The sequence below is a fragment of the Macrosteles quadrilineatus genome, unplaced genomic scaffold (genome assembly GCF_028750875.1).
Source record: "Macrosteles quadrilineatus isolate MER2022 unplaced genomic scaffold, UCM_ALF_1.0 Scaffold_418__1_contigs__length_72690, whole genome shotgun sequence".
Lineage (NCBI taxonomy): Eukaryota > Metazoa > Arthropoda > Insecta > Hemiptera > Cicadellidae > Macrosteles > Macrosteles quadrilineatus.
The window spans coordinates 178-72,266 of record NW_026543011.1 but is presented as its reverse complement, the minus strand read 5'-3'; the positions used below and the strand labels follow the sequence as shown (position 1 = coordinate 72,266).

General features: G+C 36.4%; 2 protein-coding genes across 2 annotated transcripts; one reads left to right on the top strand and one right to left on the bottom strand.

Annotated features, from left to right (window-relative positions):
* Positions 1–2,679: 2,679 nt before the first annotated feature.
* Positions 2,680–5,638, bottom strand: LOC128982506 (uncharacterized). Its single transcript, XM_054401466.1, has 3 exons — positions 4,139–5,638; positions 3,521–3,667; positions 2,680–2,688 (listed from the first exon to the last, which is right to left on the bottom strand). The coding sequence occupies exons 1-3, from the start codon at positions 5,636–5,638 to the stop codon at positions 2,680–2,682; spliced, it is 1,656 nt and encodes a 551-aa protein (XP_054257441.1).
* Positions 5,639–22,840: 17,202 nt separating this feature from the next.
* Positions 22,841–63,198, top strand: LOC128982507 (high mobility group protein 20A-like; the record flags this gene model as incomplete). The annotated part of the gene is made up of 5 exons (XM_054401467.1): positions 22,841–23,321; positions 34,501–34,625; positions 34,764–34,898; positions 52,566–52,650; positions 63,029–63,198. Coding segments are annotated over exons 2-5 (459 nt in total), but the record flags the coding sequence as incomplete, so codon positions are not given.
* Between the last annotated feature and the right edge of the window lie 8,891 nt (positions 63,199–72,089).

The following is a 72,089-nucleotide window of genomic DNA, read 5'->3' as shown; positions in this document are numbered from 1 at the left end:
TCTAACAAGTTTTCCCATATTTATACAAGAGGATCGGAAAAAAGACAATGGATACAACAATACACATATCACGATGTTTTCGACATAAGAATGGACAAGGATCATCAAATTAATTATGGACCTATTTGTACTTTAACAGATCACTCTTATCGCACAGTAACACAATGTGCACTAAAAACGCATACCGATTAGCTAATTTTCTAGTTCTTCACTATTGGGACAAAAATAAATTCAAACAGCAACAGTGGAAGTATTACGAAGGAAATAGCAGTGGAGGGGGGAACGTGTGCTATAAATACAGTGGACAGTCTCAGGATCCTCATCAGTATTACTCCAGACATCGCAGAGGCAACATCTCACAGGGTAGTCCTAATCAAGAAAATGGCTTCACAACAGTTTCTCCAGTCTTTGGTGGATCAGTTCAACACCAAGTCCAAATCCAGCATTCTAAGTACTAAGAAATGTCACGAATTGAAGGAACACAAACACTACATCGTTCACGAGCTGAAGAAGACAGAAACTTCACATGGAGACGCAATTTTAGCATCACTGAGCGAGGCACCGTTTTCACCAGGTGATGAACCGAAATTTCAAGTTTATCTTCCAAGACGATTTGTGCAGCAACTACAAAACGAAGACCTGCGAGGTATTCAACCAGGATCCCTCTATTTGGTATCACACGGAGTTTGCGGAAACAATTCCACTGAACTATCTCTACACATCACCCATCAATGTTAGTTTTAAGTTTTTTCTGTAAATAACCATCTATGTACATATGTTTGTAAAATGTTTATGTCATTAAAAATAAATAAATAAATAAATAAATTGAAAGAGGAAACAACATATCAGCATATAATTAATTCTATATGCTGATATGTTGTTTCTTTTTTTAAAATTCAAACAAATGACCTTGAACTTTTTACTATAAATAACAGGTCTTACACGCAGTTGCTCTCAGTCTTGTTTCAACAATTCATCGAGCATCATGTCACAGCGTAAATACAATTTACCTTTTGTTTACAAATCCAAATACGATTTGGATAACTATTGTTGTAATTTAAAATGTTTTAGAAAGCCTGAAAGTAAAGTTGATGGAAAAGCTTATAAAAAATGTGATTCTGTTGGCTATTGCATATGTAGGTGTAAAACATATCAAGACAAGCATCAAAATTACATACACGATCTAACACAAATGGTTAACCTACTCTGGAAGAATGTGGACTAAGATGTGGCAGATGCATGACAGCTGCTGACTCTTGCACTATAAATAGCAGCTCACAACACATTGCTTTTCATTCTTGTTTTAGAATTCAGTCGAGCAACATGTCACAGTGTAATTCTAATTCATCTTTTGATCACAAATCTGAATACGATTTCAAATACTATTGTTGTAATCTAAAGTGTTTCAAAACACCTGAATGTCAAGTAGATGGAATGGCTTGTAAAAAATGTGAATCGTTCTCCTATTGTCAATGCAATTGTAAAACGTATCAATAAAAACGGAAACATCCCTCACAAGACAAAGGACGTAGAATCAAACTACTTTTAAAACGTATGGATTGATACCCGCATAATGCTCTCCCCCACCTCTACTACTTTCCCCCACCCCTACTGCTTTAGCTCCGCCCACATCGTCAGGGACCTGCACTTCTTTACACGCAACAGTCACTTCGCATCCAGCTCTTCACCAGTCAACTCAACCTTTCTCGTTTACTTTGCACAAGATGGCCAACCTACAACAACAACAGTGGACAAGCGATATTGAAGACTCTGACCTACACCAAGCATGCATCGAGGCAGAAGACCAGGAGCGAAAACGAAAGGAAAAACTACTTCAACTGCTAGAGGAGGAGAAAGAGCTTCGACACAAATTTGATCGTGTTTGGTGCGCTCAGCCTCGAGACAACATCGAATGGGCCGAGCACAATGCAGACATGGCAAGATGGACAGAGCTCCATAATACAATAGAGGAGTTGAAGAAGTAAACATCCAAGTACACAAGCGTCGCCGAGCTCCACAAAACGGCCTTTATAAAGGCCACCAATAAACTCATTCGTTTTACACTTTAGCTGACACTCACTCTAGATACGTACGTTCGCACATGTTTTCCTTATTAATTGTAATAGTATGTAAGTTATTGTCATCCCTCATGTTTTATACAAATAAACAATAAACAAAACAAGGAAGCTATCCTACACTACAAGTGTAGAATAGCTTCCTTTTTTTAAAACACAAACCTATGACCTTGAAAACCATATGATCACCCTCATACACCCCCCCCCCCAATTACACATCACCTATGACGTCACAAAGTGACGTAGCACCGGAAGCAACCATTTTCGCCTGATGGGCTTTAAACTCAATTAATTCACCCCATCTGCCCTGACAGGTGGTGTGATAGGAGTGACCTTAGGCTACTACTCCCTATTAAAAGTGTGAATACAATACCCGGGAGCCTACCTGGCCACGAGGATAAATAAGGCAGAAACTTAAAATATGTGCTGTTTAAGACTCAGATATGAAAATTGAATATTTCAATGAATAATTTCCTAATCTATTTAATAATAAATTTACTAACCAAAATGAATTGATAATTTTTTAACAGAAATAGGCTGTTTACTACATATCTCAAAAAAGTTGTAGGCTAACTGACATTAAAATGTCCATTACCAGCTGAATTCATATAGCCTAAACAGCACATTTACAATATAATTAGTATTAACAATGTTTAGGTTTTAAAAAACCATCAGCATCACTACAGCCCGGTTGCTTGGATGCATCAAGTATGAAAACCTATAACCTAACCTATAAACTTCACGTAAGTTAGGTAGTTACCTTAACATCACCTTATTATTATTTTTAATAGGTTAGAATAGGAAAGTTTGGATTACATTTGGCTAACTTAATAGGGTTGGATGGTTCAAGAAAGGATGGAATTGCATATTATCTCATTTTAACCTGATCTAGCCCAGACAAACCTACCTGACTAAGATTACCTACCTACCTGATTAAGATAACTTGATAAATTAATTAATCTCTTAATCTAAACTAGCCTACAGTAGCCTAACCTAACCTCTCCTATTCTACCTTTACCCTTAACGTATTCACAACAAATCTGATGACATTTCCAAAGACTGTATATTACTATTAGCTTTCTGTAGTGCAGCAATTCTAATCTCATGAGTCTCTTTAACAGTAGGTTTCAGTTTCAGTCGATTGATGTTCTTTTTTTTAGTGAGAACTGTCTTTGAGGCTCAATATTTTTTCTTACATTAATGTTATCAATGGGAACAAATAAGCTGGATGTTTTCTCTTTAAGAGCGTCAATTTGAGGATCTAACGATTTCAATGTCCTTTCAACAATTTCTATTTGTTGAACTGAAGTTGCTCTTTTCAAAATGGAAAAAAAGTGGTTTGTTGCTTTATTTCTCATAGTTTCTACATCATTGTTCTGTGAAGGGTTTCTTACCGTAGAAAGAATCAGGCTTGTTTCATTTTTGTCAAATTCAGTTTCACTTACCTCTTTGTCATTGTTTTCAGGAGACAGATGTGGCCCATTCAATTCAGGGTGCAAAGGCACAGGCGGTATGTTGTGATCAAGTGTAGAGCATACTAAATGTATGTGTTTACACATGTTCCACTTAACACAAGCATCAATACAAGTGCACTGAAACTTGTGAATGCATGCATTACAATGTTCACACATCAGAGGACAGTTTTCGCATTGATTTTCATTCAATGACACTGTATAAACTTCACAGTCAGATGTTGAAGAGAAAACAAGCCAATTATTTGTATCATTCGAAATAACCTCTGTGGAACTTAGTGTCATAGCTTTTTTATGCCGGTCTCTTATATTTCGAAGTTTGTGGGTGAGCTTACCTTTATGGAGAACAATCAATCGATCAAACAGCTTGCGATTTACAAATCTTAGAAGAGCGTGTAGGGTGATGTCAAGGCGCTTTACCATCTTACCTTTCAAGTACAGGTGCTTGAAAATTCCATGAAGTCTTTCAAGGTGCATGTTTGTGTTGATACCTGCTCCTTTGCGATAGCAATAGGCCCATGATTTATAATTTTTGCCGTAGTTTTCCTTAAAATACAAGCCAAATTCTTTTGTTTCAGAAAATTGACATACCTCGCTGATAATCACAGGCATAATCTTTTCAAAGTTTTTCACGTCCACTTCATTTTGTAGAGTGTACATTTTCTTTAATGTTTCTTTCCGCAGGTCCAAATCTTTAATATCCGTGTTCAGTCTTCTCTGCCAAGCTCTCTGCACGTGCCATGAACAGAATAATCTCATGTCAACATCTCCCATAGTCGATTTCCAAGAATTATAGAATACATCTGCCATGTCTGTCATAAGTACCTTTGCTTTGATTTCTCCGACTTTGCTCTTTACTGAATTTAGAAACAAGTCCAAAGCTATGTGGTCATTTCTGTTTGAAAACAAAAATGCGCAAGGAAATCCTTGACGCATATCATCCAGCACTAAGATAGTCGTCATTTCAAATTTATATGCATTAGTTCCATGGGTAGAATCAATGCAGATACAATCTCTTCCATATTTCTTGAGCATGCCAGCTTGGGCTTCAGTCATTATGCCCAGCATGAAGTCGTCTTTGGTTAGTTCAGGGTAATCGGATGAATCAAGACCCTGAGGTTTGTACATTATGACTGAGTTCTTGTCACTAGCTATTTCCATCTCTACCCACTTTTCAACACTGATCGCATCATTTGTATGCCGTACACATTCACTATCTAAACTATATTCTCTCACTATATTTCTTAGATCTTGTTTTGTCAGAAGATGTCTCCTCGTAACCTCTTTAGTAACTGTTTTCTGAACCTCATCAATAATAGCATCAAACGGGATTTTTTGGGCAATTTTGGTTGCAATAGTTTGTCGTTCATCGTCAGGGATACTCAAATGGGCTAACAAAGCTTGATGTCCTACGTGAGTCTTACAAAATTCCACTTCAACGCTTCCATTTATCATCGAAGTAGTAGCTTTCATTTTTGCAGGGCAGTAACTATTTATTTTCTTTGTTCCCTGAATTTTCATGGATCGTTTACGCTGACACTCAGAAGACAAGTGCGTTCGGTAATTACCCGAACGATGACACTGATAGTATGTCACTTTCTTGTATTTACTTCGGTAGCTACCCCTCCTGTTGATGAACAGAGATTTTTCACTTTCTTCATGACACTTCTTCCACTTTAAAAATTCATCTTCACTAGTAAATGTAATTTTCTCTGATTCAACATTGATCTGATGTTTAGAAAGTAAGTGTTCATTTAAATTGGCTGTCTTACCAAGGTCTGAACTACATATCGCACACTGAACAGTTTGTGAACAATTGGGGTTTCCATCATTAGGGATGTATCCGTTGTGAACATTATCATAATGTCTCTTCAGAGAAAACCTTTTAGTGAATGTCTTATCACACAGTTCACACTTTAAATTGGCTGTCTTACCAAGGTCTGAACTACATATCGCACACTGAACAGTTTGTGAACAATTGGGGTTTCCATCATTAGGGCTGTATCCGTTGTGAACATTATCATAATGTCTCTTCAGAGAAAACCTTTTAGTGAATGTCTTATCACACAGTTCACACACATGAGACGTCATTCTAAGTTATTAAAACTGAATCACTCAAAAGTTCATAACAAACTACTTACACTTAAAACTTCACAACAAAAATTCTACACACACATTCGACATTCCAGTTGACATTTAGAGCCTAACTTAGGCCTACTCTTATAAATAGATAAGTTATTAATTTAACTATTTCAAAGGCAATAACTTAGACCTAAACTCAACTGAAAGGCCCAACTTACTTAAAATAAACCTAGACCTACCACTACAAAAACTGCAATCTAACAAATTCACACACAAACACAAACACAACTCAACCTAACCCTCTTTCTTGAGGAATCCGAAAAATATAGGTTAAGTGAACACTTAAAACTTAATAAATAATTCATGCACGTAATAGCTATTTACCTTACAAGTATAGTAAGGGCGTTTTTACATCACGCAGGTGAATGTTGTGCAACGAGCGGAAGCGAGTTGCATAATTTACCGAAGTGATGTAAACACGCTCTTGCGTAACGTGTAACGTACAAGATTTTACCTGACCCGACAATATACAGGAGGTTACGAACAATATTTTTCATTATCCATTTCACTCATCTTCTAACAGTAACGTTCATTTACAAACAAAAGCTAGGTTAGGAAAATTCTTCAAAACATAACAATAATATTCAAGCGCACAGCTGATTTCTAGCGTTGAACGTTGTTGGCTCCATAGAGGTATATTTTTTAAGTTAAGCACTCAATGTTATTTAAATGGGTTTCATTACATCACCGAGTGAGTTTTTTTCAACTTTACACCACTCGAGAAGTAACGAAGTTATATACATCACGCTTGGGATAGGGAAGTTTAACATGGAGGGTTAGGTAAAACATTTAATTGTCAATACCTAATAACAAATCAGCTTCAGCACACTCACAGCACTTTAATTTTCATAATCATAAAACACCTTTTCAAGCAGCTCAAGTCAAAAGTAAATAAACAGTAAAGAATAAACACCTTTTCCTTTACAAAACCAAAACCACAATGCACTATGCACAGTTTGCTTGCAACTGCTGCAACTGTTGAATGAAACAACTATCTAATCAGGACCAATACAGAGTTACAATGAAGCTATTACACAAATAGCTGTTATCCCAGGAACTGTTCCAAGGACTACTGTGCATGTGGAAGTGGAAGTGGAGGTGTTCGTGGGTACAGAACCAGATAGTGGTGGAATAAGTTGTTGTCAAAGTGCAACAGGTTGCAACTGCAACGGTTTCAACTCGACAACAGTTTAATTAAACAGTTGCAGACAACAGGTTAGCTTTAGTTTACAGATTGTCCGCTAGAAGCGATACGTATACTATGTTGGGCGCAGCAGACTGTTCTAACCTGTTTCAAGAGTTGCAGACAACAGTTTAGCTGCAGCTGCGTTGGCGCTTCGTAGCCTATCTGCAGCCTGCCGAGAACCGAGAACTGTTTCGCGTGGTACAGACGATTCTTACATGTTTCAAAGAGTTGCAGACAAAAGGTTAGCTGCGGTAGCGCTTCGTAGTTGCAGTTGCAATTATTGAGAAATGTTTTGGGCTCACCTTTGACCTGTTTCACAATTTCACTCACTTCTCGTTGCTGGAAATGAGGACGTTAGATTAAAGTGTCACAAAACAATTGTGGAATAACAAAACTTATTTTAATACTGCAATAATCTAAGAATTAAGAACAAAATAATAGTAATTATATAAAAAAAAAACACATAATATGTAGATACAATATTTTGTGTTAACTAAATAAAACAATAATGTAAAAAATAAGAAAGAAATGTAGGAATAAATGCAGTACGGTAGTAAAAATAAATTAAATGAAAATCACATGTGATCATTGTCTGCATTTCGCGCGCAGCTATTTACAACTGCAACAGCCAGTCGTACCTGCAGCACACCCCAGAACTGTTTCATTTAATTTGCAGTTAAATGTTGCCAGTAGTTGTCAACAACGAAAGCGTTTACTGTGCAGTGTTCTGCAGCTGTTTATAACAGGGTGTTTCGCGAAACAGTTTCATTTCGAAACAGTTTCAGCTCCGAAACAGTTTCAATAAAACAGTTGCAGTTCTTTTGTTCCACCACTAGAACCAGAACGTCGAGTATCGTTCGTTGCCTCATTTCCATTTGTTTAAGTCATTAAGTCAGACCCCGTAAGTTTACTGTGAGTCTGAGATTTGTTTCTGTGTAACGCTGATAAGTGGTAAGCGTATTTTATTCTCAAATATTTCTTGTAAACATTTATAAATTGAACACAGGTGAAGTACAGTAATAAGTATCGTAAAAGGCTAACCTATCTAAAATAACCTGTACCCTATCGCTAATATTGTAAGTTGTAAGTACCTAGGCCTACACAAGTTGTAGACAACCATATTATTATGTGATTACTGATTATTGATTAATAATGTTGTAGGTTAACTCTTAAAATTCTATGTTGGCTTTGGCTCGCTTTTGCCAAACCACAAAGTTCATTTAACCCATTTGCTTCGTCTTATTTATTTCGCAGAGGATACGCTCCGGTAACCGGGGCAGTTACTATCATAACCTAATAACCTAACCACCCAAACTTGCTGATATAATGAAAAAATCTAATGAAGGTTAAATTCTGTTCATAAAATCAAATTATATAGGTAGGATATAAATGCCACAAATTCTAACTAAAGATGTGCAGTTAAGAAGAAATGACATTCAAAGCAAAATCTTTGACAAAAAGTTTAAGTTACCGATGGGATTCAAACCAGGGACCTCTTGCATATCCGCCGAGCACTCTATCCACTACACCACAAACACCGATGGCTCTACATCGTATCGTTGTGGCAATGGTGTTCCGTTCCGGGCCCCCACAAACCGGTTAAGTCATTGGCGGACGCCTAATCCACGTCTGGTTACTGGACGCGTATCCTCTGTGTATTTATATACCAAAAATGCCAGTATATCACTAAAACATTTTAGTTAAAAGAAAAATATATAGTAAGTTAAGATTTATATATTTTTTATGATGTTTGTCGTACCGGTATTTTATATCTAAAAATAATAATAAAATGTATTTATATGCAATTAAAGTAATAATAATAATAATAATAATAAATCTTTATTTCTCCCACAAGTAATACAATAAAATTACAAAGATCTATAAAAACAAATTACTTTACAATGTAATCAAAACTTATTGTTAATTAACTTAATTAACACATTCACTGCTAATGATATGTAATACTTTTATAAATGGCTAAAAAACATAAACATTAACATGATCATGTTAATTGGGTGACAATATATCTTCAATTAAATAAATTTTATACTATAAATTGTGGATTAAAATATATTATGTAATTATATACATCATGTATTATATATCTGCTAATATACTTATGACGCACAAGTGCGTCATTAGCAGTGAACGTGTTAAATAAAAACAGTTTGCTTCAACTTGCGAAGAAATATACACACCCAAAGAAGATTAAAACTTCTGTGTGTGGGCGGGAGTCTCAACTAACTAATACTTAACAATAACAAAAAAATTCTCTGAAAAGGATAACAAAATGAATTAGGCCTATAAATTAAATTTACCTTTAGTCCAGTAACTTTTGTTTGGAAAAGACAACAAAGAAAACAAAATTCACCAATAGGCCTATCTAGGAAGTAAAACGAAAAGTAGGCCTATGTAACTATAATAATGAGAACATTTAAAGAAATTGAAGGAAACGATGAAAACCCAGACTCTGAAATACAGATACTTACCAAGATAAAGCAAATACTTTGAGCTAGACATGACTTACTAATATTATTAAGAATACAACTGTTCTATTTCATCATATGACTTGGTTAATAGCCACTTTTTCAAAGATTTCTTAAAAACACTAAATGACCTACTCTGCTTTACAGAAACAGGAATGACATTAAAAATTTTAATTGATAAATAAATAAAACACTTCTTAAACAGGGTACCGTACAGTTTGGTTTGGGTAAACGTAGAATGTTATGTGCAGTTTGTCTGGTTGAATAATTGTGAATGTTATCAACTTTTGGTCCTGCATTACCACTTAATTTGAAAAATATAGTCTATACTTTAAAAATATATAAATATCTGAAGGGAAGGATATTATGACTTACAAATAAAGGTAGAGAATGAGAATAAAAATTTACATTACATATTAATCTGACAAATTTCTTCTGTAAAGTTATTAAAGATTTTAAATTCGACACATAGGCACCTCCATACAAAGAAATTCCATATTCAAGCTTAGAATTGATTAAAGAGTGGTCAACCTAATTAAGATGGGAAGAGGACAGCAATATTTGAGGTGGAAAAAAGATCTAAGTGAGTAACGTAATGAATTCTTTAAATTATTTACATGCATCTTCCATGATAGATTTTCATCCAAAAGTAGGCCTACACCTAGATATTTGGTAACATTACATTGTTTTATGGAAAATTTCTCCTTATTCATCCTCTTGGCAGCCTTTCAGCTAGCCCAATGTAGAATCAGAATCAGAATGTTTCATTGCCATAATAATACATAAATGTACAGGGCAAAAGTCACTGAAACTAAACAAGTAAAATCAGACCCATTAAAATAAAGATACAAACTTCAAAAGGTACAAACTATTTACAATTTAAAAACTAAGAAACTCTGTAAAATTCCTTATCAACTAAATATTCCCTCAGACCACACTTAAATTTTTTTAAATCATGTTTGTCCTTGATTCTATTAGGAAGAGAATTAAAAATACGGAATGATTGGTTTTTATGGAAAGTGGTACGAGATAGTGGAATATGTAGGTTAAAGTTCCTCCTGAGATTGTAGCTGTGGCGAGATGACCCTTTAATATGAAACACTGTCGAATTTTTTTTAAGAAGGTCAAAGATTCAAAAATGAAAATTGATGGAAAGGTCAACATATTATTTGTACGAAAGACAGATCTACAAGACTCTCTATATTTTAGGTTGAAGATTAATCTGATGGCTCTTTTTTGCAGTTTGAATATTTTCTTAGTTTGAAGTAAGTCGTTACCCCAAACGGGCACACGTAAGAAAGGGGTAAACAAGACCGTAATAAGCTGTCAGAAGGATGCGTCTATCTTGATAACAGGAGAGCCTACGAAGAAGGAAAGCACTAGTACTAAGTCTATTGTGAATGTTGTCGATGTGACTGGAAAATTTCAGATTGCTGTCAATGACTACTCCTAAATATGTAACACTAGAAGAAGAAACAATGTTGATGTTGTCGACAGGTAAATTTAAAGATTCAGATGGATTAGACGAATTCTGTCGTATACGAAATTCTAAAAGTGATGTTTTCTGAGGATTAACATGTAGAGAGTTCTCGTATAGCCATTGGAAAACAAAACTACTGTACTCTCAATAAATGTTTGGATTTCTAGCTGTGCATGATTTTGACTGGAGACAATGAGGGAAGTATCATCAGCAAACCGATGTAACTCTGAATTTGACACTACAGGAGGCAGATCATTGATGAACATTAAGAAAAGGATACTAGACCTATTGTTACTATATTATTTATTCTGATAGCCCCTGGGGCCTGGACTATGAATAACTTCGTAGACGTGTGTGTAGGTGTGTTCTTGTATGTATTCCTTTGTTGAGTAGGCCTAGTATAATTTGTTAGCGAATTTCCCATATAGGGAATACACTATTACCGTAGTACTCATGGTAAGACCTGGACGCGGGACCAATTTTTTTTTTCGTTTTGAGGTCCCTAGAGGCTAAAAACACCATCCGTTCAAATTCATATATATATATATTTATACAGGGTGACAATTAAGTCTTAGGACGACTTTATAACTTTTAAACGACAAACGATATCACAACCACATTTGGTATACCGTTACTGGAAATTGTAAGCTACTTTTCTGTGTACATGGTGGTCGGATATCACCTTTGGGGGACGGCCCGTCGGGGGTCAGAAGAAAATCTTTAATGACAGCCTATGTTGAGTTGTACATCATTTTAAAGGTCTACTTCAACTGAAAACAATGCCGCAAACCGCACTTCAAAAGGTTGATCCTGTGCAAAATGGCAGATGTTCAAAGATTTTCAAAATTAGCCAATTTCTTTTTAAAATTAAAACACTTTTTTAAATCTTTAAACAACTGTCATTTTTTAACGGATGGTCCTTTTGAAGTACGGTTTGCGGCATTTTTCTTTGCTTAAAATTCCCTTTAAAATGATCCCCATAACTTCACATTCAGTGATCCAAATAACTCTTCAGGGCGACGGCCCACAAGGAGTCGGAAGTAAATCTTGAATGGAAGCATAGGTCGATATGCACATCAAATTAAAGGTATTTATTAGTAGAATACAATGCCGCAAACCGTACTTCAAAAGGACCATCCGTTAAAAAATGACAAGAATCAAGAATCAAGAATCAAGAAGGTTTTTTTTTTGGACAGTTGTTTAAAGATTTAAAAAAGTGTTTTAATTTAAAGAAATTGGCTAATTTTGAAAATCTTTGAACATCTGCTATTTTGCGCAGGATCAACCTTTTAAAGTGCGGTTTGCGGCATTGTTTTCAGTTGAAGTAGACCTTTAAAATGATGTACAACTCAACATAGAATGTCATTAAAGATTTTCTTCTGACCCCCGACGGGCCGTCCCCCAAAGGTGATATCCGACCACCATGTACACAGAAAAGTAGTTAACAATTTCCAGTAACGGTATACCAAATGTGGTTGTGATATCGTTTGTCGTTCAAAAGTTATAAAGTCGTCCTAAGACTTAATTGTCACCCTGTATATATATGTATATATACGTCCGTGAACACGATAACTTGAGTAATTTTTGTCCGATTTTGATGAAATTTGGTTTAAAGGTGTAAAGCTGGATAAACTTGAATGAGTTCGCGAACCAGCACGATCGGACCATGGGAACGAGGCTTTACGGGGGGTTTTATGGGGTAAAAATTGGTTTTTCTCACTTTTGACCCTCAAAACACAAAATTTCCCAATTTCTCTTTAGACCTTTTTAAAGAGCTTAAAAAAACAAATAATTTAGTATATAAAAGTATTTTTGTTCGATTATTAGTAACAGAGAAAATTTAAAAAATTGTAAATTTAAAATTCCCATGTTATTCTTATGGAGAATATTGTCAAATGTTGTAGTTTGCTTGTTTATGGATATATTTTGATCAAACTTGGCAAATTTATTTATTTTGTACCACGCTATCAATATTTAACTCAAAACACACTTTATTAGTTTTCTTGTAGCAGCAAACCTAGGTACTTGTTAAACCTAATGTTATTAAAATATATTTAACTGAAAATAAATTCAGACAAATGGAAATTCGCTTAGTCGGCAGGTTTGCTGCGGCGGGGGTATTTATAAACATAACTTGTGAGACATAACCACTCGGTGCTAAAGTGTGGAGAAATTCATTAGGGACATGTAACCGGTCTTCCTCTTCTTGAATCAAAGTGTCCACTAAGTAGTAAACTCTGCTATCATTATTTAGCTGCTTAGCTATTTTATTATTAATTTGGTCACCATGTTTATTCTTTGGTTAAATTTTTTCGTGATTTTTGTCTTTTTTTAAGCAACTTCAGAGAATCCTTCACTGAAGATTTCGTCAATGATATTTTTATTCGCAATACATTGTGGTGGAAGACTTATCAATGTCTCACAAAGACCATTAGGGTAGCTCTCTTGGCCATTCCTTATTCGTAAAAGATATTCAGCAAATATTGATTCCCTTGGATTTGCTCTCATGTTTTTAGCAAGTGAAACATTTTTAAACATTGACCATAAAGGTGATATAATTATTGAATTTTCTACCATTTCACAGCGACTCGCTCCAGAGACTATGATAGTTCATTGCCGGAAATTACCTCCTAAACCTTTCCACCAAAAGGTTTTGCTTAGCCTTCTCTTCTGGCGATATCTTGCATTAATTATTCTGCAGAAGATAAAGCATACTTATTAGACATAGAAGCTTCATCCTATAATATTACAGTAGAACCTCTTTAATCCGAACCCCCGTAATCCGAACATCCTCTACTCCGAACACCTCATTGCTGTACTTTATACGCAGTACAGTAGTTCTATATTGTATACTGTATTTAATGTACAGTACTGTTTATTCACTATGTTTACTACCGGTACTGTATTAAATAAACACTGTATTTTACTTTATAAAGCGTTTTTTAACTTTTCTTGTTACAATTACAATCCATTTTAGCCTTGTTTTAGCTATTGTTATGTAATGACAACAATATGTTCTGTAATCCGAACTATTCAATAGTCTGAACTACCCCCGGTCCCAATTAGTTTGGATTAAAGAGGTTCTACTGTATTTTACAAATATTTAACTTTGTTACTATTGGATTTTATTCCGAAGACTGAGACTGACTCATTTAATTTTATTGGCAATTTAAATCTGTTTTGTACTGTACGCTAAGATCTCCTAAGTCAAAATAGTCTGTTTTGTGACAGTATCTGTCCGTGCAATATTTAAAAAAAATCAAGCGGTCGCATAACATTTCTTTGAACTTCAAAAACCAGCATAGGTAACTTTTCACAATTTATTATCATACCATCTCTGTTGTTAATACGTCGCCGAATCTCAAACACGGGATTGTTTCTTTTAGGTAGAATTTTATGATAATCAAAATTAAAAATTAGAAAACACAACACATAAAAATATCTATGAAAACGTTAAACACTCCATTATCTGAAAATAAAATACAATCACATAATGAAATAGACTGGTTTTTACTCCCTATGAATGAAACTGCATAAATAAACTATCCCATCTCATAAGTTATCATTGTATTTGAAAGTAAACTGATGGGTAAACCGAAAAAGTAAATATTAAAGTGAAAGAAGGGAAACGGGCTATTTTTATGAAGACAGATGTTTTCTTTAAAGAAATGAATCATATGTTAGGTAATCTTAACAAATTTGGACTTGTATATTTAAAATACATGACAACTTTAAAGTCCAATGGAGCAAAGCACATTGAACTGAGCGTGACAAAAGTTATTCCATGACTTCTACAGAGAATTCCCTTTAATTTGACTCCTTAACCCTCAGAATGTTATGTGTCGAAATTTCGACACATAACACACTTTGTGTAGTGTTTTGTGTCGAAATTTCGACTCACAAACACTGTTTACGGCGAAGGCTCTATGACTGACAAAATCGGATTGAACTGGATTGAGTTAGGTATCGTTTTATTTGGCAGATACTAAGCTTTCTCCCGAGGTCTGTCTCTAAGCGCTTTTTTTTCTCGAGCCGATCATAATTGTAGCAGACAGCTGACGTGCGTATTTGTAAACAGCTTGGTTAACCTCGCACCGATGACTGATGTGTTTTATTACGTTTATCATTGTTTTAGTGTTAAAAATCAAAAGTAGTGATATACGTGGTGCATTATAAGAAGATTTAAGTGATTTTGAAGGGCTGGTTGATGATCCTGAAGAAGTAGGTAGTGATATTGATGTAAATTATCAGCCAGATTCCTAGCTATGGTTAGGCTATGCATTCTTAGCTAAACACTATGTACCGAAATGTTTTTTGCCCATAACTTATTTATTTGCAAATCTACTTCCTTATATTATTATATTTTTGGAATCCTCATAAAATTTAGAACAAAGTGGCTATTTTCAAATATTTATAGGCCTATAATTTATACAATTTCATTGAGCGCAAACTTATTTTTTTTTTGAAAATTTTCCAAAATATTTTTTTTACCTAAAAACTTTTTTTGAAACAAATGTTCCTTATGTTTTATGTATAATATTGAAGCCCATGATTTTCCAAACAAAATGGTATATAGAACAGTATAATTAACATTGTTTTTAAGCTTCTCAGATCCGTTTTAATAAAACCTTGCAAATGCGCAAAAAATAGGCAGACATTAGGGCCAAAACTAGGGACACTCGGAGGGTTAATAATCAAAATCGGTTCATAAATAAAAGAGTTTTGCTGTGCACAAGAAATTCCTTACGGAATTAGAATAATAGAAGATCATGTTATTTGTTCTCTGTAGCCTAGTGTGTGTTTGTCAGCTTAGATATATAGGCCTAAGTTCATTGTTCTCTAAGTTATTATTTTTGTTTGTAGAGATTTTCTGAGAAAAGGAAATGGATGTAAAAGACAGTATTGACAGAACAGAACAGCTAAATGACCAAATCAGTGACCCAGATGCAGGTTAGTGTTTAACTTTTGATAATCTTACAGTACCGGTAGGCCTACTTAAGTTAGTAGGTCTAACAAGAATCGATCTGTGTGATTAGCTACCATTTAACTTAAATGGTAAGAAAGATGTGCCAGGGCGTTTCTGTGGAACATCTACCAGATCTAACCGGCCCCGCTGGGAATGGATTTTAATCTGCATTTGAAATAAATTAAATTAAGTAAGTTAAATAACGATTTAATCCTCCCTGTACCAGGTAGAAAATGACATAACATTCACCTACCTATATGTTGTAAAAGAGAGGCCTAACTAACAGAGATTGGGAGATCCTTTTCTTCACGCTCAGCAATTTTCTCCAAGGCTAAGTTTTCTTCTTAGCTTTGGCTTGGTCTTGTAGTTTTATGACTATCAAGCAACCTTCCAAGTTAGGCCTACACCCTCATTGTTGTTAAGTATATATATATTTAGAGTGCTAAGGGATGGCGCTTTTGCGTCAGGAGTAGCCTATCATGATGCAGAAAAAGAAAATGCTTTTTTATTGAGGCGAACTTTGATAAAAAAAATAGTAAAATGTCTGATTTTATGAAAAAATTTCAAGAACCCTTTAATTTAGTTTAAAATTTAAAATTTCATATCAAATGACGATAATTAAAAAAAAAGATTCGAAAAGAAATAGCTTAAGTAACTTATTGTTACACTGTAAAAAGTGAGGTAGAATAAAGGCTTAACTAGTCACGTTGTACCTCATTTTAAAAGGATTTTCATGGCACAAACTTGTCAAAAATTAATACAAAATTAATTTTTTGCAGGGGTTTTGAATAATATTGAGAAAACAGAAAATGGCGCGGTCAAGAAAGCATCAACGACAAAAGGGAAGAAAAGAAAAAGAACCGTTAGAGACCAAACAGCACCTAAAATGCCTCTCACAGGTTAGTTTAAGTATGGCCTAATTAATTAATTTCAATAAAAAATTAGAGATAAATAGAGACAAATTTCAGTACAAATTATGTGTTATAATTGATTTGTAGGATTTGTGACTATTGTTGTTGTGTTGGCTTCAGGCACTAGACAGTTATGGGCTATAAAATCAAATCAAAATTTCTTTATTAATTTTTGTACATACTGAGCCGACCCCTCGCACCGCCCCCAGACGAACAACTATTGGAAGCATGCCCCCCATAGTGACAGTGCGAGTGGCCGCCCCACATCCCTAACAAAAGTGAAAGGCCGTGGGTGAATATTAAAAACAAACAAACAGTTGTCAACAAAGCCTATAATTAATCAAAAATCAACAAATAACAATAATCAACAATGTCAGCCATCCAAAGAATTCATTTAAAAATCTTTCAAAAAATTTACCCTTCTGAATTACAAAAACTGGTACCAGTAACAAATTAGGCCTAACAATGAAATAATTAAAGATGGTAACTGTAAATATACTTTAAACTTTGAAAAAATTAACAATTAAATAAATAACAATACTATAAAAATAAATAACGAAGAATCGATCATTTTGCGGGGCCCCCTTCAAATATAAAGTTTTTTAAAATGTTCGTAATTTCAAAGTATAACTTGCGTATTGCGTGGCACAACTATTATCCTTGCTGGTGGCAGGCGGTGGTGGTGGGTGACGGTGAGTAGCTTAATGGTCCCCGGAGAAGCTGGGCCGTAGGCAGCCCAAGGAGGCAGAAGATGGAGTGTCCCTCCGGGCGACCCTCTCCGAGGACAGCGGCTGGTGAAGCCTCACATCCGGGACCTCATCTGACGTTCTCGGCACACTAAACTACATTTTACTGAAGATTAGGTTAGTAAGCAACACAGTAGAAAAACTGAAAGGATCGTAAAAGATAACTTGACATAACCTTAAACAAAAATCTTGACAGTAACCTATGACAGCCGCACGTCTTCTAGTTCACAAGTCAAGCGGACATTCACTCTGGGTTGCAGGTTTGCTGCCCGACCCAAACCGATTGAGTTCCGGAGCAAGGCCAGCACTCGCACTATACAAAAACACTGAGGCGTGACATTGGTGGGACGCTTGGTGGGCATGTCACGGCTCAACCTCCCCCCCCAAAGGAGGACTTCCTCTCCAAAAAAAAAAGAAAACAACCTCTCCCAATTCTAGAAGATCTCAACACCACAGATCAACTCAAGTGTCTGAAGTGGGGAACGCCAAAAGTCTTTCAACTGGAGGGACTACTCACCCCCAGGCTTTGCACTGGCCAGTGCTGGAAAATTTACTAGGGAAAAATCTTCAGCAGCGCACAAGGGACAGAAGAGGTGATCAAGCTCTCTGGCCCAGTGCACTTCCCACTCAGACACAAGAGTAAAGAAAGATGACCTACGGAATTGTTCCCCGGAAAGGCTTCAGATGAGAAATGTGAGCCCTCCGGAAAACTTCTCCAGTCTGCGGATTTCCAAGCCGCACGGAGACAGGAGTCAAGAACTTCAAGATGCGGTAGGGACCTGACCACCGATGAGACAACTTAGCGGCTCTCTTGTCCACGGCCGAACTGACCGGATGAGCCTTACAGAAAACCAAATCCCCCACCTGGAAAGGATTGTCCAACCGACCTCGATTGTGCTTCCTCCGGACCAATTCCCTAGCTCTGATCAAGTTCCTCCTAGCCGCCTGCCAAGTGGCCTTGACATTGGCTGCACCAGGGGGTGGCAGAAGGTCGCCAATTTTCCACACATTTGCCAAGGGATTGTTGGGTGGATAGCCCAACAACAGCTCGAAAGGGACCGCCTTGTGACTCTCATGGTGTGCAGTATTGAAAGCAAATTGGATCCAAGGAAGTTCCTGATCCCAGGTGGTCTGCTTGTCAGCATGAAAAGCTATGAGAGCGGATCGAAGGTTTCTGTTGAACCTCTCAGCATGGGAAGGCTGTGGATAGTAAGGAGAAGTAGTCACATGGCGGATACCGTGCCCAAAGCACATTCTTTTGAAAAGGTGAGACACGAACTGAGTTCCGTTGTCGGAAACAATGGTGGCGGGTATTCCAAAGTGTTGGAACAAATGGGTACGAAGTGCCTGCACGGTGAGCTGTGCAGTGGCGTTCCTCAAAGGAAAAAGCCAACAAAACTTGGAGAAGGCATCCACACAAACAAGCAAGAATTTGTTTCCTGACTTGCTACGTGGGAGAGGCCCTACATAGTCTATGAAAACCTTCTCCAAAGGTCTCTCCGCCACCTCAGATGACAACAACCCATACTTGGTATTCTGAGCAGGCTTGCTTAGCGAGCATGTTTGACAAGAACGTACTCGTGCCGCAATGTCCCTGTCCATACCCTTCCAGATGAACATGTCCCTAACCTTCGCAATGGTCTTGTGAATCCCTAAGTGCCCACCCACAGGGGAAGAGTGAAAGTACGCAAAGACCATGGGTACAAGAAGACTAGGCAGCACAATCTTGGGTTTACCTCGCTGTCGGTCTCGACAACAAAGGGCACCCTGGGACAGAAAATACGGGGGGTGGGCTCCCCCATTTTGAAGCTCACCAATGATCTTAGCCAGCTCGGGATCTTTTAGCTGATGTGGGATGAACTCAGAAAAGGCAAGGGGAAACTCCAGGAGCACGGCACACCCAGTGTGCTCCTCCTGATCAGAAGGTTGGTCGTCAGGTGAGTGATACATCCTTGATAAAGTGTCAGCAATCACATTCTGCGTGCCTCGAACATGTTGCACTTGGAATTTGAGGGAAGATATTTGGACCACCCAACGACCAATTTTCCCAAGCTGGCGAGGATGTGCAAGGAGCCACGAGAGTGCTTGGTTGTCGGTTTCCAGCAAAAACTCTTTATGTTCCAAAAAACGTCTGAACTTATTCACTCCAAACACGACAGCCAAACACTCTAACTCATACACAGAAGAGCTTTTCTTTTCGCATGGGTTCAAAGTGCGTGAGGCATACGCAATTGGCTGCCTAACACCATCTACCTCTTGAGACAACACAGCCGCAATAGCGACGGAGGAAGCATCGGTTTGCAAAACAAACTTTCGACTGAAATCTGGCATCGCCAAAACCGGGGGTTGCATGATAGCTTCTTTCAGAAGATCAAAAGACATCTGTTGTGCTTCACCCCAAACAAACTTGGCGCCCTTCTTCCGAAGCTCATTGAGAGGAGCCGCCAACTCAGCCACATTGGGGATGAAACGCCGGTAGAAACCCACCATGCCAATGAAACGGGCAATGCCTTTGACATCTCTGGGAGGAGGAAACTCCCTGATAGCCTGGGTTCTAGCCGGATCGATACAGACACCTCGTGAAGATACTAGATGACCTAGGAAAGAAATCTCAGCCTGAGCAAAACTAACTTTCTCGGGATTTACGGTAAGGCCAGCCCTAAGCAACCTATTCATGACTTCCTCAAGATGAACCAGATGGTCTTCAAAGCTCTCACTGTACACCAAAAGATCGTCAAGATAGTTGAACACAAATTTGAACTTGACGTCATGGAAGATGGAGTCCAGAAGTCTGGTGAGGGTCTGGGCTCCCACAGCTAGGCCCATGGGAACACGTGTGAACTGGTACAAGTTCCACGGAACGCAGAAGGCAGTGAGAGGTCGAGATTCAGGTTTCAAAGGAATCTGATGGTAAGCCTGGTTCAAATCAAAGACGGAAAAATACTTGGCCTTACCGAACCAATCGAACGCAGAGTGCAAATCAGGGAGAGGGACAGAGTCAATTTCAATCTGAGCATTCAACTTGCGATAATCTAGAACCATTCGAGACTTGCCATTTGGCTTTGGAACTAGAAAAGCTGGACTTGCGTAACTTGAGCGAGAAGGCTCAATTACCCCATTTTCAAGAAGCTCATTGATGATTCCACGGAGTGTCTCCATTTTGGGTGGAGCAAGTTTGTAAGGATGAGAACGAACTGGACGGGTGTCAGTCAAACGGATTTCGTACTCCAAAAGATTGGTGACTCCAAGCTTTGGCGTCAGCACCTCAGGAAAACGAGAACACAATGTTCTGATAGCTTCAGCTTCACCAGGAGTCAGATGCCCTAATGGATCAACCTTTGGTTTGCTGGGTGTCTCAGGCTCGACCACAGCTGCACCATCCACAATTTCATCCGCAAAAGGAATGAGCACCCGTCTTGCGAAACGAAAGAAGCACTGGCCTCTGCCTAAATCCAAAATCAGGCCACAATGCTTGATGAAATCCGCTCCCAAAATGACAGGTATGCAAAGGTCCTTGGCTACCCAAAAACTCCACACCCAAGAAAAATGTTCAATCTTGAATTTCAAACGGGCTTCATAGATGATAGGAAGTGGGGATTTCGATGCAGTCCAGCAGATGTGGGTACTTCGCTCAACTTGCTTGATTAGCCCAGAAGATTTTAGATTTTCAAACAGGGAAAGGGAAATGAGACAACGGGCTGACCCAGAATCCACAAGGGCCTTCTGCACCGTTTTACCTAAGAAGATGTTGAGTCGTGGGCAAGTTGAGCGCGCCGCTTTCACTCCCATGCATGCAAGCTCCCTCATTCCCCGCGACAGAGGCTCCCCAAAACCAGCACTCCCAGAAGGGGCAGTACTCAGAGAAACCAAATTCCTGCTGACTTTCTCCAAAACAGCTTTCTCACAGGGCGGTTTAGGCAAACTTTCCCTTTGTGAGCTACTCAGGTTTTTGGACAAAGTCGCAAGATTGACCCTCTGACGACACACTCGTCTCATGTGACCTGTTTGACCACAGCCAAAGCAAACAATAGGATGCCTCTGTCTCTGCGGTATTTCAGGACCTTGACCCACGGAAGCTACAACGGGATGGGGAACAGTCTGGGGAAGATGCCCCGGAACATGCTCCCTCTGAAAATCAGCGTCTTGAACGCTCCGTGAAAGGATGACCAGCCTATCCAGGTCTGCAAAAGAAGAAGGCTTCGGAGCAAAAATCAGTCTGGACCGCTCCTCAGGCTTCAACCCCTGCAAGACAATGTCCACCAGTTGGTTTTCAGGGATGCCCAGCCGTAGGACACGCCACACGCCACGAATGTCACCCACATACTGACTGAGAGTTTCATCAAATTTTTGAGGTCGAAACACTCTCTCAACCTTCAATCTCTCCATGACCCTGAAGGGGACAAAGAGCTCAAGCACTTCACTGTGAAAATTGTCAAAATTTACTCCCCGTTTCAAACAGTCTAACAATTTGTCACCAAGAGGTCTCAGGCAGAGTGGAACCAGCAGTTCCAACACTACTGAGTCCTCCATGCCTGGGAACTCCTTCAGGTGCAACACCTTTCCCAAAAACTCTAACAAAGGTTCCACCTCTAAACCATCAACCGGGCGAATGTCGCTCAAAACCCCAGCAATGGGATTGGGCAGTGGAGCAAACAAACCCATTTTGTTCTCAGTCAGTCGGTCTACCTTCAAAACACACACAACAAAATTTTTTTTACAACGAACAATTCACAAACTTAAATAACTAAAGACTCTGGACTGAAATGCCTACAGTCAGATGAGGTCCCAAACAGAAGAACCTGCCCATACACACCGCCTTAGCCACCAAAACAAAACACGGACTTACACTCACCACATACACACATACATACATACACTAAACGACAACACCTAACATTTGTGTGATGAGGTAAACACACACACACAGTTTCAATTTTGGGTTTGGCCATGCTTTTGACACTCTTGCTCCCAAAGGATGCAAGTCATTAACCAGATTCCACCCGGTGACTCGGCCAAGGGCGAGCTCCTAATAGAAAACTACAACAGTGTGCTTACCCCACCACAACAACTTTTCTTCAAAAAATTCCTAAGACTGCCAGACCAGAATCACCCAAAAATCAAATCCAACCACGGCCCTTCGTGGATAGAGCACAAAAAACCACGCTCTGCTACCATCTGAGCCGACCCCTCGCACCGCCCCCAGACGAACAACTATTGGAAGCATGCCCCCCATAGTGACAGTGCGAGTGGCCGCCCCACATCCCTAACAAAAGTGAAAGGCCGTGGGTGAATATTAAAAACAAACAAACAGTTGTCAACAAAGCCTATAATTAATCAAAAATCAACAAATAACAATAATCAACAATGTCAGCCATCCAAAGAATTCATTTAAAAATCTTTCAAAAAATTTACCCTTCTGAATTACAAAAACTGGTACCAGTAACAAATTAGGCCTAACAATGAAATAATTAAAGATGGTAACTGTAAATATACTTTAAACTTTGAAAAAATTAACAATTAAATAAATAACAATACTATAAAAATAAATAACGAAGAATCGATCATTTTGCGGGGCCCCCTTCAAATATAAAGTTTTTTAAAATGTTCGTAATTTCAAAGTATAACTTGCGTATTGCGTGGCACAACTATTATCCTTGCTGGTGGCAGGCGGTGGTGGTGGGTGACGGTGAGTAGCTTAATGGTCCCCGGAGAAGCTGGGCCGTAGGCAGCCCAAGGAGGCAGAAGATGGAGTGTCCCTCCGGGCGACCCTCTCCGAGGACAGCGGCTGGTGAAGCCTCACATCCGGGACCTCATCTGACGTTCTCGGCACACTAAACTACATTTTACTGAAGATTAGGTTAGTAAGCAACACAGTAGAAAAACTGAAAGGATCGTAAAAGATAACTTGACATAACCTTAAACAAAAATCTTGACAGTAACCTATGACAGCCGCACGTCTTCTAGTTCACAAGTCAAGCGGACATTCACTCTGGGTTGCAGGTTTGCTGCCCGACCCAAACCGATTGAGTTCCGGAGCAAGGCCAGCACTCGCACTATACAAAAACACTGAGGCGTGACATTGGTGGGACGCTTGGTGGGCATGTCACGGCTCAATACACATACATGAATAGAGTCACTAACCTAACCTATTACATAAGATATTTAGGGGCGGTTCACGAGCTAGGGACTTCATAGTCCGCGACCAGACGTTGGTCCCAGACTATATAAGCGACAACCAAAAAACGGGTTCACAAGTCAGAGCCTAATGATGTGAAAGCCGGGCCCAGAGTAGGTCGAGACCAAATCTGAAGCGGAGCCTAATGACAGGGATTCGCAGGGAGTTTTTGTTGAGACGTTGGTAACAACCTGGAAACTACTGTTGCTGACATACGCACTTCCATACAACAGGGTGATAGTGAAAAAAGGCTGAACCAAAACGTCCAAAACAATTATTTTTCAGACAATAATAGGTTTTTTACATACCTCAGGAACATCTTGCATAATAAAGGGTCCAGCAACAAATTAAACAACACCGGTGTTTACCAGATCAGTTGCCCAGATTGCCCATGCAAATATATAGGCCAGACGGGTCGGGCATTTGAAACCCGCTACAGAGAACATAGGCCAACTCCAAAAATGGTCAAACAAAAATCAGCCTTTGCACAACACCTGGTTGATTCAAATCACTCGATGAGTAGCATTGACGATGGTTTAAAAATTCTACATGTCTGTGGGAAAGGTAGCAAACTTGACACCTTGGAGGAGTTCGAGATTTATAAAATTTATAATGACGAACAGTGTAAAGACCACATCCTTAACGAAAAATTACAGTTCCAGTCTCACTCGATTTTTAATACAATATTAAACTCAGGAACAGCTGATCGAAGATCTGATAACATCAGTGATAACAGTAGAGGAGACGACGTGACGTGACCTCCAGTCTGCTACCAGCCCCGCGCCGCGCCGGACCAAATCAGTATTATGATAGCGCTATCTAAATGTCAATCGTGTATTCGTACCGTATTAATGTCTTCTGTGTTCGTGTTCGTGTTTTAAATGTGTTTTTGACGAGTTGCAAGCTTTGATAATGTTGTCTTCGCAACGAAACATGTAAGCTGTTGAGCAATACCATTTTTGGACTATTTGACTGAGGTATGTAAAAAACCTATTATTGTCTTAACAATATAGTCCAGGGGCCGAAAACATGAATTTTGAATTATTTTTTGCGTATTTGGTTGTCTCAATGGTCGCCTATAAAAATCTATCAAAGTTTATTGATTTATAAACACAAGCCACGTTTGTATGGAATCAGAAAATGGAAGTCTTTAGTGAAATACATTTTTCTGTGTGCATCATTGTAATCCAATTAAGATGCATGACATAAAATAACCGGTTATTTATAACCGGATCAATGCCTATTAGGCATAAGTGCCTAATAATTTAGGATGGTGATTTCTTGATAGACTGATTTTAACTAAACTTATTTAAATGGTACAATTATTGAAACTAAAATGTATTTGGGGGTACTGACTATTTAGATACCTATAAAAATCTTTTCTGTGAGCTGATCTTTATCATGGTTGTAATCCAAGAATAATCTTTCCGTTATTCTTACACTCTTTAATTATCCAGCTGTAAAATGTTGAAATAATATTCTGTAGTTCGCTAGTAATATTATTTATGTAAACAGCCCTGGTTTTTTTAAAGTCAGTTTCATTGGTATTAAAATGCGTTCATATTTAGAAAAAAATTTTTTTTTAATTCTTTTAGCATAGTTTTGAACTGAAAATGTTATTTATTCTGCTTTCATTACCAAACAAATAGCTACCATCTAAGCTTTACTAACATCCAATAAATCACCAGTTTCTCAATGAAAAGTGTCATCAGCCAAAAATATTAGTGCAACTAACATTTCTTTTTCAATTTAGAATACTGTAATGGTTTTTGTTGTCGGGAAATCCGTGCCTTAGATTGAACACCTCAAATGGCTCATTGACGGCATCTTTGGAACATCTAAATCCATCTTTAAATTCACCAAGTCATAAAAGGGTTTTAGTCATGATAACGAGCTGGTCCTATCTATGCGAGGTAGTGGAGTGGTGGTACGTAGTTGTTAACATAATACAGTATAGATATTTCATAGTCATATTCAATACACACGGCGACCAGTGAGTACAACACAAGACGGTGATATCATCGCGAACCGTACTCAACGACTGTCGGTTTGCTTGATGTGCACAACCACGACAAAAAAACTATTTCTGATAATTATGTTAGATAACGGTGGTTAAACTGTGGCTGATTGGTTATATTTATATTCTACGCATAATTGTATCGTTAAAATTGTAATAACATGGGGTTTATCAGTAAAAATATCTTTGTTATGATACTACTTTGTTAAGTGCATAATTTATCTGTCATTTTAAGTTGTTTGATGATTTTTTTCATGTTTTATAAGCCTTTTCACCATGTTTTTAAAAAATAATAAAAATAAAGGAGCTAATTAGATAAAACCGGCATGATGTCACCTTAAACCTGCCTCCTACCATGTCTGAGTTGGGGACCAAACACCATTGTTCTTTTGGGCCCGAACCATCTCATTTGGGCTCGGACTTGACTCGTGAACCCACCGGGACTAATGATCAGAAGCCGGGACTATCTGTAACTGGACTCGTGAACCCAACTTTTTAAACCGGGTTTTATCCCTGCTTAATTGTGTGCAGCCTATCAGTTTGGTCCGCGGCTTATAAAGTCTCGAGCTCGTGAACCCGATTTTTTAAGTCGCGGACCAAATACCGGTTATTTCCGGATTCTGGGCTCGGACTACGATGGTCCCGAGCTCGTGAACCGCCCCTTAGGTACTTTCAGGTTAAGGGAAACATTAATTATTATCGATGATTTCTTTTTGATATATCGATATTTTTGTTTTCCTTTAAGACACATTTTCCTTTCTTCAAAGGCATTTAAATTACAGACAGACAGTCAAACAGCCATATCAAATATGTCTAAGTTATACTTGGTTCAATAACCGAGTTATTGAGTTTTAGCTCGTATTAGAGAATAGGATTAAGAACTAATCCACAGTGAAGTAATATAAACAGAGTGAAGAAGGATATGGGACGGCTGTTGCGCGGGTGCTCTAGTTTACATTTTTCCCGCAGTGTAGCGCGCGCATGTCAATTGCTCTTCCTGCTCGTCAAATTCCACTATTTACTCAACTCCAAGCTGGAAGAGAACGTAACGGATCGCTTTGGTGTTTATAGGCCAAGACTATGAGTGGCCGGTCGGCGTTTAAATTGTACCATTTGTACGAATACCTAAGGTCTTTTAACTTTTCGTTATTTTCATGACATGTTAAAGACCACAATGTTATTAAAATTATTAAAGTTATTAAAATAATCATGTATTAACAAAATAGGACATTATCAACGTTATAATTATTTAGTTAATAATATATTAAATTATCAAAAGATGGTTAAGCAAGACGTTCTTTTATAGTTAAAACTACCCTCTACAAAGAATTCCTTTTTGAATATTACCTACAACTGTTTTAGAAATGCAGAGTAATTGTCACAAAAAACTGCTTGCGTATTACATTAGTAGCCTATGTAATACACGCTAATAATAACCTATATAATAAAATTTAATCAATTGGTCAGAAAATGAATTTACATACCACAAACATTGAGTAATTTACTTTTAATTTAGAAAAAAAATTAGTATAACGGTTGTTATACATAGGATTGTCGTCATTTCTATTTCTTTTTGTAAACTTTGACACCATTGTACAAATGTATGAACAAAGAATATTTCAATTGAAAATTTAAAAAAAGACAATAAATTATTGTACCGTATCCCATCATTCTTTTACCGGCAAAAAATTGGAGTAGTAGCTGTAAAGACGAGGGATAAATATTTATTTCATCCTGAGAAGTTATCCGAATTACTCGCTGAATATCAATTTTTTATAATTTTCATAGTCCCTAATATGTTGTCCATTGCCAAATTTATAGTACGTATGCAACTCATAGTCAATTGTAGCAAGGTGCAACAGCTGTAGTTGCATAAAGAACATAAATAATTATTTCTTCATCACACTATGAGGTTTTTAGCTGTTTTACAAACGTTTATTGGAGGCTGAAAGCTACATTTTGCTGCCCATGCCAGCTGTGTCGTCGTCACTTTTTGGCCGAGCAGGTTTTTACATCCCTATAGGGCCAAAAGTCAGTTGTTCCTTTATTTATTAATGTGTATTAAGTACACAAGCAGTGCATTGCAGTAGACTTGTTTTATTGTGCTGTCTAGCAACTATTATTTATTCTGCTGATTTTGTTAAATATTTCTTCACATAGCCTTAAAGTTTTAGTTTTGTTGACTTTTTGTGTACGCGGTAACGTACTTAAGCAGAGTTATTTTATATCACTTAGAAAAGAAATACTCCTGTCTTAAAAATGTTCCGAGTTGTGTTCAAAACAAAATAAATTCCTGGAAAATAACGATGAGTTATTTGTACCCTTCAAAGCGTACAGCACCAAAATACCCTCAGATTTTGGAAACTTAAAAGTGCCGTCTAGTGAGTTTTGCAATGTGATGGACATCTGCATGAGTGCCTTTGAAAGAAATGTAAATAGTTTAATTACAAGCATTGGCGTCAAGAAAATTTTAGTTTCTGTTTGTATAAATGAAGTTAACGATGTCTTTCCTGGGTGGCTTGAAAAATGCTACATTCACCGAACATTTTGCATTGACAAACTCGTGTTCATCAAATTAAGGTACGAAATTAAAAGACGTTCGTGTGTGTTATATCTTCCAATTGCGCGTAAGAAACAAAGATCATCAAAGGATGTACAAAAATGTGTTAGGAGAAAATTGTTTTACTAGGTAGTTGTTAAGTTGTTACCGGTACACCTTTTAGGCATAACTTTTGTAATACCAGTGGATTATTTCGTACACTTATTTTTTAATTATGTGAATAATCAATGAATCTCAAACGATTTTAATTAGGAAGGTCTAAAACTATGTAATTTATATTTATTTAACTTCAAACTTAAGAGTGTGTGTTCCTATAGTATAACAAGTCTTAATACATTGTACAAAGTTAGTTTTGATTTTGCAAACCAGTAAAACACTGTCATATTTTTATGTCCAAGTCCCAGGTTTTAAACGTTTTGCGTATAGGGCTGTTGATTTTTTTACACTATTACGTACATCCGGCTTATAAACTTTCTTTACTGATAAATCTATTGTTACTTTAAATAGGTAGTATTTAAATAATAATGGTTGGCTATCAATAAAAGCCACTTAATGTTTATTTACTTAAGTATCTTGCAAATTTTTATTTTAATATTTTGTAAATTAAAGAGTGTCAAACGATTTGATGTAGGAATGTATAAAATGTTATTATTTATTTTACTTCAAACTTAGCGTATGATTTCTTTACGTTGTTATACGTGAGTAAGTTGTTTAATGAAGATTTAGTATATTAGTGTAAATAATTTTATTGCATAACCAACTTCAATGTAAATATGTAATATAAGCAAGATAGTTCATTATTTTGAACTCTTTAGAATATCATTCAAGTGTGTAATGTACTTTTAAACTTGTTTTTCTTTCTACGATAACATTATGTAATGCATGTACCCATAGTTGAATAGGCTATATTTTAAAAACTTACCAATTAACACATATTTAGTTAAGTAATTAAGTAATAGCGAAAACACAGCAAAGATACAAATTTCCTGGCCCTTTCAATTTACATTTTGAACTATTTAAAATATAGCCTACATCTACCGTATATTCTATAAGCTGATAGAATATCAGCGTATAGAATATCCGCTGACTTTGAAGATGAAAAGCACATGTCGGCAGGGGTAGCAGTGGTGTTCAGGAATAGTTTTGGTAGACCTCAAGCTTGCAACCTTATAAACAAGTATTTGGCATACCAAAAAATAGAAAACGGTCCTACAGTATATAGTCTCATTACAAAAGATAAATATCATGGTAAGCCTTCCAAAAATCAATATGATGAAGCTTTCAGTCAGCTTGAGCAAGATTTTAAGTCCAAAGGTCTGAAAACACTAATTTGTTCAGCAATGGGATGTGTGCGAGATCTGATTGAACCACAACACTTCACACAAAACATCGTAAACTTCCATCGTTCAACAGGAGCATCAGTTTACATTATCTCCTACAGTCAAAAGGCACAGAGAGTCCTTTGGAGAGGTCTTACACACGAGGAATTTGTCAAGACCTTGAAACTACAAATCTCAACGAAGCTTCAAGAGACTCAACCTACAGCAAGTCTTCCTCAGATGACATCACCAAAAATACCTGTCACTACCATGCAACAGATGCAGCAAGATCTTCCCACTGAGCACCAACTGCGGCTGTCTTCTTCATCAACCTCCTCTAATTGTCTTCCAAGACTCCAACAACTGCAATCCTCATCATATCCTACTGTTACACAACTACCACAACATCCATCTACTTCAATATATCCATCATACCTTACACAGATCCCTCCCTCAGAACTCTTTCAACAGTCATTATCCTCCAAAAGCCTGGCACACCATCCCACCGTAACGTCCACTCCGAATAGTACTGATTTCCACCAAGCACCTCAGCAACCTGAATGTACATTATTCCCACAGTCCTCTCCAATCATCCAAACACCCCACTCATCCAAAATACCCAACCAAGCCTCTTCCCCTAGTGAAGTGCACGAAAAAATGAAAAGTGTTGATTTGAGTGGTGATCCTAATATGAGCAGGGGTTTTTTAGATTAATGCAAGTCAATGTTCAATGTTTAAGAAACAAAGAGTTGTACCTTGAATCTGTTAGTGAAAAAAATAATATTAATTTAATTTGTGTTTCTGAACACTGGCTTAAACAAGAACAAATTGATTTGTATGTACCAAAAAATTTTATACCAGCTAATGTAATTTGTAGAGCTTCAAAAAATAATGGGGGGGTTGGAATTTATGTCAGGGATGGTATAAAATTCTCTATTATAGATGTATCACAGTTTTACTCTGAAGTTGACTTTGAGCTTTGTTGTATTAAGTTAATAGATGAAAATATATTAATCTTAAGTATTTACAGATCTCCAAATGGGGACATCAATATATTTTTTGAACAGTTTGAAGAGGCAATCAGAAAGATATTAAAAAATAGATCCAAAATAATAGTGGCAGGGGATTTTAATATTGAAATGGCCAGGCCATCTGATAATGATTTAAAGTTTGTAAAATTCAGCAATATACTCAGATCTCTTAATCTTTTTATCACAAATTTTCAGCCTACTAGAGGTAATGCCTGTATAGATAATGTTATTGTTAACTTTAATGAAAACCTATATAGTGTGAAGTGTGATGAAAACTGTTTTGCAGATCACACTCCACTCTTATTTGAAATGGTTACTACATCAAATACAAGTAAAAATAGCCTTGATTATAAAGCCTCCAGTGTATTTATCAGGAAGCAAAATGACCAAAATTTAAACTTATTTATTTCTTACTTAAGGGAGGAAAGGTGGGAAATGATTGATGATTATAAACATAACAAAATTAGTGTTGAACATTTGTTTGATAGTTTTTTTAAAAGATATGTGAATTTATGGCACAATTGTTCCCCATTGGTCAAAGTAACGGACAGGCAACCTAAAAATAATAAAAATAATAAGCTTATAAAATGGTATACTCCTGAGCTTAGTATAATTAAGAATGATATGCTCAAGTACTTTACTGTCTATAAAAACTTAAGATCTACAGGTTCTGAGCTAACTCAGGCAGCTTATAATGTTTATATGAACCATAAAAGATTCTATAGAAATAAAATGACTCTTGCCAAAAAGAACGCGGTTGAGCACTTCATCAGTAATGCTTCCAACCCATGTCGTGCTGCCTGGGCGGTAATTAAAGATGAGCATTCACCAACTCATAGTCAAGATGCCATACTTGACCCAGATGAAATGAATTCATATTTTTTAGATTCAATAAAAGAATTAAGTAAAGTAATACCACAAAGCCCTTACAAAGCAGAAGATTTTTTAGGAAACAACTCAACAAATACAACTTTTTCTTGGTCAGAGGTCTCATCATCGGATATAATTAAAGTTGTTGCTAAATTAACAAATTCTAAATCAATGGATTATTATTGGATTTCTAATAATATTTTGAAAAAGACTATAGGTTTTATTAGCTACCCTCTTGCTTTTATATTGAATACCTGTATGAGGGAGGGATATTTTTCTCCATCCCTCAAAATATCGAAAGTAATCCCAATATTCAAAAAAGGTGATAAAAAAATGGTTCAAAATTATCGGCCTATTTCACTTGTTCCTATTTTTTCCAAAATATTTGAAGCAGTAATGTATAATCAATTAAATAATTACTTTGAAACAAATAACCTATTGTCAAACTCCCAATTCGGCTTTCGTCGAGGTAAATCCACAACCTCAGCAATTCTCACTTTAGTTGACCATTCTCTCGAAACTTTAGAAAAGAAGGAATCTGTGTCATTAGTTTTATGTGATTTAAGTAAAGCTTTTGACACGGTTCCTTTTGATATCCTAACTAACAAACTACGTTTTTATGGCATCACTAATGATGCCATGCTTCTAATTTCTTCGTATTTATGTAATAGACTTCAATTGGTATCAATTAAAAATAAATGTTCTAAAACTGAAAAAGTTGAAACCGGTGTTCCTCAGGGCTCTGTACTAGGGCCATTTTTCTTTAACGTCTACATTAATGATCTTCCTATAAATATAAATACACAATCTGTTATATATGCGGATGATACAACTTTACTCGCTAACCATTCTAATTTAACAACCCTGCGCTTAATTAGTCAAGAGGCTGAACATAGAGCATATGATTGGTTTTCTGCAAACAGACTATCTTGTAATTCTGACAAATCACAATATATAACAATCAGTCTTAAAACAGAGGTAAAATTTGAATCAGTTAAACTTTTAGGATTTAATTTGGATTCAAAATTAAATTGGTCATCACACATAAAATCTGTTTGTAACAAAATTTCAAGAGTGAGGTGCTTGCTGTGGAAACTTAAGGATTTTGTTAGTCAAGAATATTTAAGATTGGCGTATTTTGGACTCTTTCAATCGCACATACTATATGGTCTTATTTTGTGGGGCCACTCTCCACATATTAATGACATCCTTTTACTCCAGAAAAAGGCGGTTCGAAGCATTGCTGGAGAATGCTCAGATACACATTGTAAACCTCTTTTCATTAATTTCAGGATACCAACCATAGTAAATCTTTATATATTCCAAATTCTAATATATACAAAGTCAAACTTAGATCAATTCTCTTTCCGAAAAGACGTACACAATCACTATACAAGAGGTAGGGATAAAATAGATATATTGCAGCACAGATTGGCAAAAACCAAACATTCACATAAATTAAATTGCATAATGTTTTTTAATAAGCTGCCTGAAGAAGCAAAATTAGTTTCTTACAGTATTTTTAAAAATAAACTGTATGACTGGATTGTTAAAAATCCCTTTTACAAAATTGATGATTTTTTAAGTTGTGAAATAAATATTAGATTTTGAAGAGTAAGTTGAAATAAAGCTTTTATTTTCATGTAAGTGACTATTTAAATTTAGATATTTTGTACTGTAAACACTGAATCACCTTGTAACTATGTATAACAATGACGTGTCCTATTTCTTTTATAAAGATCAATGGAAATAAATATTTCTTATTCTTATTCTTATTCTTATTCTTATTCTTATAGTTCTCCATATACAGAGTGTCCCGGAACTCTCTACCAATATTTTAGGGCATTGTTCCTGGGTAGTTAACATACCTAAATATCATATTTAAATTGTCCGGAAGTCCTTAGTTACTCACACAGCCGCCTTTTTGTTTTTTTAAGTTATTAATTTTTTTCTAAGGAATGGTTATTGAAACTTTGCACAAACATTTATGACAACTAGACAAAGCTACCAAAAAATTATGAAGATTTTTAAAATTCATAAAACAAAATGGTGGCCATTTTAAGTTTTGTTTCTTAAATAACTCGAAAACCATTGATTTTACAAAAATTTTACAAGAATAACTTTTTTAAGGTAATTTTATTACAAATCGATTGACACCTTAATTTTGAAGATTGAACAAGTATTAACTAAGATATGGTAGTTTTAGTGATACGGACCGCTTTCAGCATGCGCTGCAACTAACCTCCAGCGGTTACGAATCACTAAAACTACCATATCTCAGTTAATACTTGTCCAATCTTCAAAATGAAGGTGTCAATCGATTTGTAATAACATTTCCATAAAGTTATACTTGTACAATTTTTGTAAAATCAACGGTTTTTGAGTTATTTGAGAAACAAAATTTTAAATGGCCGCCATTTTGTTTTATGAATTTTAAAAATCTTCATAATTTTTTGGTAGCTTCGTCTAGTTGTCATAAATGTTTGCGCAAAGTTTCAATTTCGTATGTTTAACCATTCTTTAGAAAAAAATTAATAACTAAAAAAAAGTGGGGACACGCTCGGTACATGGGGACACGGATTACGCCCAACACAGATATTAACTCTGTTTATATTACTTCTCTGTGACTAATCTTGTTTAGGCAAAGATAATAGCCTATATATTGGATTAAGAAATGAAGCTATTCCAAACTAACCTAACATAGCTAACCAAACTTGCTGTGGCCTAAGTTACCGTTTCAAAATTCCGTTTGATAACAGAAAAGGCATATATTTTATATGTTTATATAAAAGGCTTATATATATGAGGAAATATATAAGCTATCAAACGTAATTTTGAAATGTTACAGCAAGTTTGGTTAGTTAGGTTAGTTTAGAACAGTTTCGTGAACAGTTCTATTAGTTTAGTAAAAAAAAAAAAATATATATATATATATTAGGCCTATATTTAAATCCATTAATTTGTGTATATTTATATTTCTACCTACTTGTTTATGATGAGTTATAACATTGCAAACTCTTTTAAATGATATTGAATATCCAATAAAGCTGTGTGATACTTCCAGGTTATGTTCGGTTCCTCAATGATCGGAGAGAAACTGTTAGAAATGAAAACCCAAATATGCCATTTTCTGAAATAACTAAGATTCTTGCGGGAGAATGGAGCAACCTTCCAGCAGAGGAAAAACAGGTATTTTATTATATTATTTATGATATACCAATTAATTAGTGTAAACATGATGATCTATTTGAAAGAAAAAAATTAACAATTAACTGTTGTGTGCCAGACTGGTGGTTTTCTTGGAATACTGATCAAATTTGTTGTCAGCAATATCTAGATGCTGCTGATCAAGATAAAGAGCGTTATAATGAGGAGATGAATGCCTACAAGAAAACAGAAGCTTACCGACTGTTTACTCAGAAACAAGCTAACAAAAAACAGAAAGAGGAATCTCAAGATGAGGTAAGGAGATAGATGACTTTTTTAAATTTTCGATAAGCTGTTAACCATTTTCTTTCTACACGTTGTTCTAATGTGGCAAAGAATTGAGGTTACAGTAGACTCCCTCTAGTTCGGCCACCTCGGGACCGGACTACAAAACGGCCGGACTAACCGGATGTAGTAGAACCTCAATTATCTGGGGTGATGGGAGGAGACCACCGATAACTGAAAACCACGGTTAATCCAACATGGCATGAACATATATTACATACCCATAAAACACAGCGAATACTTTATAAAATGGACTTTAATGTGATAATTAATTTGCATTTTCATAGTCAAAATACAAATAATAGTGTTGCACAGTCGTGATATGTTAAAGCAATAAATCATGTAAAGAACAGAACAATAGAAAGTCTAGTACCGGTACTGCAAGCTACTGCTACCATAGTCAGCATAGGCTACTACAACATGTTGTTTCAGAACATAAGAAATGTCGATAAAAACATTAACTCATAAAGCAGCATAAAATCATAGTACTTAGTCGTTGGGCGATTCTCTGGGAAGTGGTCCTGCATTGTTATTTTTAAGAATTGATTAAAACTGGTTCAAACATTGTTTTTTATATAAAACAATAATAAAATATCCCTTAACCAGTCTTTAAAATTAAAATAAAAAATTATTTTTCATGAAATGAAGCTTCAAACTTGGGCAAGTTCTATTACAGTCAAATGGTACTTTTTTCCAGAATTTTAAGTAAAGATGTTTATGGTTAGATGAGTCAATAAATTGAAACAACTTATATTAGTAAATAATTGAAAATATAATTTGTTAAACCTTTGTAAAAGAAAAAAGAAATATTAAATAGATTTTGAGATATTGTTAAATTTCCAATCCATGTTTGCTTGTCCCGTGCAACACACAAAAGGTGAGATTTTTGTTTTAAATCCCAAACTAATTTATATTATTTATTACAACTTCAAAGCAATAAAGATAAAATATAAAATGAAGGCAACAATGTAGTTTACTATTTTTTATGTACTTTATTTTTTGTTTTATAATAGATTTAAAAAGTGTCCCGTGCAACACGTGTTGCACGGGACAATTAAACTGAAGTGGTGTTTATAAATAGATACCACTTATTTTCTTTTTAATTTTTAATAGAGACAATAGTTGCATATTTATTAACACAGGACTATAAGATTTCTTATCAAAATTAAATTGCAGAATTGTAAAACTTTTTTGAGAAAATGTCCTTGTTGTAAGACGTCAGTCACGCTTTCTCAAAAATGTCTATGGGTTGTGGAAATTCATAAAATATGCGCTCTCCCTTGGATTTTAATCGTGGGGTGTCAAAAAGCTTTAATATCTGTTCAAATCCAATATAAGACTTGTTAATATCATCTAGAATAAATTTCTTCCTCGTACTGTCCATACACTTTTAAAGACATATCACTCTCACTTCTCCATCTTCTTCAACTTCACTTTCAGCTACACACAAGTATCTGTAACTGTTATCTTTCTGTGTGCCTTTAAATTCTGCTAATAAAAATGTTCCATTCTTTAAATTTTGTCAACTTCAACATTAGTTTTCACTTGATTTCCTTGAGTTTCCGGCAATTCATAATTTAAGTCTTCCTCGGAAAAATTATCATTTGTGACCATTCATTACTTTGTTCACTCACAGAATCCCTAAAAACCAAACGAAAAATTAATTCCTATTACCTCTAGCATGTGATTGCTCTTCTTTCTGTTCATAGCTATTTTTGTAAAGGTTCTTCTGTTGCAGTGCACAACGTGTGCTTTGGAGATCCCACCCACTTTCTTTCCTTTAATCCAGACTGAACCATCTCTGAGAATCTCAGAATCTAATATCAAGTGGATTTTTGTGTTCGGTAAGACCTAGACCCGGGACCGATTTACTTTTTCATTTTGATGTCCCCAGAGGCCAAAAACACCATTCGTTCAAATTTTTATATATGTATATATACCTAATGACAATTTACGGAATGTACGTTTATGAAACAATTTTATCAGTAAAGGACAGACTTCATGATTTGGAACGAGTTGGGGATAGTCATAATTATTTCACCAGAAATCGGGAAAACCTTGCAATTGGCCACCATAGTCTAAAACTTTTTGAGAAAAAACCCATGTATGCGGGATCAAAATTTTATAATAATCTCCCAATTGAAATTAAATCAGAGACTTCCAAAACAATATTTGAAAATAAATTAAAGAGATTTCTCACCAGCAAGGCTATTTTTTCTTTTGAAGAGTTGAATAGTCTTTGAAGTCAAAAACAAATTCAATTTATGTATTTTTTGTTTAGACTTAAAAAAAAAATTAAGTTTGTGAAATTTTGTTTTTATTTTATTATGTTAGAAATGTATTTCATAACTATTAGGCCTAAGCAACTGTTGACACTATTCAATGTATTATGTACAGGAAATGAATAAAGTGGTTTTGAATTGAATTGAATTGAAATCAAGTCTTTTCATTTTTAAAGACATGACGCGATCTATCTGACATTGTCAGTCAAGGATCAAGAATACAAGTATCAAGTAAGTATCAAGTAAGTAGCTATGATTTCCATGTACATCACGCCACTATGAATCGTATGATTTTCAATAAATCTCATTGGCTACAAACATCACCTGATTCCCTCTCCACCTACATCACACCACCGTCCATGTCCGTACGTCCCTACAACAGTCAGTCTACCTCCAGAATTCGAACATTAACCACCCGTTTGTAGCCGTGTCTAAAACATGTAAAATATCGTATTTATTTCAGCAGTCCACTTCCTAAGTCCAATTCAACCCACGAACACAACAAATGGCGACGAGGTCGGTCAAATTTACATACCGCACAATGCAACTGTTCGATTGTGCCGCGTAGTGTAAATTTCGAACGCGTTTGTGAATGTCGGATGACGAAGTGGACTTAGACTTACTACTGTTGTTTGAAGATAGTAGTGAAGTGTCGGGTTACTCCAGCATGGCCGGGATAATTGGCAGCATCGGCGAGTACGACCAGAACTCCGAGACGTGGTCTTCATACATAGAACGATTTGAACTGTTTGTCGAATGTAACAATATTAAGGAGGAGAAGAAGGTTAGCACTTTATTGACTGTTGCTGGTGTTAAAACGTATAGTTTACTACGGGATCTGTGCACGCCCGACGTACCATCGAAGAAGAGTTTTAAGGAAATAGTGACTATTATTAAAGATCATCTCTACCCGAAACCATCGTTCATCGCCGAGAGATACAAGTTCAGCAAAAGAATTCAGCACGAGGGAGAATCAGCTGCGGAATACATCGCGCAGTTAAGGAAGATGTCTACACATTGTGATTTCGGCGCATCTTTAAATGACTACCTGAGGGATCGTCTAGTCTCCGGAATCAGGAACGAATCGACCAAACAAAAATTGTTAGCAGAAACCAGCCTAACCTTAGACCAAGCCGTCAAAATCATCACATCAGCAGAAGCCGCTGAGAAGAATGCCGCAGCCTTGTCGATCAACGGGAGCCGCAACGTCGAGCGACTACAAAAGATGACGTCACACCATCGCAGAGTACCAGGCGGAAGCAGCGCACCATCGAGTGTCACCGTCACCGCACATACAGGTCACCACAATCACCCCAAAAGCAGCTCTTCGCACGACAACAAAGTGCAGTGTTCGTGTTGTGGAAGTGCATTTCATTTACGAAATCAGTGTCGATTGTTAGGTATAACGTGTAACGCATGTGGAAAGAAGAATCACATTGCTAAGGTTTGCCGATCTAACCCCTTAACCGCCACGCACGAGATATACCGGGCGATACTAGTTTTCAGAGCAACCGCCACGTACGAGTTATCTCGTGTTGACGTAATCAGCTGTTGTGTTTTATTTTTAACAGCTCACTTCCCGCCTTATCTCTGATATACGTACGTAAACAAGTTGTTGACAGTGCTGCTTGACTAGTGCTGCAATCTGGTGGATTTTAGTGGTACTATAGGTCAGTAATGGTCCCGATCAGTTCCATTCGTAGTTTCAGTAAAACTTTACTGCTTGCGGAAGCTTACGTAATGCTTACGTACATTATGCGTGTCATTATAATTGTGTTTTTTGGTGGTTATTTACTTGGTAGTGTTGAATGAGTAGTAAATATTAGTCGTAATGGCTGGTGACATGCTTGAGGATGACGATTTATTAGAGTTGTAGACTTTATTGTAGGCCAAATTTTTATTATAGGCCTAACTCAAGAAACCCCCGAACCCCACCCCCCCCCCCCCCCACAATCACAAATTTTAGTAGGGTATTGTTAAAGCTTAATGTTTTTGAAGATGTCTACAAACAATATTGATAACTATTTTCTTTAGAAAAACAACTGGTACAGTTTATTAAATCACAAGTAAAAATCGTCAAAAACGGCAAAAATAAGTGGCAATGGCGGATTTTGACTAGGCTACTTAGACGGCTACTTAGATGTTAAGGGGCTAAGAGTAAGTCACAAAAACAACATTCTCATCATTTTAGTAATAGATATAACAGTAGGCATAATTATGTAGAAGCAGTAACGAGTGCAAGCGATGATAACCCTAAAGCTGAAAGCTATGAGGAAGATATTCCAAATTTATTCAAAATGAATGAAAGTAAAGTAGAAAATGCTAAAGTAAGCCCTATTAAATTATAATTAACAGTTAAGTTAAAACCAATTCATTTTGAAGTTGACACAGGCGCAAGCGTAAGTGTATGTAGTTAAAACTTTTACAATGAAAATCTCAACACTTGTAAATTGTTATCCACTGACTTATCTCTGAGTTCGTACACAAATGAACCAATCGTTCCGTTAGGGAAAATTGAAGTAGATGTACAGTATCAAGGAGTAAACAAATGTCTAGAATTGTATGTAATTAAGAAGGGAGCTCATCCTCTGATAGGACGTAATTGGCTTCAGAGCCTTGGTGTGGAAATATCTTTCAAAGATAAAATTTTTGGCATTGATAATAACGCTAGTATCGATCAAACTGTACATAGTAAACATTGCACTGAACTAACCCAAGAATTGTTTAAAGAATTTCCCGAGGTTTTCACTGATAAATTAGGTCAATACAAAGGTGAACCAGTTCAATTAAAATTGAAAGCTAACGCCACACCTCGGTACTTTAAGCCATGGTCTATACCTTTTTCACTTAAAGCTAAAGTAGAAAAAGAGCTTGAGAAGTTAACAGAAGAAGGTGTACTTCTCCCAGTCAAAAGTTCTGATTGGGGCACTCCCATAGTTCCAGTACTTAAACCAGACGGTGGAATCCGTATTTGCGGAGATTTTAAGGTTACATTAAACCCAAGTCTAGAGGTAGAAAAGTACCCAATCCCTAGAATAGATGATTTGTTTACTAGTTTACAGAAAGGTGAAAAATTTAGTAAGATAGATCTGTGCCAAGCATATATGCAACTAGAATTAGAGGAAGAGTCTAAAAAACTATGTACCATAAGTACGCATAAAGGGTTGTTTAGTTATCAAAGAATGCCGTTCGGAATCTCATCCGCAACTAGCTAATTTCAGTACAGAATTGAACAATGTTTACAAGATTTACCTAATGTAGTTTGCTTTCTAGATGACATTTTGATTACAGATGTAAATGATGAATTACATTATCAAAAGCTTAGGGAAGTTTGCAAACGTCTTAAAGAAAATGGTCTTACTGTTAAGAAGAGTAAATGTAAATTTTTTGCACCTAAAGTAGAGTATTTAGGTTTCTGTATTGATGTAGTAGAAGTCATTATAGTTTCATATATGAACAGTCATAATTATTAGTAACGGAAGAGTTATTATGTTTTGCGGGGTGGCTGCACTGTGCACTGAGCTCTGAAGTGGGATGATTCGTCACAGCTCCTTCTTCTATGTCCACCAACGAACGTAAGTGGTTCTCTTGCTATATCGTCCACTTTTCTAGCGTAACGTTAGGTTACGACATTTTGGCGCAGTCGGTAATAAACCTTTTTATCATAGTTAGGGTAGTACGCGATAACAGTTGTTGTTTTAGTGCGTATTATAGTTGAGATGATTAAAAATGGCGAGTATTAGTGTTGGCAGGATTTCTGAATTTAATCCAAGTGAGGAGGACATTGTGCCCTATTTGTTGCGCCTGAAACTTTTTTTCAAAGCGAACAATGTTAAGAAGGAGAACGAGGTGTCGGTTTTAATTACAGTTATTGGTCCCAGGGTTTTATCGGTCCTATCCGATTTATTATCACCGGTAGAGGTAGATTCTAAGACCTATGATGAACTTGCAGCGTTGTTGAAATTACATTATGCGCCCAAGAAGTTGGTTGTGGCGGAGCGATATGTATTCTACTCTCGTGTGCAAAAGCCGGGCGAAAGCATAGCGGAGTTTGTGGTTTCAATAAAACATTTGGCTAGTTCGTGCAAATTTGGTACCTTTTTGAAAGACGCTTTGAGGGACAAAGTGATTTCCGGCATTTCTAATGAAACTATCCGGCAGAAATTGTTGTCGGAGGAATTGGACTTTGACGAAGCTTATGCGTCAGCGCTCAGGCTGGAACAGGCCGAATCGCAGTCAAGCCTATTTGTGCAACCTCGTGGGGACATTGTGAAAATCAATGTGAAAAGTCAAAATAGGCCTAAAACTTTCGTGAATAGGAGTAGTGAAAATCAAAATTCTAGAAACTCTTGTTGGAGGTGTGGTTCTGCTGGTCATTGGCCTAGTGCGTGTGCGTTCGCCAGTTACAAGTGTCACGGTTGTCAGAGAGTAGGTCATCTCAAGAAAGTGTGTAAAGCCAAGAAATCTTCTAGTTTCCATGGTAAAAAGTCGACACCTAGGATGGGGGTCCATCAAGTGGAGGAAGAGGTAGGCCTAGGCCTAGAAGTTCCAATGGCAGAGATAGGTCTGTACAACCTTAAATCAGGATCAGACAACGGCTATAAGGTAGGCCTAGTGGCTAATGATGTATATTTATAAATGATTCTAGATACAGGCAGTGCCTTGACTATATGTCCTTCTGAGATATTTTATGAAAAATTTTCTAACCTCAAACTTAGGCCAGCAAATGTGAAACTTACTACTTATTCAGGTCATGATGTACCTGTTCTGGGACAAGTGAATGTCAATGTTAAATATAATAATCAGCAGGCGAGTTTGCCTTTGACAGTAGTTAGTTTAGAAAGTAAGAGTCAGCCGATTCTGTTGGGGCGAAACTGGTTAGGCCAGTTGAGGTTAGATTGGCAAAATGTGTTTTCATGTAAAGCCACTGTGGATCACAGTTCTGATTTGGACATTGCTAAATTGAAGAGTAAATTTAAGTCAGTTTTTCAGCCTGGAACGGGCGAAATTAAGGGTGTTAAGGCTCATATTGTCTTAAAGGAGGGGACAGTCCCTAAGTTTTGTAAGGCGAGACCAGTGCCTTTTGCGTTAAGGGAGAAAGTTGAGAGTGAGTTGGACCGCATGGTTCAAGAGGATGTTGCGTACAGAGTTACTAATTCACAGTGGAGCACTCCACTTGTGGTTGTCCCTAAGCCTAATGGTGTTAGGCTTTGTGCCGATTATAAGATTACTCTTAATCAGTGTATTGAAATGGAACATTATCCGCTTCCACAGGCTCAAGATATTTTTGCAACTCTAGGCGGTTGCTCAGTTTTTAGCTGCCTTGATCTTTCAAATGCGTATCAGCAATTGGCGGTAGCGGATGAATCGCAACATCTGTTGACCCTAGCTACCCATAAGGGTCTGTATCGTTCGTCTGCATTTTCGGTAATTAATTTTACTATACGTTCCTTTAACTCCTCACAGCCTATCTTAAGTTCTTGTACCCCATCCTTAGTTGGTATTACAACCGGATCCACGCTTACATTTAACTGAAATATATGTTCTGGATCAAATGTAAAATAACCCTTGTTTTCCCTTAAATTCAGTACTAAACCAGCTTTCTCCATAAAACCCATTCCTAATATCACATCCATATTTAATCTCTCAGCAATCACAAACCTTAGCACCCATGCCTTATCTTGGATTTTTATCTTGAGATTACAGACCCCCAATATTTCAACTGACTCATTTGTAGCAGTTAAACAACTGATCTTATCTTTAGAATAACTCTTTATCAGTTTCTGACCTACTAATTTGTCATATAACTTCCTACTTAACATATTTACAGAGCATCCTGTATCCAATAATGCACATTGTTTTACACCTTTACCGAAATCTATATCCAACATAGGCAAGTTATATACACCTCTCTTTGTCTTAAACCAATGTTTGTTCCTTTCCTTTCTAGCTTTCTTTTTTAATTTGATTTTTTCTACTTTAAAATGCTCCTTTACACCTATGTTGTTCAAATAACCTGGGGAGTTACGTAATCCAGTTTTAACCTTCTTCATATTTACATTTGCTGTTTTAGGGAAGGCACTCTTCCAACAACCTAGTTTCCCTGTACCTGACTTCCAGAGGTGTCAACAGACTCTTTATTTAGGTTTTCCCCTTGACCCCCTCTATTAAAACTTTGTCTATGATTTCCAGATTGGATTTCACTCTGTCGTTTCCAACAGTTCCTAATAAAGTGACCCGGTCTAGAGCAATAATGGCAAACTCTATTGTTTAGTTGACTACTCTGTTCCCTGCGCTCTGTGATATTATTTAGTTGACTACTCTGTTCCCTGTCTGTGATATTATTTACACCATTTCTTATCTGATAACCTCCCCTTGGTTGTATTCTACCCCTCCTCAACTCTTCTCTCTCTTGGTCATGATAATCAATATTTTGTACAAACATACACATCCTCTCTAGATCGTGAAAGGTTTTCGGAATTCCCTGAAAAACTAGCTTACTCCTATCATTTTGATTAATACCCATTATAATAATGTCAATCAGCTCAGATTCAGAATAGTCACACAATAAAAGCTCTACATTATTTTTTATTTCACCTACATACATTGAGAGTGGTTCATTTATCTGTTGTGGTCTGTGGACCATGTCCCTCTTTAGCTTCTCATACATTCCACGTGGTATAAAATACCTTAGTAAGGCATCTTGAGCAAGCCTGAGACTTAATCCAGATTCAATTAAATGATTAATTCTCCCAAGCAAAGGTTCACTTACATAACTAGCTACCACTTCAAGTATCTGTACATCTCTCAATTTACCGTGTCGTTTGATTTTATTAACAACATTTATTAAAATTAGGAGTTTCTTGTGATCAAGACCATTTGTGTTTGGCGGAATTTCCTTTAAAATTCTTTCTAAAGGATTAGCTAGTTTTGTAAACAACCCTTGACCATGACTGACAGTAGTTGGAGTTAGGCAACTGTTATCAGTGTTTACATTACCCACAATGTTATCTACCCTTTGACTCTCCCTTGACTCTAATGCTACAGAAACACCTTTATCCCTGGGACTGATCTAATATCTGGGTCAAAAACATCACCCCCCATTTCACTAACATCTACCTCAACCTTTTCTTCCTCCTCCTCATGACTCTGACTTAATTTTCTTAAACTTTCCTGCACTACTTCTACATCAACTTCACTTAATCTCTTACCCAGCAAAGATTCCCACTCTCCCGTTTCTGTCACCCACTGATATACTATTTTTCTCAACTCTAAACCTAATCTCGACTCCCCATTCTCTAGCAAGTTTTGTAGCCTACGCCTAAGGTGACTTACTCTCTCTTTCAATCTGTGCAACTGCACAGCTTCCTTTACCCCCTCTACACACTCTTAAGCTCACCTATCTTCTCCTTACAATTGTCAAACTCAATAGAAACCCTTAGCACTGTAAGATTTTGCCAGTCAGTAGGCACCCCAGTCTTTAAAGCTTTCCTTAATTTCTTTCTCAAAATGGGAACTGTATTATTTACTGTTACGGGGAACCCTCGCCACTGCAATTCATATATCAGCTCATCCTTGAGCAGTAGATCTACATTGAACGACATGACTGATTGACTTACGACTGCACTCATTAAAACTTATTTTGCTCTAACCCAAGCCTCATAGCTAACCCACACACATTCATCCTGATTAGCAGAGTGGCGCAACTTGTAACGACTCTTGCGATCCAACTAATATTAACTGAACCACAAGAATAATTACTGGACTTTAAACCAGGTATGAATGCCTGTGAGACGCCAGAACTTCGGGTCATAACAAAATAAAAGCATCTTATTCCAGAAAAGATTTATTACAACAATAAAAATTAAAATCAAATAAAATGACAATTCTCAACCAAAAAACAACTTTTTCTCTCTGTCAAACCTAACCAAATAAATATCTTCCTATAAACAGTATCTACTTTAAATGTGCAGTATTATCCTTAAAAATGTTAAATTACACACAATCTTTATAAAAACCAATGTGTTCTTTGATATCTAAGTATCTAGGGGCCCCAATTAAACAATATCCACTATCCACTATGTGGTACTCATCCGAAGTGTTCCGAAGAGAGCTCGATCCTTGAGTCTGAGGTAACGTCCAAGTTGTAGACATCAGCCACTCGAGTCGTCGATACAGGACCAGGACTCCTGGGACCAGCGACTCCACGACTCCCCCAACTGGCAGACCACCTTCCAAGGTATCCTTCGCCTCGGGCTGTATCGTCTAGGTCCTACGACAGTCTAGGCAGCGGTCGATGTTACCAAAGACAGACGAGCAAAGGTGCACTTCCGGAAGAAATCCATATTCCACAAGATTGAACCCTGTGAACACTCCCCTTGCTTAGCCTTCCGATTTTATTTAAATATTTAACTCCCTGGTCCCTAACTCCTTAGTATGTTCCCCATACAGAAGCTAAATAATACATTTATTAATTTCATTGGTTTACACTTATTCAAAATTTATATTCATTGCTAATGGCGTAAACTCAACATTATTTAACCTCAATACTGCACATTATTACCATAACATTTTTCAAAATAATAAATAGCACCAACATGATTGACAGTCACAGTTACTTTGTTCCTTTTACTGAAATAAATTATCCTTTCCAACAAGGTTGAATTTACTGTTCATGACTCTAGGTGACAATGCAATAGAGCCACATAGTTACTTCAGCATACTGCACACATTTCAATATAATTTATTTATTTCTGTGGTTAATATTTCTTTTACAAACTAATTGCTCAACATCTTAAACGTGTTTACATCTTTAAACACAATATCCTCAATAAAATAAGCAGTTTTTAATGAAAATGGACCTGAAAGAACAAGTTTGCAACCATGTGCTCACATATTTACAACTCAAATTACTATTCTTTACACATTTTTATCTGGTCAATCTGGTTCAAACTTTTTAAATTCATTCCTGGAATAACTTTTTGTTTTAAAATTATCCTACTAAAATAACATAAAAATTCTTACCTCAACTTGAGGGTTTAACACTTGTAGATATACTTCTTTACAGGACCAAGAGCACAAGATAAAAGACTTTGCATTGGCTAGGGACCCATATATATAACCACTGTTCCCAAGGCACTCAGCAAAAAAAAAAAACTAACATCTGCCAACCAACAAATTTAAGTCTAACACATCCACTGTCTTAGCAAGAACTACCTTGGCCCACAGTTATCAATAGCAAGTTATCCCTCTCCCTCACACTCACTCTCTGTCTCTCTCTCTCACTTACTATCTCCAAACCCCAATAATAACCTGTCCAGCTAGCACTGAACTAGCTTAATTGAAATTAAAACAAAACTTTACCCTAAATAATATTTTAAGCATTTTCTTAAACAGTAAAAAAAACTTGTAACAAACCAATTGTTACAATCGTTTAAAAAGGCTACCATATGGTTTGTCTTCAGCTCCTGCAATTTTTCAGTCAGCCATCGACCAAATTTTAACAGGTCTTCCAGGAACGGTGGCGTACTTAGATGACGTCTTAGTGGCGGCTCGCTCTAAGGAAGAGGGGCTTGCCCGTCTGGCGCAGGTGCTGCAACGCCTTGATGAGTTTGGTGTTCGAGTAAACCAACAAAAGTGTAAGTTTTTGCAATCTTCAATCGAGTATTTAGGACATGTGATTACTCGAGATGGTCTCCGTCCACAAGAAAGTTTGTTAACTGCGCTGCGTAAAGCGCCTGAGCCTAGTACTAAGGAAGAGTTACGAGCCTATATTGGTCTAATAAATTATTATCATGCATTTATACCTAACCTGTCTGCTAGAATAAGCTGTTTTTATGACTTATTACATAAGGATCATCCATGGGTGTGGTCGGAGGTGTGTTCTAAGACTTTTCAGGAGAGTAAATCATGGGTGTTGGACTCAAGTTTGTTAGTTCACTATGATGTTAAAAAGCCCATAGTTATGACGTGTGATGCGAGTCCCAGAGGGGTGGCTGCTGTTCTATCTCATCTTCTCGATGGTCAGGAAAGGCCAATTGCCTTCGCATCGAAAACGCTAAGTTCCAGTGAACGGAATTATTCTCAGTTACATCGGGAGGCTCTGGCTTTGATCTTTGGAGTCAAAAAGTTTCATAAGTATATATATGGAAGACACTGTATTCTACAGACTGATCATCAGCCGTTGACGGCTATTTTTGGCTCTAAAAAGGGCGTTCCTAGTATGGCGGCAGCTAGGCTGCAGAGATGGGCCTTGATTCTATCAGCATATGATTTGGAGGTTAGGTACCGGAAGGGAGTGGATGTCCCTCACGCTGATGCGTTGTCTAGGTTACCCTTAGCAGAAGCGGAACCTATAGAGCTGGATGCTAATTTTGTTTCACATGTAGATATGTGTACAGAAGTGATGAACAATTTCTGTGTTGTCAAGGACATTGCACCTATTACTGCCTTGCATATAGGTAAAATGACGGATAAGGATCCGATTCTTTCGAAGGTCCGAGATTTTGTGATGTACGGCTGGACGAGCTCGGTTGAGCCGGAACTAGCTATTTTTCTAAGGAAGAAGGACGAGTTGTCCGTGGAACAAGGTTGTTTGCTGTGGGGTTCTCGTGTAGTGATTCCAAAGAAACTGTATTCATCTGTGCTTCAAATGTTGCATGATCAACACCCGGGAGTTACACGCATGAAGATGCTGGCGAGAAGTTATGTCTGGTGGCCAGGCATGGAGAAGTCGATTGAAGACGTGGTGGCCTCTTGTTCTGCGTGTCAGTTAACTAGGAATTCGATACCTAAAGTACCGTTGCAGCAATGGCCTACAACATCAACCCGATGGCAGAGGATACACATTGACTTTGCGGAGGATCCAGAGTCGAGACAGCAACTTTTAGTTTTGATTGACACATACTCTAAATGGCTAGAGGTATTTATCATGAGTTCCATGAATTCTTCCAAGGTTATTGAGAAACTCCGTACCTTGTTTTCATCGTATGGATTGCCTGTCGAACTGGTGTCGGACAACGGAAGATCTTTTACTAGTCAAGAGTTCAAAACCTTTTTGCATAACAACAATGTGAAGTTCACATTAACTCCCCCGTATCATGCGGCTTCAAATGGATCTGCGGAGAGAAGTGTTCAGGAGGTCAAGAAAAACCTTTTGCGTCAAGTGATTGAGGAACATCAGCGTTCTCAGCGTACCACTCTTCAAATGAAATTAGATAATTTCTTGTTTGCGTACCGCAACACTCCAAATACAGTTACTGGCTTAACCCCTGCAGAAATGTTACTGTCTTGGAAGCCTCGTACTCAGTTGGTTATGTTAAAACCCAATCTCCAGTCATCCATTGATCAAAAACACAGGGAACAAAAAGATGCAGCTGATAGGCTTAGGGGAAGAAGCAGATTTTTCTCAGAAGGTCAGGCAGTCTATGTCAAAACTGTCCGAAATGAAAAGATATCTTGGGTTCCTGGCAAAATAATTCTAAAGAGAAGTCCGGTCACCTATCTGGTGAGTGTTATTGGTGGAAAACCCCGATTTTGTCATGCGGATCACTTGAGAGCTCGGTATGCAGAAGAGGAGGAGATTTTTGTATCACCCAAGGATCCCGTTGTATCACCCCAAGTACCCAAGAATTCACCCCCGCCGGAGATCGACCAACTAGTCCCATGATGATGTCACCTGTACCTAGGCCTACTACCAGTCCCAGGGAGAGCCTAGGGCAAGCCCAGCCTCAGCCAACTCCTGCGTCGCCGCTAGCACAGTGCAGCCCACCACCCTCGCTGAGGAAGTCTGCACGGACTGTGCGAAAGCCTCACAGGCTGGACTTGTAAAATTATTAATGAATAATGGGAAGAAGAAATTTTGGTTGCATTTTATTGAAAGTGAATTTATTTTATTTTGAAAGTTGAGTTAATTTTGAATTTATGATATTGACTTTTTTTTATGGGGAAGACGAGTGTAGTAGAAGTCATTATAGTTTCATATATGAACAGTCATAATATTATTAGTAACGGAAGAGTTATTATGTTTTGCGGGGTGGCTGCACTGTGCACTGAGCCCTGAAGTGGGATGATTCGTCACGGCTCCTTCTTCTATGTCCACCAACGAACGTAAGTGGTTCTCTTGCTATATCGTCCACTTTTCTAGCGTAACGTTAGGTTACGACAATTGACAAACAAGGTCTACACACTTCCGAATCTAAGGTAGAAGCTATAAAAAACGCTCCAGTTCCTAAAACAGTGACAGAAGTCAAAGCTTTGGTAGGTCTAATTAACTACTATTCGAAGTTCATTCCTAATTGTTCCACTATATTAAGTCCTATGTACAACCTGCTCAAAAAGGACACACCCTTCAATTTTGATAAGAATTGTATTGTAGCTTTTGACAAGGTAAAAGAGCTACTCTCTAATGCCCCTATTTTGGCTCGCTATGACACCAATTTACCTTTAAAATTAGCCGTAGACGCTAGCTCAGTAGGCCTAGGCGCCGTCTTAAGTATTGTCTCACCAGATGGCGTAGAGAAACCGATAGCGTATCAGTCACGCACACTCTCAACAGCTGAGCGAAACTATTCACAAATAGAAAAAGAGGCTCTTGCTATTGTTTTTGCAGTCAAAAAATTCAATCAATATTTGTATGGGAGAAAGTTTGTTTTGTATACTGATCACAAACCGCTTCTAAGTATTTTTGGCTCAAAAAAGGGATTGCCTAATTTTGCTGCTGGTCGCATGCAAAGATATGCTTTGTTCTTGTCCGGTTACGAATTTGACATTCAATATGTAAAATCGGATCAAAACAACGAAGATTTGTTATCTAGATTGCCGTTGAGTGTTAATCACAACAATGCTACTGATGAGTTTGCGTGGCAAGGTACTTATTTACATTGTTTACGGGAGAGTTCATTACCTTTGACATTTGAACATGTAAAGTCAGAAACACAGAAAAATCCGTCTAAAAGCCAATTACACGTTTGGCACTACCCATCCACTCCTTGGGAACGCATTCATGTTGACTACCTAGGGCCTTTCAAAAATAAAATGTATTTGATCGTTATTGACGCTCACTCAAAATGGTTGGAAGTAGGTGAAGTAAAATCGGATCAAAACAACGAAGATTTGTTATCTAGATTGCCGTTGAGTGTTAATCACAACAATGCTACTGATGAGTTTGCGTGGCAAGGTACTTATTTACATTGTTTACGGGAGAGTTCATTACCTTTGACATTTGAACATGTAAAGTCAGAAACACAGAAAAATCCGTCTAAAAGCCAATTACACGTTTGGCACTACCCATCCACTCCTTGGGAACGCATTCATGTTGACTACCTAGGGCCTTTCAAAAATAAAATGTATTTGATCGTTATTGACGCTCACTCAAAATGGTTGGAAGTAGGTGAAGTTAGTTCAACTTCCGCAAAACTAGCTATACAGTTTTTAAGAGAATTATTCAGTAGGTTTGGATTACCTGTTAATCTACACTCTGACAATGGACCACCATTTACGTCAGCTGAATTCAAACATTTCATGGAAATGAACGGTATCAGACACACATTCAGTCCTGTTTACCATCCTCAAAGTAATGGGCAAGCTGAAAACAGCGTTAAGTTTGCTAAAGACAAAATAAAGCGTGCTTTTCATGACAATGTAAATGTTGACGTAGCCTTGAGTAGAATATTGTTCGATTATCGAAACTCTGTTCACTCAACTACCAATGAAACACCCAGTAAACTGATGTTTGGCAGAAAACTGCGCACCCGTTTGGATCTATTGAGACCAAACGTAACACATTTTGTAAATAAGAAACAAGAAGAATGTAAAAATAGTTTTAAGTCAAAGAGTACTAGGATAGTTTATCCAGGTCAAACTGTTTTGATGAGAGATTATAGGTCAAACAACAAATGGTTACAGGGTACTGTACACAAGCAAATCAGTCCTGTTATGTATGAAATAGAGTTAAGTTCAGGCATTGTTACTAAGCGTCACATAGATCAGCTGATCGGTTTAAATAACAGTCCGCTGCACAGAGATACGGGTTTTGCTGAAAATATTGTACATAGAAACGTGGCAACCCCTACATCCGCTAGCTCAGACCCAGAGTTGGCAACGCCGCAATACCAGAGGCATTGTACTTCTTCCCCCGCCAAGGACGTAGTCAGCAAGCCGGTTGGCATGGCAACCACCCCAGCGAATGGTAGGAGGTCACTCCCCGCTTCTCCAGCGTGGCGATCTACACCACCAGCCAGGAAGTCACTCCCCCCTTCCCCCACACATAGTACTACGCCCGTATCCGCGTGCGTAAAATCAGCTGTGCGTAGTAGTGATAGTAGTAGTAGTAACACCTGTCGAATTCCACCACGACGCAATCCTGAACGCGTTAGGAAACCTGTAAATAGATTAGACTTATGATTCTTTTACCAATTTGTATTTGTGTGTGTTTGCTGTTTACCATGATTCTTGATGTTAAATACTGTGTTATACCCAATGATGATTATACATTTTCTGATTGTTGATTAGGTTAAGCGTCAAGAAATATCACTCTACCACCAATGGACTATATATTAAAAGTTGACATTTTTTTGCAGTGTTTTGTTCAAATTTAAAAGGGAGGAAATTGTAATATATCTTAAGAATATTAATATCCGTTGTAGCTATGATTTCCTTGTACATCACGCCACTATGAATCGTATGATTTTCAATAAATCTCATTGGCTACAAACATCACCTGATTCCCTCTCCACCTACATCACACCACCGTCCATGTCCGTACGTCCCTACAACAGTCAGTCTACCTCCAGAATTCGAACATTAACCACCCGTTTGTAGCCGTGTCTAAAACATGTAAAATATCGTATTTATTTCAGCAGTCCACTTCCTAAGTCCAATTCAACCCACGAACACAACATAACTAAAGAACATATCTCTCCTATTTTATATTTCAAAGTGAAAATGTAACCTTAAATTAGTGGCTTAGCTCAAAACAATGTACATATCTTTAAACACGTTTAAAATTAAAATAAACCTCTGTTCTCCATATTAGTGTCGCCCAAGTGGTATATCAAAATATTTAAACAATAAAAAAATGCTGGTCGAGAAAGATTTGGAATTCCTGAATTAGACCTATATCCTATACCAATTAACTTATAAATTACTAGTTGAGGTTTATAGTTATTCTTTTAACTTGATGAACAATATAGACTAAGAAATTATTGTAACATTACCTCTTATTAAAAGTTAGTTAAATAATTTATATTTTATTTTATTATTTAAGTTTTGCTGTAGGTATAATTTTTTCGAAACTGTTGTTACATTTATTTAAAAGTAAAAGCTTATGCTGAAAAGTGTGTCTTTTTTGTCGTAGGAAATGGTTGAAAAAGAGGCAGAACAAATTTTTACTGGATATGACATTCCAATATTCACGGAAGAGTTTTTAGATCACAATAAAGGTAGGCTGGAATCCTTGTATGTGTCTTGATTTATGTAACCTTAAAGCAAAAATATCACTTAAATTGGGCATCTCACATCTGCACAGCTACTTGGCTATTCACCACTTTACTTTTGTTCAACTGGTTATTATCTTTATTAAAGTACAGTTTTAGTCAGCCGAGTGTGCCAGAAATATCTGTGGCAACACTTCTCCTTAAAGATTTTTTTTTTTTTTTGGGGGGGGGGATAGTTTTACTCCTAGCTAATTTGATATTTTGATCTTTTATAACACCCCTCAGCTCAGTTTGACAGCCCTAGTCATTTTACATAGCCTAGAAGCTGTGAGACGCCCATTCGTCTTGTCTCCTAAGTTGCAACCTTCCTAGAGATTTCAACCTTCTTAGTGCCAAGGTCGGACAGTCCAGTCTAGGTCAAAGTACTCTGGTTATTATCTGCAACAGTGTGACAATGACCGAACCAATATGATAGTTTCATAAGCACTACTAGGTGCGCAACACAAAATATCATATCTCGGTTATTTATTATTGCATTTTTGTTACATTATTTGTATTCATATTTCCAATAAAACATAATTGTTGTGTTTTTTAATATGATTCACAGTTTTTAAGTTATTCTTGTTCAAAAAACTAAAATGGCCGCCATTTAGAATTTTTACATTACAAAATTTTGATACTTCTTTCAGGTGCTAGTGACGTTAGTATTAATATTCTTGCAAAAAAAAGTATCATGGTTTTAATGTATAAAAGCAATTTTTTACAAATACATATGGTACCTCTGTGGTTAATCATAGACTATCACACGATTGAAATGTAATATTTAAATTTGTTATACACTTAGGAATAATACCTTAAATTAAAAGGTTGGTAGAGGGTTACGAAACACCTTCCTAAAACTGTCCTAAGCGACAAATTTAATTGACAGTTAATGTTTGTAGGGATAAAATCTTCCTAATACAACTAGACATTCCATTCCCATGTTAAAGTTGTCGCCAGTCTTTTAATCAAAATCGTCGTAGTGGATGCGAGCCACCGATAGATTGTGCTGATCTAAAGCACTAATTTATGTCAAATACACAGACTTTTTAACAAAGTCATATAGCTTCAACAAGCTATAGCAACTTTTATGATTAACTTGGTCATCAACAATAAATAAGGTAGAAAATTGAATTTTAGTCCCTAACGCATTCTGTGACTGGCTCACATACCTATGTCCTATTTTAATAAAAAAATTGCATCAGCTATTCCATATAGAGTAGGTGAAACCTGTCGAAATCGACGGTTACTTTCAAGGCTTACGTTAATTTATCTAACTACGATAAATTGGGTAAAATATGCATATTTTGAGCGTTTAGCATTGTTTAAAGGGTAATAAGTGTAAAAACAATAATGATTTTAATTGCGTTAGTTGCCAAATTTGGTTGGCCATTCAATGATTAAAATATTTCCCATACCGTTCGTCATTGGAGTTATTATTAGTGTTATATGATATCTCTTACTTTGGAAGAACCTTTAAATAGTATTAAAATCACATTGGTAGGTCTTTTGTAGCTAAACACTTCTGTGATTTCATCAGTGTATTGTGATTTTATTTGAAAAGAAAATATTTTTTGGGAAGGCATATTCTAACTTCAAAGGGAGGTATATCCGTTACAACAGTGTAAGTTTGAATTTTCCTTCGTCACGTCGCATCAGTTAATATTGTACTTCTGTGCCAATGAATGAACCCTCTAGCATAGTTTTGAGAAATTGATTGTGGGGTTACTATTAAAGCTGGAATTCCTTGACTTGGGGGATGTCAGTTAGTTGTCTCAGCCTTATCAATAACATAACTTTCTATGATGAGTAAAACATCTGAAACGTGATGAATCGTGATGATAATGTTGTCAAAATAATCTCTCTATGGAATGTAGGGGTGTGCGAGTACTCGAATCTTCGAGCTTTTTGGTCGAGCTTTTCATTATTCGGCTCGGCTCGAGGCATTTTGAAAAAGCTCGAAGTTCGAGCCGAGCTTTTAATACTGTCAAAACTAAAAAACCACTTAATTTGGGTCGTAATTGAAAACAATGTTATCACAATTCTACGTTGTTCATGCATTCGAGGTTTGATAAGCACGAACCTCAGCTCAATCAAGACGCAATGATTATCGATCGTAATTTTGAGGAGATAGGAAAGTGACAAACTACCACCTATCATCACAGTGTCTTTCTAGCACAGCTGACAGCTATCCGTATCGTAATATACATTGCAGTGCGAGTGCGTGATTGGCTCGTCGCTATGACGACACACGGTTGCCAGTGCGCACTAAGCACTGCGCCTTTGCGTTGTGTGCACAGAAAACGTACTACTATACCCAGAATGCCAACCGCATGGTAAAAAGCATTAAGCGGTTTGAGAGAGCTTTGCCTGTCAATCCGTAGGCAGCGCTACCAGCGTTGCCATGCAATAGCATAGCAACGCTGGTGGCGCTGCCTACGGATTGACAGGCAAAGCTCTCTCAAACCGCTTAATGCTTTTTACCATGCGGTTGGCATTCTGGGTTATAGTAGTACGTTTTCTGTGCTTGTGTGGGAGGGGAGATTATACCAACAAACTATTTCAGGAATTCTATTTTGGGACGGATGAAAGATAAGGAAGAAACAAAATGTGGTCACGTGTGCAAATGTAGTGGGCGACACAATAAGGCTGTAAACGAGTATCGTCGTGCCGTTGTTCCTTGTTTATTTACTTTTTCAGATTCCTTATCAAACGCCCCTATCTGCTATCTCTCTTTCTCTCTCTTCCCCTCTCTCCCTCTCTCTGCTCTCTCTCTCTCTCTAACAACGTACTGATTAAACAGATTGTGGTTGACGACTTTTCTACTTATAAGTTTCCCTGGGTTATTTTAGTTCAATCAATCCCATAACCTTTCTGATGTTTATCAAAATAATTAATTAATCTGTTTTGTATTTTATTTCCTTTAAACCAACCCCTATTTACCATCTATATTTTATAGAATAAAATGTTTGTTTATAAAGTTTGACTGGCCACACAATGTTGTACCTATTTTATTTTGTATAAAGTAACAGTTACTTTGATGATTATATATATATATATATATATATATATATATATCAATAAGTGGTGCGTGCTGTAATGAATGCTTTGTATTATCAAAATAAGTAATGAATTATTAATTTTTGATAATACATGGATCATTGAATACCATAATGTGATGTAGTTTCCTATTTGTAACTTGCAAATAATAATAATTGATAGTTAATTCTGGAAAATGAAAAATAGTGATCGCATTCATAAACCTGTTGTCAAAACAGCAACGCGGGCGGGTGTAAAGGCGGGGACACACTTGTCATACACCCTTCCGATCCGACTCCGATCATACTGCGGTACGACTGTCGGAGAGGGGAATGGTACATAACATTGAACGCGGTTGTTTACACCTCTCCGACACGCGTCATGTCATACTCCGATCCTACTCCGATTTTGACTCCGATCACGCACCGACACTGCAGTCTATTCGTTTGTCGGATGCAGGACGGGTTATTTCTTTAAAATCACCTTTATTGGAACAATGGTTTGAGATAAATATATGCCGATGGTTGATTTGAAATCTGTGCGTGCATACCTTCAATTCGAGACCTCAATCATGAAAATCGGACGGGTAGGAGAGCTAAACGAACTCGAGAGAGAAAAACCTATAATATATAAAATGGGCACTTATGCTTTCCTTCCATGCAGAATGGACCCAAATTCTCCGTTTTCCACTGCCCTCCAGAGATGTCTAACTTTCTTCCTCTTCATCTAGGCAAACCATGGCTAAATCCTGAATACAAAAGTTTTTGAACATACAGTATTTATCACCTTCTGCACGTAGTTAACGTTTACGAATCAGACTGGCGAGTGTTGATCTACCCGGTGGAGGAAATCGGAGATGGGTTGCCGGTTCGGAAGCGTGTATGACATGTGTGTTCACCCCCTCCGATCCCGCACCGATCCTTCTGGAATCCCGCAAATCGGATCGTAGTAGGATCGGAAGGGTGTATGACAAGTGTGTCCCCGCCTTAAGGGTTTATTGTTTCAGAGGCTAGGGTGTTTCAAGGACAAAGTGTTGGGCCTCCCGGCTTATGGGGGGAGGGGGGCGGTGAGACTGTGTGAAGGGGAGGAAACTGGTTTTGGCTATTTATTGATTAGTTCGCCGACCCTTCTAGATAACAAAATTGAGTGACAGTATTAAATCATCGTGTTCTTTATTTCATTTCTTGTTTACTTTGTGTGTTATTCTATTAATTTTAGTGTTTTGGTCTATTTCCTCTATATGTCAATTATATTTTTTAAATATATAAGTTTACTTTTTACTTGTCTCTCCACCTTTTTGGATCCAAACCAACCATGTTCTTTTTTTGATTAATACAATTCATGAAACAAAAATATTTTGTGTAATGAAAATAACAAGAATAATCATGTGTTTTTAAATTTATTTTGTATTTATTTATACAAAATAGAATTAGATATTCATAGTAGTTACAATATACATTATTAATCGACTTGCTAGTTGTTTTGTCGTCATTCAATGTCGCGTTGCTGCTCTGTTATGAAAGACAATCTGATTGTCTCTGTCTGCACTGCATATCTCGTCAGCCCTTCAATCGATATCCTTTTATTTCTTGCATCTTAATTTAGTTAAGTTCTTATCGTGATTATCTACTATTTGGTGTCTTGACAATTCTCAATGTTTTTAAACATATGTATTAAAATAACATTGTCTTTATTTAAAAATTGACTGAACATTATTATTATTATTATGCACTGTTTTAAGAAAAAAAGTTTAATAATTTAGATAAGGTGACACTAGGAAAAGCTCGGCTCGAAAAAGCTCGAGCTCGAAAATTTTTTAAAAAGCTCGGCTTGGCTCGGCTTGAGTTTGAAAATCACTATTCGCACACCCCTAATGGAATGTTAAATGTAGCGGAATACTTGAAGTGAAGTTGGCTTTTATTCTTGAACTGTTAGGGGCCTCCTTGTTTATATGGTCTTAGCGGCTTCATTGGCATCAAATAATGCAAATGACATAGCAATGAAACATTTCCAAAAAGCAAAAATACTTTAAATTGGCTGTTATTGACATTTACATGGTAATCAACGTATCTTATAAAGGATTATGGGGCGGTTCACGAGATCGGGACTATCGTAGTCCGAGCCCAGAATCCGGAAATAACCGGTATTTGGGCCGCGACTTAAAAAATCGGGTTCACGAGCTCGAGACTATATAAGTTGCTGACCAAACTGATAGGCGGAACACAATAGTTTTTTGCCGTGGGAAACATCAAGCAAATCGTCAGTCGTTGAGTATGGTTCGTGGTGATATCACCGTCTTGTGTTGCACTATCTATACTTTATTATGTTAACAATTATGTACCATTACTCCACTACCTTGCATAGGACCAGCTCGTTATCATGACTAAAACCCTTTTATGACTGATGAATTTAAAGATAGATTAAAATGTTCCATAGATGCCTCAATGAGTCATTTGAGGCGTTCACTCCAAGGCACGGATTTCCCGACCGTAAAATCCATTACAGTATTCTAAATTGAAAAAAATGTTAGTTGCACTAATATTTTTGGCTGATGGCACTTTTCATCGAGAAACTAGTGATTTATTTGATGTTAGTAAAGCTTGGAAGGTAGCTATTTGTTTGGTAATTAAAGCAGAACAAACAAAGAAAAAAAAGGTTTTCTTAAATATAAGCGCATTGTAATAGCAATGAAACAGATTTTAAAAATCGCAACAACACAAAAAATGTTAATTAATAACCATAGCTGTTAACATAAATAATATTACGAGCTAACTGCAGAATATTATTTTCAACATTTAACAGTTAGATTATTAAAGAGTGTAAGAATAACGGAAAGAATATTCTTATATTCCAACCACGATTAAAACCAGCACATACCTACGATTTTCATATCTAATAATCAGTACCTCTAAATACATTTTAGTTTCAATAATTAATTGTACCATTATAAGTTTAGTTAAAATTATCCTATCCAAAATACCATCCTAAATTATCAGGCAATTATGCAAAATAGGCATTCATCTGGTTATAAATACCCAGTTATTTTATGACATGCATCTTAATTGAATTATAAGAATGCACACAGAAATATATTTCACTACAGACTTCCATTATCTGATTTCATACAAACGTGGATTGTTGTGTTTATAAATCAATAAAATTAGATAGATTTTTATAGGTGAGCATTGGGACAATGAAATACACGAAAAATAATTGTTTTGGACGTTTTGGTTCAGCCTTTTTCACGATCATCCTATTGTATGGAAGTACGTATGTCAGCAGCAGTGGCTTCACATGTGTTTCCAGACTGTTGTTACCAACGTCTCAACAGAAATTCCCTGCGAATCCCTGTCATTAGGCTCCGCTATGGATTTGGTCTCGACCTACACTGGGCCCGGCTTTCACATCATTAGGCTCTGACTCGTGAACCCATTTTTTGGTCGTCGCTTATATAGTCCGGGGCCAACGTCTGGTCGCGGACTATGAAGTCCCGAGCTCGTGAACCGCCCCTAAGTGATCTAGTTTAAAAGGAATATGACCTTTCTGTCATGACAGTAGCTGCTTAAATCGTATTTTCTCTTTGTACCATATTTTACAGCCAAAATGTAGTGTTATTTTCAAAAATGTTACCAACCCAGTGTGCCAAAGTCCGTAGTATAAGCAGGTGCAAATAATTTGTCAAGATGGGTACCATTTTAGGCAAGGTTTCTATGTTTGGATTTTATTAGACACGATAAGAGCAGATATTTCAACAAAAATATTTGATATGTGTAGAAAACAGTGTTGGGGAAGCTACTTTTAAAATGTAGCTAGCTACAACTACTGCTACATTTCCAAAAAAGTAGCTTAGCTACAGCTACAGCTACAGTTCCGAAAAAGTAGTTAGCTACAACTACAGCTACAATGAAATGTAGCTACAGCTACAATTTTAGCTACTTTTCCAAAGACGTTACTTTTTATTTCAAAAATGTAAAATTAATTGCAACTACATTTTTATTGAACAAACATATAAACAAAAAATGTCAGTATTGTATCCAACATTACTTGGAAAACAAATTACTCCTAGATTATATTTAATTTGTTGGCATTATAAACCTAACATTACAACAACAAAACCAAATATTTGGGTGTCCCATCATATTTAGTACTTATTTTTAAATATTGCATTATTTTTAAGCATTTGTAAATTTCATTAAGTTCAAAGGATATACAACCAAACTATATTTTAAAAGATCATTTTATTTCTTTAATATAGATTCATTTATAGATGTCTTATATTAAAAATTAAGACCAATAAGACTGTAAAACGATTATTTAAAAAATACTTTTTTGTGTTACAGAGCCTAGCCTATTGAAATTGGAGTTTATTGCCTTTCTTTACTTTTAATGTTAAAAACGACATTGCTGATTGCTATAACTTTTAACCATAGCAAAAAGTTACTTGTTCTATGAATAACACTTTTCAAAGTCAAGAAATCGTCCTTTATTGTCATTATGCATAGGGCAAATTGTGCTTCAACCTAGTTGGTACAGAAAACAGTATTCAGCAACTTATTCTGAAATCGGCTTTTAATTTAAACATGTTGAAATTTGTAAAGTAAAAATAACATTTAGGCCTACTTGGCTATAGTAGGCTTGTTCTTGCAAGGACTACACAGGCATATTCCTAATAATTGAACTTGGAACTTGGTATTCGTCTTAACCCTATAGCATAGCCTAGGAATAGTCCTACACAAGAGCTGTTAGCAGGAGCAAACTGTGATTTTTTTCAATATAAGTTTCATGTTATATGGAGATTTTTTTGTTACAATTATCATGTAGTCTAGGGATATCTTAAATCTCATCAGGTAATTTCCTTTTTGTTAATTTAGTAAACCTTTGAAAAATCTTCGTAATCTAACCAAGGAAGGGCTTGTGATGATGAATCACAATCAACAGCTGAAGCAAAGGTTGATAGACCAGCTTTCTCATTATTTTAAGGTTTAGTGTTGGTTTCCATTAAAACCCAAGTTGAAACACTATCGATATAATAAAGAAACTAAATTGATTACTTATTTCCCTGTCAATCACTTGCAGCATTCAATAGCTTCTCTTGTCACCGGTAACGTTTAAACATCGTCTGCATCTAGCGATTTTATTTTATCTGACAGTAATCATAGAGTAGTAAATTAAGGAAATGAGAGCCAAAAATGTGGATAACACTCATTTAATGTCCACACAACGTTGTAATAGGGAATGAAACGGCTGCAACCAGCTGTATGAAGCCAAGAAAGAAGGCCTAATTTTTTTGAAAATCTCAGTTTGAAAGCGGTTGTTTCACGTAATGTTGAGGTTATGATAAAAATCACTATCTCAAACAATGTTAATGTAGCGAGAAAAGTAGCTAAAATTCCGCTACAACTACTTTAAAAATGTAGCTAGCTACAGCTAAAGCTACAAAAAAAGTAGCGCGCTACTGTAGCGTCGCTACTTGTAGCGCGCTACTTCCCAACACTGGTCTAGAATAATATGATGGTAGGCAAAAGTGGTGAAAAAGGCAGACACCAACCCGTACAATAGATATAAGATAGTTCAATAAGAAATAATTTAAGAATTGCTGTGATAAAAGGATTTTCCACTGATTTCGTAATGGAGCGTTATATTGCAAAACATGACATGATAAAGAGGAAAATCAATTTTAAAATCAGAAAATAATATTGCAAATACTTGTTTGGTACAATTCAGTAACTCCCAAAAAATATTATGTGTTGTTTGAAATACAATTTAAAATTGAACAGCTGTTAAATTGTTATATTAAAAAGTATTATTCACATAGCCAAAACGTAAACAACTCTGTGGAGGGATCTTTAAAGGCTTCTGGTGTAGAGCCCTAAGGGATTTAGCTTAGTTTTTCTATTGATAACTCATCTACAGACCAAGACCTTTCTTTGGACACCTCTACCAAGTTTCTACGCCCAGCCGTTCTCTCAAATTAGTGGGGACAAAGTTTCCAATTAAATATTTAAATTCCCTCATGTTAATCTTATGGGAGAAAATCCAACTTTGATGGCCTGTGGGGCAATGCCCAAGGATTTTTATTACAGGAATTGGTGAAAGGGGGCGTCTACACAAAAAATACTTTATTTTGACACGTCGTTTGTAAAAATCCATCCATTATTAACGGAGGAGTAGCGTTTCGTAGAAATCGCCATCATGTATTATATAAGGATGGGATGGCTACTTCAGTATCCAATAGTCAATGATAAAAATAAAATCAAGACAACTCTACTGGATAAGGTTTGTTATCCCATCTCAGACTTTTTACATTTAACTCCATGAGTCGATCATTGTACCTTATAATGTTTGTGTATTTTGATGTTGTAGTTTATATTAGTGTATTTATTATATCAACATTTTCCTTTAAATATACTTTTCACTCATACAAATATAATAAAACTAAATTGAACCACTTAATTTCATTCAAATCAAATCAAATCATCTTTATTCCATAGACACAAATTGTGAAAAGTACAATTCAATCTGTATAGCAACTTAGTAGACGCACAGGCACAGCCTATGTCTGCTAATTCCAGGACTAAAAAGATAGGAACAACCTTTGACTCATGTATATAGTTAATTAATTTAGTTTTGCATAAAACCCTTTTTCTTTTTGTATATTTGGTTGTGTAATTTTATATATGTGGTGGAATAAATAAATAAATTAATTAATTCATTCGTTCATTCACCATGTAGATTTAACCCTTACCGCGCTGTACACGAATATACTCGCCGAAATTCCCTTTGCTCAAAACGCTATAGACGACTATACTCGCCTTTAATACAGAGTGCATTGGCTGGTCCTTGTAGTTCCCAGTTTTGCTGATAGAGTGCAGCAGCTATTGGAGAACATATCACGTGATGGAAAATCACAATAACAACGTTCCCCGCCCTCTGATTGTTCAAAATGGCGGTGCCCTACACTTGCCGGTCTCTGCTATGAGAGACGCCAGCGCTGTGGACGAACTAACTCGCAAGTGTTTGGTTAACTCGCAGACTCCACAGAAAACTTCGTTCTCTGCTACGTTCGCTATTATATTGGCTTATTACGTTAGTTATACTGTTAAAATTATAAAATAATATTCAGTTTTGACTTTTGGGAAAATATATTTTTAGGCATATGTAGCATTACAGTCAAGGCCACCCGACATATTTGTAGCGCGGTAAGGGTTAAGACATTATAAATTACAATAGGGGCCTACATGAAATGTATTTGATGTAATGTTTTTGGTGTTGATAAATTATTTGTTTGATTTTGGTTGATATTCAGCTCGGGAGGCGGAGTTAAGGCAGCTGCGGAAGAGCAACACGGACTACGAGCAGCAGAACGCAACTCTGCAAAAGCACATGGAGAATATGAGAGCTGCGTTGGACAAACTGGCAGCAGATACAGAGCATCAACGCAGCAACAACCTCATGCTGCAGCAACATCTGGACCAGGTAAGCAACTAATTGCTACCTATATTAGAGGGTTGCCGGTTCAATCCTAAAAAAGATTTTAGCTTATGATTTGAAATTGGTCTATGGTCCTGTCTAAACAGCTGATCTTTGTATTGACTTTTGGACACTGAAGTAGATAACCAATAATAATAGACTATCTGTTGCCTAGGCCTACTTTTTATTCAAAAGGGACATAGTTGAATACTCAAAGATTGTGCTAGTCTGAAATTTGATTTTATTTCCTTTGTTTTTTTCTATTGAGATGATGGTTGATGTGACCTAAATTATGCCTGTCAGAGGCACTATTAAAAAACTACGTCCTCTTTATTATAAAATTGGCTATAACTTTAGCATAGAGATGGAATGTCTGGTTTCGTCAATAAATGATTTTAAGGATAAAGAAATGGATAGGCTACAGAACTAGGCCTAGCTTATACAAGAATAGAGTTCTAGGCTGTTGAAAGCACAAAAACAGTTCCTAGAATTCCACCTCTTTCTCCTGAAGAAGCCCCCGTGTAGGGGTGAAACAAGTTAATTGTGTCGTGAACTTTTAATATGCAATTGCCTGGAACTGTTTTCGAAGGTAAGTTAGTTGTTTTTCAGTCCTTCTTTCTTAATGTATTTCTTAGCCAAGTACTTTTTCCTCCAAAAACTAGTTCTGTCAATAGTCATAGATCTTTGTCCTGTCACGGGTAGGCATGACTACAGGTTATGCTGTGATAGACAAGGTAAATACAGTATGTGGTAAGTACAGTACAAGTATAACTGGCAAGTTCATGCAGCCGCTTTACTTGGTTCAGCAGTAAATGCTATATTTCATCAACCAATCAAAAGGATAATATGTTATCGTACTAGAGTAAGTTCACAAAATTTGGCCAGTATAATATTCCTGGGTCCCCTCACCACTTTTTTATAGACTTAATGTACCTAAGCTGATAAGCTGTTGGCTGTGTTTTCATAGTTAGGGCGAGAGGAGGGGATGTAATCGCTTCCCCTCTAACCGCCAAAATTTTCTGAACGGAATATAGTCAGGAAAATAGGTGTTTACCAGACAAGTATGAGAGTGGGATTACTATACGAGTCTAGTAAACACATTTTGGACAAGTGACATATGATATTTTTTACCATTACTAACTAAACTAACATAACAGTAGAAAAGCTGTCAAAATCGGTTATATGTTTCTACTGATTTAAGGGCTTAACAATCACTCATAACAGGTTAAGATTTTTTAGTTCAGTAACATTCAATCTGAACAAGTGTATATTTTTACTTTACCAAAAATGTTTATATTACTTTCGTAAAGTATTGTTAAAGTAAAGTATTTTGAAAGTATTGTTTTCGTCAAAATTTTCGAGTTTGAGTTTTGAGTGGATATATTCGTTTTGGGTTCCCATTGGACCCAAAAAAGTGGTTTTCGAAGTGATGTCTGTGTGTGTGTGTCTGTATTCACCGAATAGTGGCATCCTTCACAGGCACGTGGCCGTACTGTGGTACCTTCAAAAATTGTGGCACCTTTTTTAGGGTGCCACAGCTAATTCGATCATTTTTTGGGTTTTCCAGCATTATTACGTCTAGTGATGTGGGCCGGGAATATTCCCAGTGGGAGGGAACTTATAAAATGGGAATATTGCCGGGAATATTTCTTTGGCCCAAAACTGGGAATATTCCCAAAAATTGGGAATTTATGAAAATTTTAAAATTCTGATCGTTTTAATACATATTGACGGTTAAAGAACCTTAAAACTACTTTACCTATAAGAAATTCTTACATTTAAATCTAAGAGTTGTCATTCCATGTACATTTCTGTAAAAAAATGTTGGAATTTATGAAACTGAATGGATTTTAATTATTGCATTCCAAGAAAAGAAACAGACTTTTATCTGAGTGAGCAGCAAAACTGACAGTTCTTTCTTACAACTGGAAACTCATGAATGCTCAACCTCTAAGAGAGAGTAAGCAAGCAGAAGGCAACCCAGAGGAAACAGGACAGGAAGAAAATTAAGACATCCTGTCCCTTCTCACAATCGAAGAAGGGGATGAGGATGAGATTGACTTGACAAGTAACAATGAAGACGATTTTTGTGGATTTGGAGATGTAGATGACGAGAAGGACAAAGGAAATATAATTGACATAGAAAGTGACAGTGACTAAGAAACATAAAAATTAATACAGAAAGCAAATATTTCAGTATTTCCCATCTAACCTTTTCGTTTTTAATATGTAGTCTTGATTTAATACACTAAATAAATTTGTTTTCAAATAATATTTTTATTTCCTGTATATTTACTAGGTTATGTTTGTTTCTGATTATCTGTATATACTAATTTGATACGCAAGCAGGTTTTTTGTGACAACTAGGCCTGAACCGATAGATATGTTTGTGGTGTCATTAGAAAGAGCGTAACGTGAAGTTGTGCAGGAAACTTTTTTTAGGGAAATAATAATTAGAAAGTGAGGCCCTGGGGCCCTTTAAAGTTTTGTATTCCTCCAAAAGATTAAAATGGAAGGTCATGACTGCGATGCGGAAGAAGGTCACCCTTCAATAAAATAAATAAATGGGCCAAGTTTGATCAAAATATTTCCATAAACAAGCAAACTACAAAATTTTACAATATTCTCCATAAGAATAGCATAGGAATTTTAAATTTGCTATTTTTTAAATTTTTGTAATAAACAATAACCATACAAAAACATTTTGGTATAGGCCTACTAAATTATTTGTTTTTTAGTACTTTAAAATGGTCTAGAGATAAATTGGGAAATTTTGTGTTTTGAGGGTAAAAAATAAGAAAAACCATTTTCTATCCCATAAAACCCTGTTCCCATGGTCCGATCATGCTGGTTTGCTAACTCATTTAATTTTATCCCGCCATACATCCTCAAACCAAATTTAATCAAAATCGGAGAAAAATTACTCTTTGTTATCACGTTCACTGACGTATATAGGCTACATATGTCCGTGTATATATATGTCCGCCATATATACATGCAATTTACGGACATAAAAATTTGAACAGTGTTTTTGGCCTCTAAGGACATCAAAACAAAATAGTATATCGGTCCCGGCTCCAGGTCTTATCATGTTATGTGCTCGTTGGTCTTACCTTGCCAACTACGGTAAAAGCTACTTCCCTATAGGGAAATTCGCTAAAAGAAAACTGAATTAACAATGTGCTGCATTTCTTAGTAATAAATAAAAGAGTCGATTTGCAAACTATGGAAACTTAGGAAAGTCATAGAACACCACCAAGGAGAAGAAATAGAAATACTGTTTTTTAAGGATTTATAATCATTATTAAGGACAACCTAATGTGGCTATGTGTAAGGCTATTTGTAGAAAACACTAAAAAACAAGATCAGCCTTTGAAAAATGATAAGATATTTACAAGAAATGTTGATTATATCGATCTGTTATATAGATCTTGAGTATTTCCATAATTCTTGAGGCGAATCTTTTAAAGTCATCAGAAATTATGACTTTTACTCGTTTTAAAATAACACCTGTAATACTTAGAAATAGCTTGAATTCGAGCAACAGGTACACTAGTTGTATTAAATCAAAATTTTTTGAAAATAGATTGTTTGTGTTTTATTTAAAACAAATTACCAAAGTGACCGATTTGAGCAATTTAGCTTATAAAATTATAAATTCTCAGTTATTTATTTCAATTAAAACTTTGTATTATAATATATTTTAGTTTTTGTGGTTGATTTAACCTTATAATTATGGCTTTTAACTATTAAGTAACAGTTTTTAAACCTACGTTGCTAATTAAAAATAAATTCCCGGGAATTTATGAATTTTGGGAATGTTGCCGGCAATATTCCCTGGGAATATTTCCTCGATATAAAATTCCCGGGAATTTTACATCACTAATTACGTCGTTTAAACATCACATGCCACAATTGAGTATTTTTGAACTCGTTGATGTGAGTTTAAGTAGCGCAGGTACACGCCGAATTGTGGAACACGAAACCATACTGGTAGCTAGCGCGCCTCGCGCCGTCCGCTGGAACTATAACTTCCCTAATGCTATGTTGCCAATTCTCGCGCCAGCCTACACTCTAAATAGTGGCACCATGCCGCAATTCGGTATATATCAACAGTGTGTGGACAGGATGCCACTTAATGAGTTAAGCGCTTGAGCAGTGTGTAAAACAGTGCAACAAGCAACTAATAATACTGTACTGCCACGTACTATAAGACAATTTAAGTACCATAAATAATATACTTTTGCTCCGAGTGGTGAACAATGTTTTACATTACAAATATTTTGTGTAGTAAATAATTGAGCGGAGCTCTTATACTACACTCCTGCTTTTGTTTTACAAATACTCCTCCTGAACGGCTGAAGCGATCTGCACGAAATTTAACACAGTCATAGTACCCAACCATGGGAAGGTATAAATCTGAAATGGTACAAATCGGACCACAGGTCTTTTCCCTACATGAATGCAAACTTTTAGAAATTTAACATTGGCCTTATGGGTTAATTGGTCGCCATGACATTATTTGCGGGTAAACACCACTGAGCTATAATAATAACTGGAGTAACCACTCTGTGTTTTAAAAACGTACCACTGTTTTTCCTGGTTTTGTTTCAGAGTTTCGTTTCGTTAGGTTGGCCGGGTGATCGGGTTGGTGGGACATGTCAAATTAGAGGCAAAATCAAGATGGCGTCATCCTGTTTTGTTGATGATAGTAAACAAAAATCTGCCGACTCAACATTATGATTGCAATATAAGTTTATTTATTTATTTTACGAGCAAGAGCAACCCATATTTTAACAAGATCATAAACCGATGGTTGTTATTTAATCAAATGCCATAGGGCCATTGGCCTAAACCAATATCTCCAAACCAGGAAACTTGACTAGCCTATTTCACCACATAGCTTGAAAAAAAGGTAAATAGGTTGGTATTTATTTACTTTCAAACAAAAACAATTTATATTGTTTCAAAATAACTTTAAATACAGAGGTTTTAACGTGCAATAACTTAAATACGTGTTTGATACAAGTCCTTGAAATAACGAATAACATAACCCCAAATAAATAGTATGGTTATGTTTGAATGAATTGGAATTATTTGACAGCATCCCACCAACCGATCACACGGCCAACCTAACAACACGAAACACCAAAAACAAACTAGCCAAAACAGTGGCACGTTTTTCTCTAACGTTTAACTATAGAGTAGTGACTCCAGTCTCAATGGTAAACACTAAAAAGTAAACAAGAGCCTAGACATATGTTAGTCAACAAATCTACCACATTATAAATACAGTACAAAAAAAAAATCGGATGAATACTAAGAGCATATTATAGTCTATTGCATGTAATACGAATTGATTAACAATCAGTTCTATATTGAGTGATTAAAATCATGCCGTTTATATTTAATTGTAAAATAGTTCTGTTCTTTTTAACAACAATGAATAGTCAACTAATTAGGCCTAAGTCTATGTTGCTTGGAGAAGTAGAAGATAAAACGAGGTCATTAAAAAAAAACACTTCAACATCACCAACAAAAATCACACCGCCCTTGATTTGCAAGTAAATTTGTAAAAAATGTACTTGTAGCTAAAAATACAAAATCATTTTACGAAATGAAATCACAACCACTTGGTTTACAGGTAAGGGTTAAGACTAAATGGTGTAACTTAGACAATAAAATAGTCGTATTAATAAATTTTATTGCACAAAAGGGAAATCACTTGACGATATATTTCTTACTTTTAACTGCTAAAATAAAACTAGACCTAAGTTATAGGCCTATACTTAAACTAATTGATAATTTTAAGAATCGATTAGCCTATCTCAATTATTCGCTGTTAGGGAATGATTACAAACAAAAAGTTAATGTATTTATTAAAAATGCATTCTTATCACAAAATTAAATTATGAATGGCTCAGATAAAAAACTAATCAGTGAAGTTAAGAGAAAATCATATTCTAACAAAATCAGAAGCAAAATGTTAAGGCCGCGGAGATTCGAACCTGGGATCTCACGATCGTCAGTCGGGTACTCTAGCCACTACACCACCAACGCTGTTCAACTATTGGCGTCGACACGATATTTCAGTTCCGCAATCCCAGTAACTGGCGTGGCAACCAACAATGCTTTTAAACATATGTTATAACTATTTCCACGATACCAATGGCTAACCCCAACCCCTCACAACAATGATACTGGTAAACTGTTATTGAGGTAATTACCAATTACCAATTACCAATTATTTAAGATGGGGACGCCACTATGTGCGTATTTTAACCCAAATATGAGTGAAGGATGAGTGTAGGATGAGTGGCGCGATCTTGTAGTCTTGTTAGTGACTAAGGCCGACATGTTCCTTAGACACAGCTGTTAATTAATAGCCCATACAGCTAATGGCAACTAAGGGACCTACAGTTTATTGTGGAATCCGAACCACATTTTTTCCTCGTAATTAACGAATTGGTCTAATTATTAGGATAGTACAATTAATACAATTGAATTGGTGAGTTTTATTCTAGCGTTTACCGTATCTTACAAAAAGTTAGTTTACATAATTATAACAACAAAAACCTTTTGGGCGAAAGAAAAATTCTGAAAAGCTACAAATTAATTTATAATATATGTATCTATATCTTATTAAAGTGTGATAAAGGTTTGGCGTTTGGTTTACAATATATTTTCAAAGTCACAAGATGGTTTCTGAAACTCTTTATACAACTCTCCTTTATAAAATTTAAAAAAAATATGATCCAAGAAATTGAGCTCTTTAGCCACAAAATCCACCGTTTTTTTTTTTTTTTTAACTTACCTGACCAAAAAATAAAAACAGTAGCAGCCGACGAACTTTTTTGTGTCATATTGTAAAACTCATTTAAAAGTACCGACTTCATTTCAAGATTTAAAATACCCCCGCCGCAGCAAACCTGCCGACTAAGCGAATTTCCATTTGTCTGAATTGATTTTCAGTTAAATATATTTTAATAACATTAGGTTTAACGAGTACCTAGGTTTGCTGCTACAAGGAAACTAATAAAGTGTGTTTTTGAGTAAAATATTGATAGCTTAGTACAAAATAAATAAATTTGCCAAGTTTGATCAAAATATATCCATAAACAAGCAAACTACAACATTTGACAATATTCTCCATAAGAATAACATGGGAATTTTAAATTTACAATTTTTTTAATTTTCCTCCGTTACTTATAATCGAACAAAAATACTTTTATATACTAAATTATTTGTTTTTTTAAGCTCTTTAAAAAGGTCTAAAGAGAAATCGGGAAATTTTGTGTTTTGAGGGTCAAAAGTGAGAAAAACCAATTTTTACCCCATAAAACCCCCCATAAAGCCCCGTTCCCATGGTCCGATCGTGCTGGTTCGCGAACTCATTCAAGTTTATCCCGCTTTACACCTTTAAACCAAATTTCATCAAAATCGGACAAAAATTACTCAAGTTATCGCGTTCACGGACGTATATATATACTATATATATAAGTCTATATATATATATATATATATATACATATATAAAAATTTGAACGAATGGTGTTTTTGGCCTCTGGGGACATCAAAATGAAAAAGTAAATCGCTCCCGGGTCTAGGTCTTACCGTGCCACCTACGGTAATAGCTACTTCCCTATAGGGAAATTCGCTAATAGAAAATATAAAACTTTTAAGCTTTTAGTTAGAACCAATAGTGTCCTAGACTAATTGACATCTTTCGTACGAAGTTTCAACGATTTACATTTAGTTTAAATAGTCTAAATGTCGAGCTATTTTGAAGCTGGACATTAAGTTTTGGTTCCGTTTTCATTGGCATCTACCACTTCTAACCTGCACTAAGATGGCGGACCTGGCTTCAGCTGCTTGTATGTTAGTTGGATAGGCGTGCTCCATCTATTGGTCTTATGTGATCGTTGATTTAAACTAACAGAATTCTGATGCAAATTTGAACATGAATTACCTATTAGCAGTTTTGCAGGATGATAAACAATAGTTTTTTTTTTTAATTTGTTTTTGAATTGCTTGTCAGTTGTCAACAAATCTTAGAGATGTGTATACATTTTTTAGGACAAAATTGAATTGGCATATAGCATGGTAAAGAAGGGTACTAGAAAAAGTTACTGTCGCCTCATCCAATTTTTACAGCAGTCAGCTGTTGACATGCTAGGCGAGCAACCGCGACAGTGAGGACGGGGAACAGCTGATTTTATGTTCCTAGTTGGCAAATTGTCTGCATAAGCCATCAGCGGTAGCACCCATAGCCTCATTGACTATATAAAACACTTGTGGTTAAGGTTTAAATACAGTAGTCAATGCTATTACTGAAATTGATACTAGGCTATACATATTGTTACTAATATATGAAATGGAGAAAAACATTACCCTAAAAATACAACATTTCCCAATTTATATCCAGACATTTTTAAATAGCTTAAAAAAACAAATAATTTAGTATATCAAAGTGTTTTTGTACGGTTATTGGTAACAGAAACAAATTCAAAAGTTGTAAATTTAAAATTCCCATGTTATTCTTATAAAGGATATTGTAGAATATTGTAGTTTCCTTGTTTATGAATATATTTTGATAAAACTTGGCAAATTTATTTAAACAATTACAAAACTTTTGATGTTTATTTGTTTTCACGTCCAGTGCCTTTGGATGACTGAAATCTGTCATCGCATGCTTATGGTTCCTGGAATCTGGAACCCAACTTCAGCTGTCTCTAGTTGACATTTCTGAATTTCGATATGACTAATCAAAGTAGTCATTTTAAACTTAATTGAGGTATAATTAATAAATTAATATACATAGTCTCTGTGAAATCTTGAAAAGTAGGGCACTCTTGACATTGTGGATTGCTAAATTCTTCCACTGTCACACAGAGTTT

What these genes read in the sequence shown, in the direction of transcription:
- LOC128982506 (XM_054401466.1), bottom strand. Translation starts at nt 5,638, where the DNA reads ATGACGTCTCATGTGTGTGAACTGTGTGATAAGACATTCACTAAAAGG. An exon ending in TGCCTGTGATTATCAGCGAG is followed by an intron (nt 3,668 to 4,138) that starts GTATGTCAATTT and finishes CACAAGTTTCAG; the next exon opens with TGCACTTGTATTGATGCTTG.